Consider the following 72089-nt stretch of genomic DNA (forward strand, 5'->3'; position numbering starts at 1 on the left):
CAGGGCTTGTATTTCTTGTCAAACTGGTTGTGTTCTTGCAGAGCTTGTCACATGACTTTACTCTGCACAGAACGCGCTCTTCTCTGAGAAACACACAGTTTCTTCAGGGGATAATTTCTGGTAAACCAGGACTTTACATCAGAGGTAAAAACCACAGTGTTTTAAAAGATAAACAAAGCTTGCAGTAAGAATACTGGTATGGTTGGATGCTCGGGAGTTATGTAATTATTTTAATGTTCAAGCGGCCAAAAAGAAACTAAACAACACAATACATCTGAGAAGAGTTGAAATGTGCTCAAAACAAAGGCAAGTAAAACATTATCACAAATGAGCCTGGTAAAGGCTGGACCATGTGGTGTCCAGGGTGAGTCATACACTGTGTTTTTCACTTCCCTTACTATTATATGGTATTATTGCACTTTTCCCATGGTTATATTATGCATTTACCAGAGCTTGCCCTGGCTTGCCATGTTTAATATGCTTTAGCATACCTCTCTGTGCTTTACAATGCTTGCCTATGCTTTCCCATGCTTTCACTGTGCTTCATTACACTTTGCTGTGCTTTTACTATGGGAAGCTTTTCTAAGGGATGTTTGTAATTGTTCTGTTCCTTCAATACTGAGTTATTATCATTGTTCTCTAGATCTGTTTTTATAAATGATTGCAAACGTCAGGGGAAATATAAAAACAATAATCACAATGGCATTTGAATCACAAACTCTTTATAAAGCTCTGGTTTGATTTAATGTATATTTTTTTTAAAATATATTTCATAAAAATATTTAGATACTATGCCGATGTTTAGATACTATAGTTTAATAAAGTCATCAGGCTCCTCACCATACCAGAATCTGAGAGATAAGGAGCAAAGCCAGTCAGTATCACAGCATTAAACAGGACATGCTCACTGTTTCACTGCACTCAGGGCCTTATTTACTAAAGGGCGCTAAATTTACAGTTAGAACGCACGTAAAGTAATGAGCCTAATGTACGCGATAAATCTAAATTAACTAACAGAGAATGCATTCATTTATATGCACAGTATTTGGCTCATTTACATGCCATAGTGCGCACACTACATTTAGTGAGAGCAATAATTTAATGTGCACGATAATGTCCAAGACTAGGTGGAGGTGGCTTACTGTCAGATTCCACGTACTTCTTTTTATGCTCTGAGCACACTCTTAAACTCAGGGGAGATGTTTAAGGAGGACACAGAGATGTTTTGGACTCCTGTAAGTGGATTGTTCATAGGGGTGGAAATAATATCCGAATATGTGAACGAATATTTTTTTTTACATGTATTCGAACATGAAAATAAAATATTTGTATTCCTGATTTTAAATGTCATACATAATAAATATACTCTGAGTATCTCTCCACTTAAAACAACGTTTTTTCTAAATTTCCAAACGAATATCCAAACAAATACATATTTATCTCGGACGAATATCCGAACATAAAAAAAAAAACATGTTCGTCCCACCACTAATTGTTCATGCACTGGCTTACAATATATCCAGACAACTTTTAACCAATCAAGAAAATCAGACAGACTGTGACAGAAATATAATGATTCTTGGTTGTAAATCTCCCTCCCGACCTGTGAGGGCGCTAAGCAGCGAGAACAGAGTTCTTTGGACGGGCTGGTCTGACAGTTCTTTCCCAGGGTCGGGAAGTCGGCCAGTTTGGACGAAGGTGAGACTCCGTTGCAAGAACACATTGACCCGGAAGGGAAACTATGTGGCGGCCGCAGATTGGAGAGGCGGTTGCACTCGTTTACCAAGGGGTGAAAAATTGTGAAAATTGTGTGAAAAATTGACCCGGAAGGACCTGTGTTTGGTGAAATAATCATGAGTGTTTGTCTTGCTCTGTCTATTTGTTTGTTTGTATTCACTAGACAGCTAACTCATTCCGGAGCTGTCGACAGATGCCAGCACAAACCCAGAACAGCACTGCACTCGTATCACTATAACTGTATTTACACCACTAGCACTAATTCATGCACTAAAGGACTTGTGTATATGTTTTGCGTGGGTGTATAATAAAAACAGGACTATTATTTGCGGGTCAAACTCGGGGATTAAAAATTAAGTAATAGACACCACTGTATTACTTACAGTCTTTATTATTTACTGCTTGTTTTGCTGTCAGGCACTGGACAAAAATAAATAAAACAAACCTTTGCACCTGGATTACAATTGTCTGTCTGTTCTTTAATCACCTGCACCTGCACACTATTAACCACTTTGCCACACGGACACATTCAGGTTTGAAGTTTTAACGAATCAGAGCAGTATTAGTACTCCTTCGGTTTATTAAATGCTTTGAAATGGTTCGAGTGGTTACAGTCCACGTCAGATCCCAGCTAATAGGCAATCTGGGTGATCCAGTGCCTTTGCAGATTTAACAGCATTAATACTTTTATATAAATATGGTGATCACATGTTTTTTTCCTTTAGGCCATGCTTGCAAAATGCTAAAGCACCACCGCTAAATCCTAAATCATACAATATATCACTCTTTAAAACTAAAATATAATTCCTATACCTTACAGCAAATGCTTCAATATAAGTGAGATATAAATTCCAAAATGGTGCTTACCTTGTAGTTATAGAATATAAAGTAAAAAACAAGAGACGTCTTCGAAGGCAGAGACTGTAACCAGCTTGATCAAAGATCTTCAGAGGATGGACCACACAACTTGTAGTTAGCAAGTCAAATGATGCTTGAATGAAGTATGCCTCGACTTTTATAGAACTGTTCCTCTGCTTCGTGCTTCAGTAGACCCAATTAAATCTAATTATTTGCTTTGTTTTACAACTCTTATCTTTTCAGTGAATAATGTATTTAAAAAGTATATATATATATATATATATATATATATATATATATATATATATATATATATATACATACACACAATGCCATGAAAAATTATTTGCCCCCTGTCTGTTTTTTCAGATTGTATTTCGTCAGATTTTTTGTGGGTTGTAGTAGTATATAGAGGGAGTCTGAGAGAAAAAATGACACCAAAGTTTGGTGCTTCTTTCATTTGTTTGGTGTGCAAGGTAATCAAACATGCAATCTTCAGGTGTGAAAAAGTTATTGCGCCCCTGTTATAGAGAGAGAAAGGATCGATCCGTAAGTCTCCCTCCCGATTAGAAAGGGCGCTGTGTAAGGGGGAAGGTATGCTGCCTCCTAGATCTGCCACCTCCTTGGTAGGTGGAAACCGGAAGGTGACCACATTAGAAGCGGCACGTAGCTGCAAGTACTCAGGACGATTCCATTGCGGTCAGCTGCGGGGCAGCCCTCTATTGGAGAAACCATGGTGACGCGTTGACTGCAGGGAGCAGTTTGCTGGGTACAAAGGGAAAGCAGCTGCGTCAAAACCTCCCCTTGTGCTGAGTTAAACAAAGCAACCGGCCGGAGCCGATGTTTGTGTTTTTTGTGATTACGTGTTTTGTTTTGTGTGTCAACAGTGGAGCAGGAGGACGGGAGGCTGTAGCCAGCGAGCCAGGTCATACCCCAGAGCACGCCCCTCATCGCACAGCACTTCACAGCACAGCGCACGCACCACAAACCCTGGAAGAGAAGAGCACATTTTCGTGCACAGAGGACTGTGGTTATTGAAGTGTGTTTTGTTTTGTTTACTTTTGTTTTGGCGTGGACGCTATTGAGTTTTGCCACATTACCATCGCTGGTACTGGGGCTTATTATTTTTCCCAAGTGGATTTATTTTATGATCTTTTTGTTTGTTAATTATTAAAACCTTTTTGTTATTGGGAGAATTCAGTCTGGACATTCACTTTCTACTGCACAACACCACTCAGCGTGTCACAGCCCCCTAGTTAACTCAACCTAATTAAAGGGATAATTAGGGTCAGCTCTTTGAGTACTTTGGTTAACAACCAGGCCTAATTTGGGCCAGCCCTGCCCAATATAAATCTGACTAACTTTGGCTCTTACCATCAGAGTGAAGTTGTCAGCACACAGGTTCTATAGGCACATCATGCCACGAACAAAAGAAATTCCTGAAGACCTCCTGAAAAAAGTTGTTGATGCCTATCAGTCTGGAAAGGGTTACAAAGCCATTTCTAAGGCTCTCGGGCACCACCGAACCACAGTCAGAGCCATATTGTCCAAATGGAGAAAGTTTGGGACAGTAGTGAATCTTCCCAGGAGTGGCCGTCCTGCCAAAATCTCTCCAAGAGCAAGACATAAAATTGTCCAGGAAGTCACAAAGAACCCTAGAACAACATCCAGGGATCTGCAGGCCTCTCTTGCCTCGGCTAAGGTCAGTGTTCATGACTCCACCACCAGAAAGACACTTGGCAAAAATGGGATTCATGGCAGAGTATCAAGGCGGAAACCATTGCTCACTAAGAAGAACATGAATGCTTGTCTCAAGTTTGCCAAAAAGCACCTGGATGATCCTCAAGAGTAACTTTCTTTAGTAAATAAATGAAATATGTATCACATTTTTGTGTTATTTATTCACTCAGGGTCCCTTTTATCTAATATTAGGTTTTGGTTGAAGATCTGATAACATTCAGTGTCAAAAATATGCAAAAATGCAGAAAATCAGACAGGGGCAAATACTTTTTCACGGCACTGTATGTGTGTATATACCTATGCCTATAATTATGGCTAGCATGGCTGCAAGAGACCTCAGTGACTTTGAAAGAGGGGTGATTGTTGGGGCACGTTTGTCAGGAGCTTCAGTGACCAAGACAGATCAACTTGCTGATGTTTCATGAGCAACGGTGTCTAAGGTGATGTCGGCATGGTGACATCATCAGCAAAGGGCAACAGTGGGCGAAAGCGCATACTCCAGGATCGTGATATCCGTGCATAAATTCGAAGTGCAAGGCAAAACAGGCGAGCAACTGCAGATCAATTGACTGCAAATTTCAACCTAGGGCGTGAGCAGTCAGTTTCAACAAAAACAGTCTGCCGAGAACTCCACAGAGTGGGATACCATAGTGTCCCAAAGCCCTATTAAGTGATTTTACATTGGTGTTTCCATTTTTTTGTCCACTACCTATATATATATATATATATATATATATATAGAGAGAGAGAGAGAGAGAGAGAGAGAGAGAGAGAGAGAGAGAGAGAGACAGAGAGAGACAGAGAGAGAGAGAGAGAGAGAGAGAAATGTTTAATATATAACACCAACTGTTTGATTATCCCAGGAGCCCTGTACATGAAAAGGGGCGGGGCAAAGCCCTGCCATAAAATGTGGGGTTTTTGTATTTGTTTATTTTAGAACGGGGTACCCCTCCACCCCTGTGCAATTTATTATTTTGTTTTGTTGTTGTTGTATTATTATTATTATTATTATTATTGTTATGATTTATTTATTTATTAAATGTGACGGCGAAGAGCCGTATATTTTGTATTGTTTTGCAGCGTGGATGGGAAGCCCCATCCGCATTAAAAACCTTGTGCAGAAGGTGACCATCTCCCAAGTTAATTAATTATTGCTAATCGGGAGATGGTCACCTGCATATAATCCTGCAGCTCTCTGCACTCGGGGTGGGTGTTTGAGAGGAGAAACAGAGCGAGCGAGAGGAGTTGAAAAATAAATGAAAATACAGGATCAGTGAAAGCGATTGCCCAGCCTGACCTGAGTTTTGTTGTGTTTTTTTCAAGATTTGTTTTTGTTTGAATATTTATTTTGCTCTGGGAGCAGTGTTTTCTTTTGTTAAAATATTTTATTTATTTTTGTGTTTAAAAATAAAAACGGCGCACGCCACACCTTTTGCACCGCAGTATTCTCCTTTGTTTTTCTTCCTACCCTGTCACACCCTCTTAACATCAAAAGACATTATTTTCAATAGGCTGGCTTTGTTTCAAGTATATATGTGTTTTAACAAAATAATACTAGACTGTTAGAAGGTTCATGGCAAACTTCTTAGTCTACAGTTGAATATCCATTTATTTTCATTATCTCTTTCTCTCAGGTGATGGCGAACTGACCTCCCCAGGCATTGCAGGCTTGACATCCCCAGGCGTTGCAGGCACGGCGGCCCTAGGTGTTGCAGACTTGGCGACCCTAGGTGATGCAGGCTTTGCAGGACAGGGCAGGAGTTGACCCTTGGGAGGCAATAGCAAGAGCTGACCCACGGGAGGTAGCTTCAGTTCCTCTGATGGTGGTGGCGGGGGCAACAGGTAGTCTCCCTCTGGAGGTAGAGGTGGGAGCAATAGTTAGTCTCCCTCTATCACTGGGGACTGGCGCAGCTCTCCATCAGTCGCTGGAAACTGGTACGACTCTCCCTTGGTCACAGGGAACTGATGCGGCTCTCCCTCGGGCGCAGGGAACTGGTACAACTCTCCCTCGGTCGCTGGGGACTGGTGCGGCTCTCCCTCGGTCGCTGGGGACTGGTGCGGCTCTCCCTCGGTCGCTGGGGACTGGTGCGGCTCTCCCTCGGTCACTTGAGACTGGTCCGGCTCCCCTCTGGGCTCTGACGTGGACGTGCCTACTGCCTGTGGAGATTGAATAGAAACTGTGATGGTATTCCCATATCTGCAGCCAGGGAGTTGCACATCATGGCTGCGATGGCTGGGAGGGACGCTGGCCGATGTTGGTGTTCCCAGGCTTCCCATTGCTCCTCATCTCTAGCCCACAGCAGGTCGATCACCAATCGGGATGGCCTCCATTATGTCCACCTTAGGGTTCAGCAGTCAGTCCCATATCTCCCTCGGACACTTGTGCTCCTCCCTCGTGCCCGCAGAATGCTCAGACTCCTCCCTCATATGCGCTGTCCATGACACCTTTCCATGTATTAATCCACCTCCATTTTTCCTCCCAAAAACACACACACACATTTTACTTTTAATTATTATTATTATTATTATTATTATTATTATTATTATTATTATTATTATTATTATTATTATTATTATTATTTTAAATCACCCACAGTACTGTTCCTGGCCTGAGTGTGGAGGCGCTGTTACACACTCCTGAAAACCATAAGTCACAATGTCAGACCAGGAAATACACAGACAGTACTGGGGTATGGAAGCACTGATGCGCATGTTTATTAACCTCTTCTGTGCTACGAACGTACCTGACACATCATAAAAAGTGCTTTCCCTGTGCTACGGACGTACCTGACTGTGACAGGTGCGAGTGGTGTAGTGTATACAAAAGACAGTCCAGACAGTAAATTATTCACCAAAACATCCGTGTTTTTAATAAACAAACAAAAAGAGCCACCCCTTTACCAGCGATGGTATTGGGGGGTACATGGCGAGTATTCAAACTCAAAACAAAAAAACAGCAATTGTAATTATAATTCCTCATCCTGGTACACGAAAGTGTGCTCTTCAGTGTCGGGTCCGTGGTGCGTGCTGATGTTGTGTGGTGAGGGAAGTGCTCAGTGCGGTGTGGACTGGCTCCGTGGCTGCAGCCCCTTGCTCTCACTCCTCCTCTGTAACAACAAAAACGCAGCTCTGGCCATCTGTGTACTTTTCAGCGCAAGGCCCAGTACTCACGTAGCTGCTTCCCCTTTATACCCAGACACGCCCCCCTGCAAACAACCCATCGCCATGGTTTCTACAATAGAGGGCCGTCCTGCAGCTGCTTGCAATGGAGTCCTTCCGGGCACCTGCAACTACGCTCCCCTCCTAATATGGTCACCTTCCGGTTTCCACCTACCATCAAGTTGGTCCATCTAGGAGGCAGCATACCACTGACCTTACACAGCGTCCTTTCCGATCGGGAGAGAGATTTACAACATTGATCCTTTCTCTCTCTATCACACTGACACATCATAAAAAGTGCTTTCCCTGTGCTACAGATGTCCCTGGCACGTCATGATGAAAAACATGGTTAAAAAAAAAAAAGCTGGGGCTCCCGAGTGGCACATCCAGTAAAGGCGCTCCTTGTTGAGTGCAGGATGTGCCCTATAGTCTCGATGCCGCAAGTTCGAGTCCAGGCTATTCCTTTGCCGACCGAGGACGGGAGCTTCCTGGGGGCTGCGCTCAATTGGCCAAGCATCGCCCGGGGGGAGTGAGGGTTAGGTCGGCCAGGGTGTCCTCGACTCACCGCGCACCAGAACCCCAGTAGTCTGGCCAGGCGCCTGCGTCCTCTGACGCTGTAGCTCTTGGGTGGCTGCATGGTGAGTCCGCAGTGTGAAAAAAGCACACGACACACGCTTCGGAGGACAGTGTGTGTTCGTCTTCGCCCTCCCGAGTCAGCGCAGGGGTGGTAGCGGTGAGCTGATCCTAAAAATAATTGGTCATTCCAAATTGGGAGAAAATAATTAAAAAAAAGAATTGGCAACGACTACATTTTTATAAGAAAAAAATAAATAAATAAAAGCTGGATTGCTGTTGTTTCACTCCGGTCGCTCACCGAGGAGTTTTTACATAACATATTACATAACATATTAGGTTGGTGGCTTTAATTTCATTATATTAAACTGATAAAATGTATTTGATGTGACGCAGTTGTTCAATGTAATTTACAGCCTGTTTCTTTGGCTTGTACTGTGAAACATCACAAATGAATTTAAAACAATCTGTGTGTAACTTTCATTTTCTTTTCAATGAGGATTGATAATAGAAAAGGTTTACCTTTGATTAGTAGGTGTTTTACTGAGCTGTGTTTCATGAAATTAGCTTCGAAGTAACATCTGACTATTTGTCTGCATCTTTTTTTGTTGATGTGACGGTAGCGGAAGATACTTCCTGCTCCTGAATGTCACATGACACCATTGTAACAAGTCGAGTGTGGGAGGTACTTTATTTTTGTCCTGTGGCATAAAGTCAGTGATCAGAGGGTAAAAATAAACATTAGGAACCACGTGTTTTTTGTATATAGTTACTGTGTGTGAAGCCTTGTATCTCGACTTGTTGTGTCTGATTTAGTTGGTTGGAGAGAAACTGTTAGGCTAGTGAGTTTGAGCATACGATTGATCTAGTTTACATATTTTTTGAATACTGTATTTTATTTTTGTAATCCCTGTAGTCATCTTTCTTACAAAAAAACTTGCATTCATTGTATATTTCATCTGATTTCTTTCCTGTTCATTTGATTTCTTTCTTTTCTTCTCTTTTTTTTAATAACGATATTGATTATAATGTATTGTGTTTATTTTTTAGATTATATATTTTTTCACGTCTCCCCATTTCTCTCTGCGATTTGACAACGATTTGCTTTTTTTTTGGGGGGGGGGGGGGGGGGGTCGATTTATACTATAAATCTGTTTTTTTCCTCCTTTTCCCATATCCTAAAAACGATTTTATTGGAGTTCTTGGTTTAAATGTATTTATTTTGCTCCATTTAAATAAATAAATAAATAAATAAAAACCTGACTGTGGCCGAGGGGTAATAAGATAATTTACAGCTAGTTAACCCCTTTCCCAGAGTACAAGAACCTGCAACTGTCTGTGCTGCAAGGTTGGGGTGCAGAGAGGAGGTACGGGGAGATAGAGAGGAGACAGAAATAACAATTGCTAAAACGTGCTGGATTAGCCAGCACGACACTTACTTGTTTGTCTGTTTATTCATTTGGCCCTGGTGCCCTTTGGTTTCTGTTTTGTTGTTTGTTTAAATCCTTTTATTTTTGTTTTGTTTATTAATAAATCAGCTGAATGCCGTTGCGTTCAGTTTCACCCGCCCATCCATTGTTTTGGTTCAGTTACTTCCTGGTCCGTGATGTCACCACACTTCACCACTGCGAGCCATCCTGCCACAACCTACAAATAGAAACATACGAGATGCCCATCTACCAACATATCCACATTTAGCAAATATCTGTATAACTGCGCTATTACTCATGAATGGTTATTGAAGTAATTGGGTGAGTTGATAATCAGACCATTAGGTAAGAAGAACAAAAAACGATTAATAGGTGAAGAAAATACATACCTATATATGTGCAAAACACACACACACACACACACACACACACACATATATAAAAAATATAATAATAATAATAATAATAATAATAATAATAATAATAATAATAATAATAATAATAATAATAATACACGTGTTGTACGTCCAGAGAAAACCTAAGGGTCCAGAGTTTAAATAAACAGTCAGTCAGCTTGCAACAGGTAAACAGGAAATTCAAATTTGCATGGTCAAGAAACAGCACTAAATAGATAGACTTTACATAGACTTTACATGTAGGATCTACACAAACTACTTCACACTGATAAAGTTAAAAAATGCATATAGAATATAAATAAGTACGGTTTATTACTTTGCATAAGTATTTAACCCCATTGCTACTGCAGCCCTAAATCAGCTTAGGTGCAAATGATTTGTTTGAAAGGTCACAAAATTAGTGAAATGGTTTCAGCCTGTGTGTACTCAAAGTGGTTTAACTTGTAGATAATTTCCCTCAGGTATTGTGACAGGCTGGCTTAGACGGTGACGTCAGACAGAAGCAGGGATGGGGAAAAATACTGACACCAGGCAAGTACTGCAGTTAAAGGCGGCGGCGGCGTTTTATTTTTAAATAACAAAAATAAATCAAAGGTTTAAACAAAAAGAAACTTGCTCACAGAGCAAAATAAAACAGTTAAACAAAAACCAGTCACAAACACAAAATAAATAAAACTACACAGGTCAGGCTGGGCAGATTGCTTTCACTGTTCCTGTATGTTTTCTTTTTTCTTTCTCTCTCTCTCTCTCTCTCTCTCTCTCTCTCTCTCTCTCTCTCTCTCTCTCTCTCTCTCTCTCTCTCTCTGTGCAGCACTGTGGACTCAGGCTGTTGCATCCTTTAATACTATGCAGCGTGTGGTTTTCTTCACATTGCTCTGTGGCTCTCCACCAGGGGCGGCGGTAGGGGGCCAAAGTTTACCTTAGCCCCCCCTGTAGCCCTGCCACCGAAAAATTAAAAAGAGATACCTCAAATGTATTGTAATGGCGATGGTGGCATCTGGGACATTGTGTTTGTCTTGTTTGTTATGTCTCGTTTAATGTTCTGTGATTTCTAGGGGTACGGGCACGTCTTTAGTGTGTGTATGTGTGCGCGTGCTTCTGGAGTGTGTGCGTGTAGTGGGCGGGTCCCTCAGAGGCTATAAGTAGGAGGGAGGATAGCCGTGAGCAGTAGAGCACGTGCGGACTTAATGGAGAAGGAACTGCGAGGGACAGAGGGAAAGGTGAAAAGAGCGCCTAACTGTGAAACAGTGAGATTACCCAGAGTGAGTCTGACAAACAAGAGAAGAAGGGAGAAGAAAGGGAGTGAACGTGTGGTGAGGGAGAGAGTTCGTTTGTACATTTATTTTGGCGTGAACCCCGTTCTTCGGTTTCATTTTAGTTAATGATTAAAAAGCCTCTTTCACATTATTTTTACATACAATTACCCATTTATACAGTTGGGTTTTTACTGGAGCAATCTAGGTAAAGTACCTTGCTCAAGGGTACAACAGCAGTGTCCCCCACTGGGGATTGAACCCACAACCTTCCTGTCAAGATTCCAGAGCCCTAACCACTACTCCACACTGCTGCCCTGTTCCTACTAGTTTCTATTAAAAAAAAAAAAAAAATAGCAACTCCTTATTGGTTTACTTTGAAAATATTTACTTTAACTTTTAGTTGTAAACAATCAATGTTATTTAACGTTTCTAATTATTTCAACTTTTACTCCTTGCTTAAACGTTTAAATATAACCTAGAAATGTTACAGCTGTTTGTTCACTTAGTGACTTATTTTATTACAGTGTAACGGGCAGTGTTGTGTGATACACTGCTGTTACAGATCCTGCACTGTGTCGGTGAGATGAGATGATGTTAAAAGCTCTAGTCACGACTGCAAACGAGTCCGGATCTTTTGCATTGTGGTTCACACAGGGGCATCGAATGCCCAATTGATTTTTATGCTGCACTGTATTTTTCGATATGTGTCGATAATGACGAATAACAATGACGTTTGGGGATCTTTTTTTATTATGTCTGTGCCATTTGCGTTTAAGGTTCTGTTTCAACATTATATCAAATCAAAAAAAAAAAGATGATCAATCAAAGTATTTGCCTTCCAACAACGTTTCCCCTGCGCAGTGAAATGTAAGGTTTGTAAACTACCTGCAACCACATCTGTAACAAAACGTTCTTCATTTGTGGTCTCCCATAACTAAAACACATAATCAAATACAGAAGGAAACTAGTGTTTCTGCTGGTTCTCTATCAAAGAAATTGGACAGTTTTGTTACGTTACATTCTGTAGGAATGTCCTCCTTTGCAACGCGTTTGTATAATTGCAACACGCAGCAATACAATGTAGCAATTATGCAAGAATACCAGTTGAAAACTGAAACTTTGTATATAACTGTGTACCAAACCAGACTTAAACAAACAGCACACAATGTATCCATTTTACAATCTGCTCACTCTGCTTTAAAATCTCTATGCTTAAAAACCCAATTCAAAATAATAAGATATGTCAGTTGAAGGACTGGGACTACTTAGGATCAAACGTATTACCAAATGACTGCGTAGAATAGATCTAATTTCAGAGCTAGCAGAAACTGCACTGTGTATGAAGACTAACGTGTTTTAATAAATATGATCATATACGCCGTGTGAGCCCTGGGCTGGTGTGATTACAAACTATTCGCCCCCAGACAGGTTAGCAGTCACACAGGGCAAAAAGAATAGATCTGCACCAGGGTCGATTGCCCAAATGAGCCGAGACCACCTATTTTTTCGATTTTGAATCGGTTGCTCTTAGGCCCCATTCACATGGGAGCGATTGGGCTCTCTTGAGGTGTGTGGGCTTGCTGGTTCGCTGGTTCGCACCCAGTCAACAGCACTTACTTCATACTGCACTGTAACACTTGTGAACTATGTTGGATAAAGGTGTTTGTTAATTAATAATAATAATAATAATAATAATAATAATAATAATATCATTATCATTAACAGGCACTTAATCTGCATTATATTAAACCATAATACTGAAGTTTTGTGAGATCAAAACCTTGACACTATACATGCCTACACAACGTGCAGTGTAGACCCCTCATATCTTTGCCTAGACCCCCTCAGCTCCCTCACCAGGGAGAGCCTGGTGCCGCCACTGCTCTCAACACTAACCCTTGTGCATCTTTTACAGTAAACTGTCACACTTCTCTCTGAGTGCACGACACAGGAGACTGATGAAACTTCTGCAAATGGTATTAACCTGAGGAGACAAGCAAACCGCTGTTCAAACAGATTCTATGTAGGCCATTGTGACAGAGAGTGAATGAATCCAAGTCAACAATCTCCCTCCCAACCTGTGAAGGCGCTGTGTAACAGGAACAGTGTGCCTTGTACTGGATGGTTGGGAAATTCATTCGATGTGTCAGTAATGGATTGGAGGAGATGTGATTGAACTAGCTATCGGAGGGGGCGTGACTAAGGGTATTTTAGGGGACATGACGGCGTAATCTATTCCTTTGATGTGGTTACTGAAAGGACCCGTTAAGGAAACCGAAGTAATGAATTATCGTGAGTGTTTCGTGGTTTTTTTAGTCGTTGCCAGTTATTTTTATTATTTTCTCCCAATTTGATATTTCCAATTATTTTTAGGCTCAGCTCACCATTACCACCCCTGCGCTGACTCGGAAGGGCCAAGACGAACACACCCTGTCCTCCAAAGCGTGTGCTGTCAGCCGACCGCTTTTTTTCACACTGCAGGCTCACCATGCAGCCACCCAAGAGTTAAAGCGTCGGAGGACAACGCAGCTCTCGGGCAGCTTACAGGCAAGCCCGTAGGTGCCCGGCCAGAATACAGGGGTCGCTGGTGCGCAGTGAGCCGAGGACACCCTGGCTGACCTAAACCACCACCCCCCCGGGTCGACGCTCAGCCAATTGTGCACCACCCCCTGGGAGCTCCTGTCCACGTTCGGCTGTGGAATAACCTTCACTTGGACCTGCAACGTCCAGGTTGTACAGGGCACATCCTGCACTCCATTCGTGAGCTAAGTGTTTCGTGTTTTGTTTGTTGTGTTAACTGTTTGTCATTTGTCATAAGCACTAGCCGGGAGCTGTCGCTACAAGCCAGCACTAAATCCGGACTACACTACACCACTGTTTCACGAGCTGTTTGTCTTTCACCACACCTGCACAAGAGCGCTCACTATCGGGAGTAGCGAGCGTGTCAGTGTTGTGTGTTAATTATTGTTTCGAGACTGAAACAGTGGATTTGCACGGAGCGATACACATTGCTGTGTAGCGCCTGTGCTTATTAAGAAGAACATAAGAACATATGAAAGTTTACAAACGAGAGGAGGCCATTCGGCCCATCTTGCTCGTTTGGTTGTTAGTAGCTTATTGATCCCAGAATCTCATCAAGCAGCTTCTTGAAGGATCCCAGGGTGTCAGCTTCAACAACATTACTGGGGAGTTGGTTCCAGACCCTCACAATTCACTGTGTAATAAAGTGCCTCCTATTTTCTGTTCTGAATGCCCCTTTATCTAATCTCCATTTCTGACCCCTGGTCCTTGTTTCTTTTTTCAGGTCAAAAAAGTCCCCTGGGTCGACATTGTCTATACCTTTTAGGATTTTGAATGCTTGAATCAGATCACCGCGTAGTCTTCTTTGTTCAAGACTGAATAGATTCAATCCTTTTAGCCTGTCTGCATACAACATGCCTTTTAAACCCGGAATAATTCTGGTCGCTCTTCTTTGCAGTCTTTCTAGAGCAGCAATATCCTTTTTGTAGCAAGGTGACCAGAACTGAACACAATATTCTAGATGAGGTCTAACTAATGCATTGTAAAGTTTTAACATTATTTCCCTTGATTTAAATTCAACACTTCTCACAATATATCCAAGCATCTTGTTGGCCTTTTGTCTAGATGAAGACATTTCTGTGCCAACATAAACTCCTAGGTCTTTTTCATAGATTCCTGCTTCATTTTCAGTATCTCCCATATGATATTTATAATGCACATTTTTATTGCCTGCGTGCAGTACCTTACACTTTTCTCTATTAAATGTAATTTGCCATGTGTCTGCCCAGTTTTAAATGCTGTCTAGATCATTTTGAATGACCTTTGCTGCTGCAACAGTGTTTGTTACTCCTCCTATTTTTGTGTCGGCTGCAAATTTAACAAGTTTGCTTACTATACCAGAATCTAAATCATTAATGTCGATTAGGAATAGCAGAGGACCTAATACTGATCCCTGTGGTACACCACTGGTTACTTCACTCCATTTGGAGGTTTCTCATCTAATCAGTACTTTCTGTTTTCTATGCTATGTTGACCACTCCCTAATCCATGTGCATGCATTTCCTTGAATCCTTACTGCTTTCAGTTTGAGAATTAATCTTTTATGCAGGACTTTGTCAAAAGCGTTATGGAAATCTAAATAAACCATGTCGTATGCTTTGCAGTTATCCATTGTCAATGTTGCATCCTCAAAGTCAAGCAGATTAGTTAGACACAATCTCCCTTTCCTAAAACCATGCTGACTGTCTCCCAGGATATTTTTACCATATAGGTAATTTACCATTTTGGACCTTATTATAGTTTCCATAAGTTTACATATAATAGAAGTCAGGCTTATTGGTCTGTAGTTAACTGGTTCGGTTTTGTCTCCCCTTTTGTGGATTGGTATTACATTTGCAATTCCCCAGTCTATCGGTACAACCCCTGTGTAAATAACTTCTTTCATTTCTTTGAGTACTATTGAGATGATCTCATCCGGCGCACACATTAAATACCCTACATTCATATTTTCAATCAGTAGTCTTTTGGGAGCTGTGGCGGAGTGTCCCACCCCTATATATTTGTGCAATGTTTTTGTATTATTGTTTGCGGCGCGGATAAAAGCGCTGCGTATTTGTTATTGTTTTTGTATTTTTGTTTTTGTATTTTTAAAAACCCTGTGAGGATGCGTGACTGATCAGCTAGTGATTTATTTAGCTAGCTGACAGTCACGCATCCTTATTAAACTCGTGCAGAAGGTGACCATCTCCTGAGTTAATTCATTGATTAATTGTTGCTAATCGAGAGATGGTCACTGTATATAAACCTGCAGCTCTCTACCCTCAGAGGAGAGTGTCAGAAGCGAGATGGGTTTAGAGAGAGAGAGAGAGAGAGAGAGAGAGAGAGAGGATAGGATAGGATAAACAACTTAATAAAAAGAAGCTGAACATCGTAGCGTTTCAGCTGTCACCCATACTTCCTGAGTCTGTGTTTCTGGTCTGAAAGCATCTTGCGTCTCTGCAGAAATGATCAAACCCCTGTGCACTGCATATATCCTAAAGTGAAGGTAATTGTGCAGAGTGACTAGATTTGTGGGTCCTGCACATTGCAGGTGTTTCCAGTTTGCAGTCCCACTGCACTGTGTTATCATGTCCAAACTGTATGAGCACAGCACTCATAAAACAGCTCTGCGTTTGATACAGGGCTGTGAAGTGGGTTTGAACATGGCAGCAGTGCCTAGTATGGACAATGAAGAGGGGCTGCATGTTTCATATTTACTGATCTTGACATCACACTTCCTCCTAATCAGTGGCTGCAGTGACCCTTTCTATGAAATCAGAGAGGGAACATTTATTCTGAGGCAGAAGCATTACTAATGTGTTCAGTTTTAACTATTTTACAGGAACTGATATTTGTGGTCAAATGTAACCCGTGCAGAACTGCAGAGCACTCCAGTAGTAATTAAACCAACATACTAATATTTCCTTGTGGCAATGTGCCCCGCCCCTGTGTTTGTACTCATCGTGTTTATTTGTCTCTTAGTCCACCGTGTGTTTAAGTGTTAGTCCGTTTTGTTTGTCTATTTATTTTGGCTTAAAGTGTTCTGTTTTGTTCAACCTTTTATTTGTTTGTTTAATAAATATACTGAGCTCCGCAGCGACTCAGTTTCAACACAAGTACTGCCTGTCTCTGTGTATTTCTTTCTGGCCTGAAGTCATCCTTGCAGCTAGCCTGTCACATTCCTACATACTGATCTAAATCTGTCGATCTGTTTATTGTTAGTATAAGACACTGACACTGTTTAATGTGCTTGTCAATCTGCTGCCGCCGACCTTTATACAAAACGTTAAGGACTCTTTTATAAAGCCCATTTTGAATAAATAAATCAACTTTGCAGTTCATGAAACCTTTTCCTCCTGTTTTAGATATAGTTTATTAGCTTATTCTCATGTTTCAAAGCTCTGTTTAATATATAAGAAAATAAGGGTAAAAAAAGAGAAAGAGAAATGAGGGTACCCATGCTAACTTGAAGACTGGTGTCTGTGTGTCTCTCTACTTACCCCATGTTGTGCTCCTGCTCTCGTGCTTGGTGGCTGCTTGATGTCCACATTTTCATAAACCTGATCTGATTCATAGCGTCTGAACTGAAGTTCTGTCTCCTATATTAACAGTGCAGACTCTGCAGGGCTGGGCAGAGGCTAGAGGAAGTGGGGTTTCACACTTCAGTCTGTGGTACAGTGTAAATGCTGCCCATCTCTGTAGATAGTGCTGTAGAGAAGTGAGCTACAGAGGAAGTTGTGACTCTTATATTAACAGTACAGACTCTGCAGGACTGGGTAGGGACTAGGGGGCTGTTTTCACACTTGAAAGAGTGCTGAGGAGGCTTTAAATCCTTTGCCTATATCTAGAGGACCTCGTGTCTAATTGTGACAAAAGTAGCTAAGGATCTTCTTCATCTCAGGGTACATGGAGGCCTTCTGTCTGTCACATTTGATCTACTTTTTTATCTATGGCTCTTATTCTGAATTTAAAGGAGAAATGTTTAGGCTTAAATATAACTTAAGGTAACTAGCGCAGGAGACTGGTTTGGCTGCCTCCGCTCAGGATCGACCTAATCCCGAGCCAGAAGCCATGGGAGCTGATTTTTTAGCTTGTTCCTGTGACTTCCGACTCGAGCAAGGGCGTGACGACGTGCTGGGCAGGCTCTTTGACCAAGCAGCGGTGGTTAATGGTCAGGTGGTTGAGCCCAGACGCGCCGCCACGTACCCTCACTTTGAAATCGCTCGAGACCTCTGTACCGTGTTGACAAATTGCCCCAGACCGGGGAAGTGAGTCACCAGTTGCTGATTCCTCACCCCATTAAGGAGGATTTACTGTGTCTGGCTCACGCTATTTCTTTGTCTGGTCATTTGGGCAGGGATAAGACTAAAGCAAGGCTTGTGTCATGGTTCTACTGGATGGGGCTGGATGGTGACGTCAGACGTTTTTGCGAACGTTGTGGGGAGTGTCAGAAGGCTAGTCCTAGAGCCGTCCCACGAGCCCCACTGGTGCCGTTGCCCCTAGTGGAAGCTCCGTTTGAGCGTATTGGAATGGATTTGGTTGGCCCGCTGGAGAGGAGTGCGGCGGGATACACACACCTATTGGTCATTCTGGATTACGCCAGGCGTTATCCCGAGGCCATTCCCCTTCGCTCTGCCTCAGCCAAATCTGTTGCCAACGAGCTTGTGAAGGTCTTTTCCCGAGTGGGGATTCCCAAAGAAATACTAACCGACCAAGGCACCAACTTTATGTCCCGACTAATCCGCGGAACATGTAAACTTTTGGGGATTAAGACCATTAGGACCTCGGTGTTTCATCCTCAGACTGATGGTCTTGTGGAGCGCTTTAATAAAACCCTTAAGAACATGTTGTGCAGATTTATTAATAGTGATGTGCGTTACTGGGACCAGCTGATTCCTCCCCTTCTCTTTGTGATCCGAGAGGTACCCCAGGCTTTTCGCCATTTGAGCTGCTGTATCGATCTGGTCAGAGAGATTGCAGACAATCTGACACCAACACAGAAATGTCAGGCTCGGGCGGTGGTGACGGAATTTCCTGATGTGTTTTCTCCCGTCCCGGCGCAGACTCGAGTAGCCCATCATCACATTGAAATTGAGCCGGGGGCGCTAGTTTGCCAGAGGCCATATCGTATACCAGAACGTAAAAGGTGAGATGCTGAGACTGGGGGTAATAGAAGAGTCCCAAAGTGACTGGAACAGTCCTATTGTTTTAGTGGATAAGTCAGATGGGTCAACGCGGTTTTGCATTGACTTCAGGCGAGTTAATGAAAAATCGAAGTTCGATGCTTATCCCATGCCCCTGGTAGATGAGTTGCTGGAGCGTCTAGGCACGGCTCATTTTATGATGACACTGGATTTAACGAAGGGGTATTGGCAGATACCCCTGACCCCAGAATCCAGAGAGAGGACAGCGTTTTCAACTCCCTTCGGGTTATACCAATTTAGAACCATGCATTTTGGGTTGCACGGAGCACCAGCCACGTTCCAGCGGATGATGGATCGCATTTTGCGGCCCCATCAGCAGTACTCCGCTGCTTACATAGATGACGTGGTTATCCACAGTGAGGATTGGCCGAGTCATCTGCGTAAAGTAGTGGCGGTATTGCAATCCTTGCGGGAGGCTGGGCTCACTGTTAACCCAAAGAAATGTGCCATTGGGAAGAGTGAGTCGGAGTATTTGGGGTATCGAGTAGGGAGCGGCCAGATCAGAACGCTGATTGCTAAGGTGAAAGCCTTGGCTGACTGGCTGGTCCCTACAACCAAAACCCAGGTGCGCTCTTTCTTGGGTCTAGCGGGCTATTATAGGAAGTTCATCCCAAGCTTCGCCACGCTCGCTACGCCTTTGACAGACCTCACCCGGAAGGCTGCCCCAAATACGGTTCAGTGGACGGAGCCGTGCCAGAGGACCTTTCTCGCTCTGAAGCGAAGGTTGTGTAGCAAGCCAGTGCTGTGCAGTCCTGATTTCAGCAAGAGGTTCACCCTGCAGACGGATGTGTCAGAGACAGGTCTCAGGGCAGTGTTGTCTCAGGAGGTGCGGAAGCGAGCACCCGTTCCTGTATATCAGCAGGAAGCTCCTTCCCCGTGAAAAGAACTATAGTACCATCGAGAAGGAGTGTCTCACAGTAAAATGGGCAGTCAAGTCACTCCTGTACTACCTCCTGGGGCGACACTTCACCCTGGTGACAGATCATGCCCCCTTGGCATGGCTTCACCGGATGAAAAATAACAATGCCAGAATCACCCGGTGGTACTTGGCCCTGCAGCCTTATGCCTTCAGGGTTGTCCACCGAGCAGGAAAGCTTCATCAAAATGCTGATTTTTTCTCTCGGGAAGGCATGGGGGTGTAGGATTTCGAATGGACCAGTGGTGCCATTCTGAGGGGGAGAATATGTAACAGGGAGAGATCTGGACTGGCCGTCTGAAGTATGCACGATGCTGCAGGAAGAGGGCGGCAGTCCCGTGAGATCTGCCTGCCAGTCATGGCAGTGACACAGAGAGGTAGGAAAAGGGTGTGTGGGCTTTCCCCCGCTCTGAGTGGCTGGGAGGCGGGTTTTAGTGGGATTGTTGATCCTATAAATTAATACTGTGCTGTTTCCCCAGATCTGCCCCTTTAGACCTGAACAACGAGCAAGCGGTTTCGCTGCTCGATAAGAGCACGGACGGACAGGAGAAAAGACCCTAAAGAAACTCAAAGAGAAGAAACTAAAGAAATAGAGAGAAAGTGGGGAATCCTTGGGCAGACCCCAATATTGTTTTAAGTCAGCTGAGTAAACAGCATAAAGTAGGATGGAGACCCGGGTCGTACGGGTAGCGGCGACTGGGGAAAAACACGCTGCGAAGTGCAGCACATTTATTTTGTGGTTTTGATTACTGTGTTTTATTTTCCCTGTTTCTTTTTGCCTTTTCGTTTTTCATTATTTTTGAGCACCTGTGAGTGCACCTGAACTGTACTGAGTACCCTGACGTGGTATTCTGGGTCATGCAGCAAGACAATGATCTGAAACACACAAGCAAGTCTACATCAGAATGGTTGAAGAACAAGAAATTAAAAGTTTTGGAATGGCCTAGTCAAAGTCCAGACCTAAACCCCATTGAGCTGTTGTGGCAGGACCTGAAACGAGCAGTTCATGCTCGAAAACCCACAAATGTCACTGAGTTGAAGCAGTTCTGCATGGAGGAGTGGGCCAAAATTCCTCCACAGCGCTGTGAGAGACTAATCAATAACTACAGGAAGCATCTGGTTGCAGTTATTGCTGCTAAAGGTGGCGTAACCAGTTATTGTGTCTAAGGGCGCGATTACTTTTTCACTCGGGAGCATTGGGTGTTGCATAACTTTCTTTAATAAATAAATTAAATATTTATCAAATTTTTGTGTTATTTGCTCACTCAGGGTCCCTTTCATCTAATATTAGGTTTTGGTTGAAGATCTGATAACATTCAGTGTCAAAAATATGCAAAAATGCAGAAAATCAGACAGGCAAATACTTGTTCACGACACTATATATATATATATATATATATATATATATATATATATATATATATATATATATATATATATCCTCCCTCTATAAAACATGTGCATATGCACATTTTGTTTAATTATTTTACTGTTAATTATCCTCTGCACCTGGAGGTAATTGTAAATTAGAACCAGGGTATTTAAGAGGTGCAGGCAGTGTGCACTGGACGGCTGTGTAGAAGGAAGCAGGAGGTGTACCCTGCTGCTGAGCCATCATGGAAAGGTACTACGTGTGTTCCCTTTGTTAATGTAGGGAAAACTGCGTGTTTTGTTTTCAGCCGGTAAACAGCTTAGCTGTCCGTCTTATTTTGCTAGTTTTTTAGCATTTGTGTTGTTATTGTAATAATGTAGTACTGGCTGATTTTAATAAATACATTTAATTTCGTAGTTGAAAAAACTGTCCGAAACTCAAGTCTGGAGTAGGCCATGTTTATGATTCTCTTTGTGGATTTTCTGATTTGTGAATCCATAAATATATAGTTGGAAACATTAACAACTAAAACATTAACAACTAAACCAGCTGCCCAACGTTTCGATATGTTAGATATATGGTGCAAATATTAGGAACACTTGCTTAAGTTTACAATTTATTGTGCACAAAAATAAATACATTGTGGAAATGATGAGCGGTTTACCTCTTACTAACTCCAGTCTATCTCATCTGGTAACTTGCCTGTCACTGAGGCTGCAGACTGCGCATCCCCCTGGCAGCTCGTACCGCTGTTTCCACACCAGACAGCCAATGGGAAGGCCCCCGGTCTGCCTGCAGGAATCACACGTTTTCCTATTGGCTGAATGCACAAGCTTTGCGGGCACCAGTAAACTACTCGCTATCTGCAGCACCCAATCACAAAAAAGTAAAGACTCTTCTAGGATAATTATATAAAGTAATATATTGTCCTTGATCCAGGGGAGGGTTTTCGGGTTTGACCCAGTCCACATCACCATGGAATGTAGTTCCGCCCGGGGTAGTTACACTGTCTACTTCCTGACCATCTTGCTATTAGGGTTTCCAGATTGCTATTTATTGCTGTGGCACCTATAGCGACGCTGCAGTGAATAGCTAACCAAATATCTAACTGGCTTTTCTATTAGAATGCTAAACTAATGACTATTACTTAAAAGTTGTTACATTACATTCAAATCCACTATCATATCATTATATACAAGCAACTCTATGCTGTTTTTTTATTCTGATATAAGAATAATGTGCCAGAGCCCTGGTGGAGGAAGGTATTGCAACAGTAATACAGGGACCCAATTACCACATGGATTACACTCACACCAGTACAATGTGGGACAGTTACTTTGTTAAACCCCTTGACAGTTTTAAATACCTCTATTAAGTTGCCTCTGGCTCTCCTTCTTTCTAGGCTATACAGATTAATCTCTTTCAGTCTATCTTCATATGACATGCCCTTCAGTCCTGGAATTACTTGTGTTGCTCTCTTTTACTCTCTCCATTACCTTAATGTCTTTCTTATGATATGGGGACCAGAACTGGATACAGTATTCTAAGTGTGGTCGTACCAGTGCATTGTATAATTAATATAACTTCTCTAGATTTGAATTCAGCTGTCTTGACTATATAACCTAACATTCTATTTGTCTATTTTATAGCTTCTCCGCTGTCTAGTTGGCTTAAGAGATTCATCCACTACTACCCCCAGTCCTTTTCATGCACAGCCTCCTCTATTTCGTTACTATTCATGCTGTACTTGCCTCTAATGTTTTTGGGAGGAGTTGACTACCCCTCCCAGTTTTGTGTCATCTGCAGATTTGCATAGTTTACTGATTATGTCTTGGTCCAAGTCATTTATATAGATTAAGAATAGTAATGGTCCCCATACTGATCCCTGTGGTACCCCACTTGTTACGTTACTCCAGTTTGATGCCTGGCCTCTAATTATAACTCTCTGCTTCCTATATTGTAACCAGTTATGAATCCATGCTGCTATTTTATTTATTTATTTATTTATTTATTTATTTATTAGGTTAGGACCACATACAATTAAATACATTCATGAACATGCGAAGCGTTGTACATTCAATTTACATTGATAGTCTCAAAATGTAGTCCTACTGATTTAATCTTTAGATAGAGCCTTTTGTGCGGTACTTTGTCAAATGCTTTTTGAAAATCTAAGTAGATGTCATACACATTATCCTTGTACACTCTAGTCACCTCCTGAAAAAAAATCTAGTAAATTTAACAAGATCTATCCTTCCTAAAGTCATTCCCATGTCTGAACTGTTGTCTGAGGTCATGTGGACCCAGTTTATGTTTGAGAAGTTAGTCTCCCATAATTAGTGTTCCCTTCCTTACCTATTTTTTTGATGCTTGCATATAAGTTTTCATTTAATGATTCATCAGAACTTGGGGGCTTATAACAGACACCCACTATTAAGCCTTCAGATTTTATTTTGTTTAATTTAATCCATATTGATTCATTGTTACCATTACTTTCCAATATTTACCATTCTAACTTGTTTTTAATGTATATTGCAACCCGTCCCCCTCTTTATCATGTCTGTCTTTCCTAGCTGAACTATATCCTTCCATGTTAAACTCGTCTCCATCATTTGGAGTTAACCAGGATTCTTTATCCCTATAATATTATAGCTATCCACATTGACTACGGCTTCAAATTCTAGAAATGTATTTCTAATGCTTCTTGCATTTTTGTTTGCTGTGTAGTTTGTAGTGTAACTCCCCCGGCTCTATTCTTCTTGCCCCCCCCCCCCCCCCCCCCCCCCCCCCCCTATGTAATATACTGATTCCATGAATGTAACAGATAAGACTGGGCAAGTTTTGGGCAATTACAATCTTTCATGTAATTGAAGCTCATTCTTTAAGTTGTTGTTATTTATTTGCTTAGCTGGCCAAATAGATATGGTATGAACATATTTATTCATAACATTTATTTGCACAAGTTTTTTTTTTTTCTGTTGTATGAAGACTAACTGGTTTTATGTGTAGATTTTGCAGTAACATTTGCATAACATTTGGTTGACCTCGGTGGTTTGAAAATATTCTTAATCTTCTTCTTCATGATGATGATGCTTATCCAAGGCAACTTAAAAGTGTTGCAGGGCAATACAAGAACAATATTTAAATGCAATAAGTTTATGGGACATGCAAGGTATAAAATATACAAGATGCAGCAAGTTAGGATAAAACCTATTTATAAATACAAAGCTATAATAGGATGCTGTGTGATCCAGTGGTTAAAGAAACAGACTTGTAACCAGCAGGACACTGGTTCAAATCCCAGCTCAGTTGTGTGACTATGTCACTTACCTCCTTGTGCTCTCTCTGCGATAAGGCCTCTTGTAATTAAATTGGGATAAACAAAATGCAGAAATATTGGCATACAGCATAGTGAAGCATGAATTAGCACATGAAGAAAGAGCAACTCTGCATAGGTAGTTCACAATAGGCTAATCGTAGATTAAGCTATTCTAGTTTTTCTTCACTGGATGGATCATTATTCTTACCTCAGATCGTGGGATCCTAGTTGTCTGTGCAGTTGATTGTAGTTGGCTCAGAATCTTCTTGCCTCAGATTTATAAACTAAATTGAAAGAGATATTCCAGAATAACAATAGATAATGTACACAGCAATTGCATGTAGATCTTTAAATAGAAACATGTTTATCTGTTCAAGCTAGATTAACTTACATCCTGCGTCTTCTCCACCAGTGCTTCTATTTGTATATTTCTATGCTTCATTTGTAGCACTTTCTTCTGCAGTCCCTTCAATGCATGAAGTCTCCCCAATGTCCATAGCACCATTTTCTTCAATAAATTCAAATAAAGCATACTTCATTGTTAGCCTTTTTAAATATAGCATACTTCATTGTGAGTCTTTTTTCCAATTGTATCCTTAGGACAACAGGAGCCTACTTTCCAGCAGTGTGGAGTAGTGGTTAGGGCTCTGGACTCTTGACCGGAGGGTCGTGGGTTCAATCCCCGGTGGGGACACTTATGCTGTACCCTTGAGCAAGGTACTTTACCTAGATTGCTCCAGTAAAAACCCAGCTGTATAAATGGGTAATTGTATCTAAAAAAATAATAAGTGTATCCTTTTTGTATTTTTAAAATATAAATTATAAAATATATAAATTGACTACGATTATTTTTATTTAAATCAATTGATTAAAACAAATTATACCATAGTCAAGCATTTAAAAATGTGTGTCCAAAGAGATTTGAAAAATGTGTGTGTAACCTATAAGCATTTTTTTTTTTAAATCTCATTAATATTTTTACGTGCAATTATACATCTTTTAAACAGCAGTGTTTTACACTTGCTTCAGCTGGGTATAACTAACATCCAAGTCAATAGAAAGGAATGGTTTTCTCAAACTCCTCTAAGGCATAATAGCGGTTTTATTGGTAGAGTGGTTGCTGTACGAGATGCACGAAGGAGAGCTATGCTGATACTATACTTATTAAAAGCGACGGTAGTGTTTTATTTTTTGTTATTAAAGTCTAAATAAAATATATAAATAGTGTTTAGCGGACCTACATAATCTGTCTGCAGACTACCAAAACGCTATTTTTGTATTCTATTCCCAAGCCCCCTTGTATTCATGTAATGGTATTATACGATAAAAGCAGCAGTTATGTGGGGTTTTTTTTGTGGGGGGGGGGGCGTCTGCCAATAAATAAATACATTAATACATAATAATAAAAGCGTGCACTTTATCGGTAACTGGAAAGAAGCATGCAGACAGCTTGTAATGTATTTGGACCATCAAAGAAAAAGTATACAATGTATCAATTAACATCTCGGCAGTGCAACAGCGTACCCTTGTGTTCAACAGTTTGATACATTTTAAAGATGATTATTATTATTATTATTATTATTATTATTATTATTATTATTATTATTATTATTATTATTTCTTTCAATCGATTCAGTTCAAAACAAAAATGTTACAATGGGGAATGGGTAAAAGCTGAACTAAGACAAAACCCGCTGGACGGACCAATAAACAAGCTCCGAACGTCCGGAACCCGGTACCAGTCGAACCGGCCTTGTTCACTGCTTTACATAGAAACAAGAACCTTCTTCATGGGAGTTATTGTGTTTTATTCATTAAAATGCACCCGGACTAAGGTAAAACTTGCTAGACTTACACAAAGACAGAATCTCTGCACGTGATGCTGAAAGCAAGCTCTCCCGAATCAAGTCCTATCAAATAGTGGGGTCTGTTCCATTTGCTACCTTTACTTTTAACATGATCTTTCTTACTTTGCTATGGATTTAGAATGTCTTAATTATTTAAATATTACTTAACTATTCTATAGGCTATATATTAAATATCCTGACGGCGTTTGAAATGCAGTAGCCTACTCTGTTTTATTATTTCAGTCAGGGCCGTGCCTGCGATGAATTGATTAGTCTGCAACCTTTACATGAATGAATCTGTGGCTACAGCAAAGTATGGAGTTGGCATAGACCAGGTGACTTGATTCGGGAGAGCTGTTCTTTCAGCACCACGTGCAGTGAGAATTCGGGCTGTCTGCGTCAGTCTAGCACCTCGGTGAGGGTGCATTTTAATTAATAAAAGTAAGTTCTAGAAGTGCTATGAAGATGGTTCTTGTTTCTATGTAAAGCAGTGGACAAGGCTGGTTCGATTGGTACTGGTTTCCGGACGATCGGAGCTTGTTTACTGGTCCGTCCGGCGGATTTTGACTTAGTCCGGATTTTACCCATTCCCGTTAAGTATTTAACACTTGTTTCAATAACAACTTTGTTCAAAACATTACAATGTTGCCGTGTCAATAGTGTTCAGGAGACGCGTGTACATGCTGCTGCAGTGTGCATGTTGTTACCGTAGCCTATTTGGGTGTGTATGTGTGGTGTGTTGTTGTGTTTTTTTTTTTGTTTGTTTGTTTTTAACACAACTTTGTCCAACAATAGATTTCGGTTTGCTTGTTTTCCAATGTTGACGCGAGAGCTTCAAGCTTTCGTACTAAGAGAACCACTCCTATAAACCAGGATCACACCATTTTGAAATTCATTTTAAAACAGAAGGTGGCTGTATGTGATTGAATATTAGCAAACGATTGTTTTCCTAAGGTGTATGCAACTTACATTTACTGGGTCAGTTGCAAAGAACAAAAAGGTGCGGATGATCCCGTGGTTAGTACTTAAACTAGTGCGCTAGTTATAACCAATTGCAACGAACCAAGAACTTCCAGATAGTCCCTAGCTGCGGATTAAAAATGTTCCCAATTGCAACGAACTCCAGATGATGACTGCTGCCCCCTAGAGGTTCCTGATATACGGTGCGAAATTAAACCACCAAACTCTTTAGACCTCATTAAAGTCGCGTTTTCCAAGATGAAACCATTCACACAACCGATATTTTAAATACTGTAGAATATAGAATAGGATCAAATCTGATTGAAATTTAACACCAGACTTTAGAATTCAGCATAATTCTATGGCAAGCCAAATGATCATTTTCCGAGATTATATATATAAAATGGAATATATAAACCATTTGCAGATATTTGTAAACCCCAGAACTACTGTACTGTTTAAATGTGGTGCAACTTTGTTTAATAATTTAAAAAAATGGTGAATGGGAAGTTATATACATCAAATTCATACTGTGCACAACTTTGGTTGATGGAGCCTTTGTTTGCATAGACAAACTGATTGTGTTAAAGCCATATTGCACTTGTGAAGCACACTGCATATGTACACATGTCATTTTTGCCAGTACATAAACTGAAAGTAAGCAAATCCAAAATGCAACTTTATGATACACATGTTGAAGGAAACTTGATTTAATTTACTGTGCAGGTTATTAAATGTTCTGAAATGTTTGCAGTAAGAGTCACTATGGTTGTGAGTAAATGCTTTGTTAGAACATAATGGGATCTGAACATAATAAGACTGACAAAATTTGAACTAGAATAATGAAACGTTTAGTTTTGGGGTGAGTACAACATGTTGAACTTGTATGTATTTTAACATATTATGATTTATGTTGTAATCTTGTTAAATATTATACATTTTAAAGGGTCATCAGTGTAGATCCAGTACTTGCCCTGGACACTGGATCGTATGGTACCATTTCTGTTTTTTCAATTCTTTTTTTTTTTTTCTTTATATAAAGTTGCCAAGATTAAGATTTTTCAAGTTGAGTTGCTGTATACAAAAAAAACAAACCTTTAAATCAGATCCCCACAAAAAGAAAACATGTATGTATGTATGTATGTATCTATGTACGTATGTAGACAAGACTTGGCCCAGAGACTTTTGGGTAAACGGCTTCTGATGCTGAAATACCCCAATATTCTATACAGACACCTTAACACCTTAACATCTTTTCTTGGTGGTTGCTCTCCTAGGCAGAGGAATGTTGTCTTTTGTGTGTAATGTTTTGATGGAACTGGTGGCAACTTATTGGTCATGTTACGCTTGTCTTCCAATGCTAAGGCCAAACATCGCAGCACCTGGTAATAGCACCAAGTAAACCGTCCTTGGCTAAGCGCCACCTTACATCCTGTCAAAATGCCATAATGTTGCAGGTGATGAACACAAAGGACATGAGGGATCCTCTCCTACCCAGAGGTTTAGGTTCTGTGGTGATGGGAGAACATCATATGTTGACCTGATGAGGAAACTGATCCTGCTCTGTTCCATTGACCATAGGTCTTGCCAGCCAATCTTGCGTTGTTCCACACTCTCCCATCTCATCCATTCTCCCTGCTTGGCCTGGGAAATGGCCTTTATACACCTCTCCTCCTCTCCTCCTGCTTTAGCACCTCGTTGACTACCAGCTTCCTCTGTTGAGCTGGGGCTGCCTTGTGCCATGTAGGAGGAGCTGAACTGAGACCAAGACCCCCTCTTCCATGATGAACTTACCCCATATCACCAATTCGAAGGGCAGCCTTTGCATCTTCCACAGCTTTCTTTGCCGCCCACTTTCTTCCAGTTTTCAACACAGGTGCTGCCTCCCTTGCACATTTGTCGCGTGACTCTACTAATGTAATTTCCAGTCGGACCTTGGTGCACCTAAACTCCTCGGTTAGAGTGGAGACTGGTAGCTGCAGTATTCCTTTACCATAAAGTCCCACTCTGCTGAGGCAGTGTGGAACTCTCAACCATTTCCTGATGTATGAACTGATTAAAGCTTCCAGCTTCTCTACTGTTGTCAAAGAAACCTCTTACACAGCCAGTGGCCACAGCAGCCTTGGCAGTAGACCAAACAAAGCACCAGAGTTTTAGTTTTGCCTGGTAAAGCGCTGCTGTCTATGCTCTTCAACCCTTCCACTGCTTGTTGTCTCACTTCTCCCAGACGAACTGTGTCCTTTAGATCCCTGTCGTACCATCTCCCAAGACTTTTCACTGGCTTCTCAGACACTGTTGATATTGCCTCACCATTAATGTAGAACATTTTATCTACTACTTTACCTTTTAATTATAGTGATGTTCCTTGATTTAGTGGGCTTGAATTACATTCGTGCCCATTCAGTGTTACTGTAGTGTATCTAGTTCAATTCTATAGTTCAGTTACAAGAGCACTAGTATGCAAAAAGTTAAGCTTCTTTAGTTACGTCATACTGTTAAGACTGCACTGTCATGCACTTGCGCAGTACTACAAAAGAGTTTGTATGGAAGCATCTAATAAACACAGCATTAACTTTACTTAGGTTTCCAGTGTCTCAATTTTGTTGTATATTAAAACACAACAGTTATAACATAATGTGTATACTCAAATTGGTGGTAGTCGCATTCCAGAAGCCAAGCGCTCTCCTCCCACTACCCATTTTGATGCCCTAATGATTACTTCCATTGCCATGGTAAAAGCCAGTGGAGAAATGGTGCATCCTGCCATTATTCCAACTTCTAGGCTTTGCCATGTAGTGCTGAATTCTAAAGTTGAAAAGCTAAATTGCAAATCTCCAAAATAGGCTTTCACTAAATCTGTTATTGTCATCGGTACACTGAAAAAATCAAATGCTGCCCAAAGAAGTTCATGTGGCACTGAACCATATGCATTAGCCAAATCCAGGAATTTCACATGGAGCACCTTCCTCTCCTTTTTAGATGATTGAATTTGTTGCCAGATCACATTGATGTGTTCTAAGCATCCTGGGAAACCTGGAATGCCTGCTTTTTGTACTGAAGTGTCAATGAAGCAGTTCTTTAATAGGTAAGTTGACAATCTCTGAGCAATAATGCTGAAGAAAATCTTGCCTTGTAGAATCTTTTTGTTTTGGTATAAAGACTCCACCTGCTCGGCGCCATGCTCTTGGTACATCCTGTTTTTCCCATGCCACTTTCATCAATTTCCACAGGATTTGTGGAACTCCTGAAGCACTCTTGTACACTCTGTACGGAACTCTATTAGGCCCTGGAGATGATGAAACCCTTGCTTTTTCACAGCTTGCTCTACTTCTTTCCACTTAGGTGCACAGTCCTCCATTTGGTATTCTGGTGGATTGATAGGTTGGATGTCTGAAGGAATTTACATAGGCTCCTGCCTTTTTGAATCTGTATGTGTTTCCTCCAAATATCTCTCCAGCTTCAGATCATAATGTAGACCATGACAAAGAAGGCCATCTAAATCCCTTATGAATCTTGCAAAAACTTTAAATCCTTTGGCATAGATTTTCCATAAGTTACTGCCACTGGAAAAACTCTCACTGGTTCCATCTATATTTAATGACCTTTCCAAACTGTTCACATTTTCCCTTTACATAACAGGATATTTCTTGAAATGTTTGAGCAGTTCTCCATCAAGTCCAAAATAAATCTATTCCCTGCCTGATTTTATTTCTGTATGCACATCTCTAGGTGTTTTCAGTAATGTGCCAGCACATATGGGAAGATCAGCATGCCCACATGTTCAGTGGAAACGTTACATAATTACGGAAAGGAAGTGGCAGCTCAGTTTATAGAACGCATTGCAAACCCCAAATTTGAGACGTTAAAAACTCAGCTACAGAAGCAGGAAGAAAATGCATTCATGAAGAATTTCTCCAACTTAAAGAAAAGGTCTAAACTCTCCTCCATATATATAGTTTTGGAGGGTCTAAAATGTATTCTTTACTAGGAAGTTTTCATGTATTGTGCTCCCGTGCACTCAACACAGCAGCTTGTAAAGTAAGGGATAATGACAGGGCACGAGTTGTGTTGCATTAAAATGAAATAGTCCCTCAAACAAGGTTGTATTTGTTGTAAATATTAAACTGGAGGTTTTCAACATTTCCATTTATTGTAATTTAAATGCTGTGCTTGTCTCAATTGCTCTGTAAACAGAGCTGACATAACCCGCAATGTTAGCCTTGTTAGTGACCAAGCATTTTAAAATTCCAATCATGTATTTTTGTTGATAATGAAAAGATACAGAAAAGGAGGCAAGATAAAGTTCACTATCCACACATTGCTACCGCTGACCTGGAGAAGCCAATACAGAAATACCTAATTCCTTGCCGTAAAAGACATTTTCATTTTTCCCCCAAACTACCCAGTAAAGTAGTTTGTCACATATCTGACTGCGGTGGGACCAGAGTAAGGGTGGATATATAAACAGTCGAATAAATTAATCCTGTTTTAAATATCAGTACATACAGCTGTAACAATTACTATATTCACACAATTACCGTTTTGAGATTCAACTTTTATGAGGGAGCTCATCTAAATCCCTTGTTTAGAAAGATACAGGGTATTAATGCTTGTGACAGGGTAGCCGTCTGCCGGATGGAGATGGAGGGTGCCCCGCGCAGGCGAACAGGATTTATTTGCATCTCAACACACTGAACAGCTCACACTACTAGCAATGGTAGCACACGGAGTACAAACAGCAAAGTGTATGAAAACTTTGCTGGGATCTACAATCTCTGAACTAATCTTCTCTGTTCATAAATGAACAAACTCCTGCTACTCGCCCTGCTGTCGGCGGTTTCGACTTGCTTACTCGCTCTCTTGGTATCCAACCCTGGTTCTGGTTCTCTCTCACACAGTCACTCACGCAATCTCTCTCTCTCTCTCTCTCTCTCTCTCTCTCTCTCTCTCTCTCTCTCTCTCTCTCTCTCTCTCTCTCTCTCTCTCTCTCTCACACACACACTGGTGAATTTCAGCTTCTTTAGCCCAATTGTCTTTGGTTTTGCAGCAGCCATGAGTTGAATAAATGGAACCTTTTCATACTTGACGCCCCATTGGAACACACCTACCTGCTGATTAGATTCCACACCTGGTAATCACACACAGCAGGCAGGCTGTCCCAGGAGCGTCAGGTACTTCAATTAATAACAATAAATACACACTGTTTACAATATACATTTACACCAAAAACCCTCTTCATGCACAGTGCGGTATACACTTACATTAGTGTCAGGTAATTTTACACAATAGCAAAATGCATAGGTTTATGAAAAAAAAAAAAAAACTTAAGCTTAAGCTTTTGCTTTCCTGTAGCCATTTCACATTAGCATTGTACACGTGGCTGAAGAGCTTGATCATGGCGGATAAAGGCATCTGCAAGATGGGTGGTGCTGGGTTTTTCAACTGGGCAACGACAGCGCTGTACAGTGAAATGCAAATAACTTGTGGGATTCATATTTTAGCTTGTTTGCTATTAAAAGAGAAAGAAAGTGAAACAGAGCCACATTGGTTTTATGTATTGATTATCACTGCCATGGTTTCACAAATCCTTCTATATTTTTTCTGTGTGCACGATGAATCATGCCAGACTTTGAGAGGATCTGCCCAGTCTATCGAGTATGCAAGACGTGCACAATCCTCCCCGGACGAGTCCTCACCTTCCTTCCAGTCATCAGGCTGACCAGTGTACCAGTACCTGAAAGAGATAAGGAGCAATGCCAGTCAGTATCACACAATGTCAGCAGAAAATGACTAGATTGTTTGCTGCTGTATCCTTTTAATTTTCAGCATTGATTTCAGAATGAGATTGAAGCTCTTACTGTGCCTTGTCATTGAGAGGAGTGCCGTCCACCCAGAGCCAAACTCCTTCAGTAACAGCATCAGTCAGACCAATCCAGTAGCGATTCCTTGCAGTCTGGGCTTTAGCTGCATTCATTAAGAATCTCTAAACAGAAAATAGTCTTGTCAGTTCTAGTGGTGATCTACCAGTCAGCTGCCACCTAGTGGAAATATAAGAGAACTCCTGCTTTTTGTAGAAAGAGCAAACCTTCCTTTAAATAACAGCAAGGGGGTGACTAGCTTTCAGCTGATTATACGAGAGCCTGTCTGTGGCAGTGGGGGTTTCATAAAGCTCACATTGTCTTGTGTTCATGATGTGTGAACTCAGTGTTCTCTGCAGGATTGAAGGAGGGCAGGGTTTGGGTGGGAGGGCACTATTGTGTACTGGAGGGGCAACACCCCGGGGTTATTTATTACACTCAAAACACAAACAACTGTATGAACAGGGGGTTCTTTATACTCATCAAAATGTTCTGCATTAAATTGCTGTCAAATGGTTTCCTGCAGGTCAGGTGTGATCTGATTCAGTTGAAATGTTTGGTGATAGACCAGTGACAATCACAGACTCTAAATGCACACCCCGGGATTGAAGGGGCAGGGCGCCAGTGCTTCTCAAACTGGGGTACAGGGACCCCGGGAGGTCCGCAGAGGTGACCCGGGGTTCCCCAGAAAATTCACTTTCAACGTTGAGGTGACAAACAGGCCTTGTGATACTGACATACAGAACAAGCAGAACCCTAGAAGCCCAGGGGGTAGAAGTCTTAATCCAGGAAACACAAGGCCACTTCCAGCCACTTTTCCAACAGCTACTTGAAGGAGTGGAGACATTTTGAAGCAATTTGATTTGAGCAGCTTGGTTTGAAATTTTTTGAAAATGTCACAGCAACTAGTGGCTTCAACAGCGAACAGAAAAGCAGTTTCCTGAAAGCTGCCTGGTGTTTCATGATCTTTAGAAACAGAGCTCTATAAAGATGATGGTCAAACTGTACCTGCTCTGCCTCGCTCTCTATAATCACCAGGTCTGCTCCCATTGACACACAGCTAGCCCGACTGGAGTGCCAGTTCATTGTATCAGTTGAGAAGTAGTAGCACTTTCCATTGAACTGCAGCCACTTCTCTGGACAACAAACTCGCTCTGCACAATGAGAGGAAGAAGCAGTGCATGTTAAACAGAAACGCCTGGAGATCTGAAGAAGGGGGCTGCACCTACAATACAGGGCTAGATTTCCAGCATAGCACGATTTTATCACAAGGTAACTGCATCTCCCCTCCCCTCCAACTAGTATTGGGACAAATGAGTAAATGGGAGGGGTGGGGGGGGGATTCACTGAAATGGGAGACAGTCCCCCTGTTTAACCTCATTACTCAGAGCCCTTACTTGCTTCCTTGCATATTCTCCATGTTCCAAGAATGCATAACTAGGGGTGGGGCACTGGTGACTGGACTGACAGCCAAGACTGATACCCCATTCAGAACCCCACCCCCACTCGATGCTGTGCTCTTCAAACCAGTCAAACCCCACTGAATCGATGGAGAGAGAGATGCTCGCTCTCTCTCTCTCTCTCTCTCTCTCTCTCTCTCTCTCTCTCTCTCTCTCTCTCTCTCATTGTGGTTGGAGCTGGAGGAAGCAGTGGGGTAGGAGTGGAGACTCTGAGCGAGTTTGCTGATTATTTATTGCAATACTGGTTGAGTTTTCCAATAAAGTCTATTAATGAATGTATTTGATTGTTTTTGTTTGTTTGTTAATTTGTTTTGTTAAATTTGCTGTGGTTGTATTTGTGCTGACTTTAGGTTCTCTCAGCCACAGCTATGGAGCCTCAGTCGGGCAGAGCTTAAAAGAAGCCCTGGTGCCCCGGTGACCGAGTGCTGTTGAGTGGCGTTTGAGTGGTGACATCACGGACCAGAAACAGGAACCAAAACAAGGAATGGTGGTGGGTGAAACTTAACGCTACGGCGCTCAGTGTATTTATTAAATAATAAAAGAAAAACAAAAGATTTAAACAAAACGAAACACTACAAAACAAAAAGGTGTGTTGGTCAAACAAATAAACAAATAAGGTTAAGCAGTTGTTTCACTTCTACTCTTCTCTCTCTCAAAAACCTGTCTCGCCTCTGACACTCTCCCCGAGGGTAGAGAGCTGCAGGTTTATATACAGTGACCATCTCCTGATTAGCAACAATTAATCAATGAATTAACTCGGGAGATGGTCACCGTCTGCACAAGTTTAGTAAGGATGCGTGACTGTCAGCTAATTAAATAATCAGTAGCTGATCAGTCACGCATCCTCACAAGGTTTCTAAAATCTAAAACAATAACAAATATGCGATGCTTTTATCAGCGCCGCAAACAATACAAATAATAACAAAATAGTGCACATATATATATATATATATATATATTATAGGGGCGGGACACTCTGCCACAGTCCCCTTTAGCAATGCCCATAACTAAAGTTTTCTAACGTGCCCCCTTTTCTGAAAAATGAGTTGCTGAAGAGAGAACTGGGTAGATTTTTTTTTTTAAAGTATGAGGTTGAGTTGGACTAGATCTCTGAGGTGGTCCCTTCATACTGTGGGCTCTCAACCCACTTGCTCTGAGGCAGTGAGCGTGGATGGGGACAGGTCTGAGGGGCTGAGATCTGAGTCTGGGGGTCACGGCGCTGTGGGAATGGAATCCTGTGGTGGGGAGGGGGACGGGTCTGATGGGCTGAGATCTGAGGCTGGGGGTCACGGTGCTGCGGGAATGGAATCCTGTGGTGGGGAGGGGGACGGGTCTGATGGGCTGAGATCTGAGTCTGGGGGTCACGGCGCTGCGGGAATGGAATCCTGTGGTGGGGAGGGGGACAGGTCTGAGGGACTGAGATCTGAGTCTGGGGGTCACGGCGCTGCGGGAATGGAATCCTGTGCTGTGCGAGTTCCTGATTCAGACCCGGGGAGGAGTGGCGGCGGCTCTGTGTCTCAACCTGGGGTGGCAGTGCCTCCCTGTTTAGAGAAACAGGAGCATGGCGCCGAGTCTCAGCCCGGAGCTGATGCGACTCCATCTCCGCATGACTCACAAACAGAAGCAGCTGAGGAGATGGATCGGGAGAACGACAGTGAGCAAGAAGAAATGGAGATGGACAAGGTAGAGGCAGGTGAGGTTTCAGACTCCTCGTTGCTCTATGAAATTCATGACAGCCAGATTGCCAAGATTAAATTATACTCAGTAGAGCAGATCAATTATTTTTTAAACTTGACATAAGGTAGGAGGATGATTGATGTAAAAACTTTTTTTCCCGGACCTTAAATTGTTTTTGTATTCTGCTGCAAGAAAGGCTATATTAAAAGAAATTGATCAGCCCAAGAGATACAAACTGAAAAAAAATAACACAAACTGTTAGGAAAATGTTAAAAAAATAATAACGAGTTGCCAGCAACTTTACGGCTTCCAGTACCAGTACCAGTACCAGTACCAAACACTTTAGCAAATAGTGCAGAATGAATACATAGGTTACTATATGTGTTTCATAGTAACCATGACCCTATCTGCACTCTCTCAGGAGTTATAAGCCAATTTTACATATTACCTTTGAGAGGTCAAAGGTCACGGGCAATAACATTTTTTGATAGAGCATAGATGGGTTACTATATGTGTTCCTTAGTAACCATGGCCCGATCTGAACTCTACAAGGAGTTATTAGCCAGTTTTGTATATTGATGATGTCATCCAATATGACCGTTTTTTATTGTAGCAACTTCCCCACGACCACCCTTTAAGACAACCACACTACCCAAGTTTACCAATTTTTGGTTCAATCGGACCAGCGGTTTGGGAGAAGAAGATCTTCGTAATTTGTGATTATGATGTAATCCAACATAGCCGCCATACCACACAACCCATCAGCTTCTTATGAACACCAGTTCATCTTGGACTATCTCTCAACAATTATACCCAGTTTCAGCACTCGAATTCGTACATTTAGGCAACCCGTTTTTCAATTAATCCAACATGGTGGCCTGTGACAGGGTGGCTTTTAAATTTATTTTTGTGCCAAGGTATTTTAGTTGACTCCAAGAACCTTTCCTACTTCCCTTCATGTATGAATGTGTGTGTACTTGTGATATGCATGAGTAATGAATTCTTATATACCATTTTCCCAAATCACTGCAGTGTATCCCCATTCTTGGAGAACAACATAAGCAAAGAGAAAATATAATTAAAAAACCAAAGTTTGTGTTATTCATGCCTGTGTATAAAAATCCTTGTTGCTGGTAGTAGCCGATCAGCAGTGTATAAAAGATGGCCGCCAGTGATACCTCAGCATATAAAGATGGCTGATAATGCTACATCAGCAGAAACAAAATGGTTGCTGACTTTAGAGGTTAAAGGTCATAGCTAATATTTAAAAGTGCACTTTTCTTTATGTTGTTGTCTTATATATGTGTATGGTTAACCTTATCTGTGCGAATCTGGCCAAAATAATTTTTGATGATGCTAATAAAGCATTTTTGCATTTGTATTTATTTTTTATTTTTAAAAAATGAGAGCTGTATCTTTAAATGAGAGTTGCCTTATGGGAAATGTATTCCATATATAAGGACCGGAGAATGCTCAGGGGTGGAGCTCTAAACTTGAAGGTGGATGCTGGAGAGACTCATGGCATATTTCTTTCTCTAGTTTTTCTTTCTTATAAATAAATCTTTTTTTTTGCAATTTAATTCTGGTGTTTATATAATCCTTTTTGGCAAGCCAAACCCAGTCACTCGGCCCGGTGACCTGCTACATTTGTTTTTTTTATTCCCCGACACTTTCTCATAGGCATCTACCAACCTTCCAAGTTTTCATGCAACTCTGGCGGGAAAAAAAATAATAATAACTAGAGTTGCCAGCAACTTTACGGCTTCCAGTACCAAATGGAGGGACTAACTGTCTGAGGGAGAGAAGGAAGCCCCAGTGTAGAGAGTTTTTTATAAACCACCCTTAGATATGAGAGAGGGAGATTCACAATGGAGACTACTTCATGGCATTTTGGCCACAGGGAGGTTCCTGCACAGAGTGGACCCTGGTATCAGCTCTGTGTGCAGTTTCTGTGGTCAGGAGGAGACTGAGAGACTCAGGCGGCTATTTCATTTCCTGAAAGTTAGAAGTCTCTTTTACAAAACAGCTTTTTTTTATGGAACCTCATATAGTTTTAACCCTTTGTGGTCCTATGTCGGAGCAGGTCCAACATTATAATTGTCCCTTTCCGGTCCGATGTCGGACCCTGTCCGACATCATCAAAAAGACATAAAACACAGGTCTCTAGTCGTTTTTTCTCCGGAAAAAGCTGAGAAACCCGTTCAATGGTCGAGTGAAACCGAAAGAAGCCGAGAGAAGCTGAAAAAAGAGGCGTATCTGAGCAGTACACATAGCCCCATGTGGCAAAGTGGTTGCTGATTATGAACAGGTACAGAGGTGATGCAGTGCAGGAATAAATAGACAAAGATTTGTAATCCGGTATGGAAAATAGTTATTTTATTTTAGTTATAATCCAGGTCTGGTGACCAAATAATAAACTCTGGTTATACACAGCGATGCGTAAAACACAGAGAACACTAACAGGGATTGCAGCCCTAAACAATAAACACAGGTATCCCTCCCACAATATACAAACACGGTCACCAGTCCCGGATGCGTGCTGTAGTGCTCATGGAGGGTGATACAGTTTAAAGAGTGACAAATAGTGCAGTGCTGTTCCGGGTTCAGTGCTGGCCCTTAGCGACAGCTCCGGAACATGTTAGCCATCTATAAACACACAAGTAACAATTATAATCAAGACAAACAAACAAACACTCACGATACGCTCAATACACAGTGCACGGGTCCTTCCGGGTCTATTTCGAAACCAAAATAGCTGCTTCTGCATCAAGCGCTCAAAGAATATCACGGACATTTGCAGAGCTTTTTGAGATGTTATAGTAATAAAATAATGACTTGGATCACATTATTGAGGAGTTTGGTGATAAAACAAGTGATCAGGAGATGATTTATCAGTATGCACGACTATGAAGAGGTATGTGAAAAATACAGCGAACAAGGGGTGGGGTGGGGCTGGAGATGCAGTACTGAGTGACCTGTTGATATGCAGTGCCTTTTAAAACTGTTTTACTGTGAAAAAATACTTTTAAGCAGTGCGTGTAAAATAAACTGCGCGTGTGAAAATAAATTGGACCCGACATGCTGAATAAATTGACTGCAAACGGTTAAATAAAGGAAAAAAATGTGTTTTAATTAATATTATTACAGGCCAAGCAAAACTGGCCATTTTAAATTCCAGAAAGAGCAAGCTGTCTGGAGCAGGGCTGACAGATGTGGTTGGGCTGTTCAGAGCGCTGGTGGTCAGCAGCTTAAAGGTGGTTCCCTTTCAATTCGATGACAGCCACCAACAATACTTTTGGGAAATGCCTGCCACATGTCAGGTATTCACTGAGTCTTTTACATCAGAGCTGCCGATAGGCCCCTCCGGGGAGTGACGTGTTCGGTCCCGCCTTCCGAGGGAACAAATAGTCACTCCTGGAGTTCTCCTGATTTATTTTAAGAAAATATTGCTTGAAGTCAGCTTGCCACTTTCCTGGAATCAGTAACTCAGCTTCTGTGAACTGAGCTATAATCGTTAAATCTTTCTTTGTTTGTTCACCAGTCTGCACATTGCACTGCGTCGCAGACTGCTTTCTAACCGCAGCATCTGCTGTTGTGTGTGTTTTTCTCCTGCTAAAAAGAAACACATGATTTCCTTCACCTGGTCCTGGTATATATATTGTGATGAATTCTTGCTTCTGGCTACACTCTATGGCTGTATTGTATAGTCTTCCACCCACTACCAGGTATGTTTAAATAACAAACACGACAACAGTAGTATAGTTACCCTCCATGGGTTGTATTTATTTTTTTGAAAACAAAATCAAATAAACAAACAAAACCCTTTCTTGGGTCCTAAACTAAATACTTATTTTCCTCCAAACTAAACAGGGGCAGGCTAATTCTACTTACCCTGAAACAAACTATCCATTCAGTTTTGTTACCTCAGCACTAGGTCTCTTTTCTTTGTTCTCCCCTCCCCCATGGTTCTTCCATGTGCTTGTTTTATTATTATTATTATTATTATTATTATTATTATTATTATTATTATTATTATTTATTTCTTAGCAGACGCCCTTATCCAGGGCGACTTACAATCGCAAGGAAATACAAATACATTCAAGTGTTACAATACAAGTAATACAATAAGAGCAAGAAATACAATAATTTTTGTTCAAGTGTGACAAACCACAATTCAATAATACAGCAGATAATAGTGATAGTTACATCAGGATATGATTAAATAGTGATAGTTACATCAGGATATGATTAAATACAAAGTACTACAGGTTAAACACTTGGCAGATTACAGTATTCTGAAGTACAGGATTAAATGCAGTAAAATAGGGGGCAGATAAGAGCAAAATAAAGCACATTTACATGAAGGGTGATAGTGTCCCAGGATACAAACAGAGGAGTTCTACAGGTGCTGTTTGAAGAGGTGAGTCTTAAGGAGGCGCCGGAATGTGGTCAGGGACTGGGCAGTCCTGACATCTGTAGGAAGGTCGTTCCACCACTGCGGAGCAAGGGTTGAGAAGGAGCGGGCTCTGGAGACAGGGGAGCGTAGCGGAGGTAGAGCTAGTCTTCTAGTGCAGGCGGAGCGGAGAGGTCGAGTGGGGGTGTAGGGAGAGATGAGGGTCTAGAGGTAGCTGGTCAAGGCATCTGTAGGCTAGTACAAGAGTCTTGAACTGGATCCGAGCGGTGATTGGGAGCCAGTGGAGTGAGCGGAGTAGTGGAGTAGCGTGGGCGAAGCGAGGCAGAGAGAACACCAGGCGGGCAGCAGAGTTCTGGATGAACCACAGGTTCCCTTCAATACCCAAACAATTAAGCAATTAACCAATTTTGTAAGGCCTTTAGCAATATGACTGCTGGAGACAGAGAGAAATGCTGGCGTCCGTCCGCGGCACGCACGGTAACTCGGACAGTCTCGATCCCCACTGCCCTGCATGGTGACCTGAGGCATCACCTTCAGGCTCCCGCGGCAGCCAACAGCCGGGCCTACTCACAAGGATGAGAAGCACCGGACGTGGGGCCCCAACACAACAGCGCTCCCGGAGGCACTTCCACCACTGAGCCAGGCAGCCCCCTCAGTGGGCTTCGTCACAGCCTCAGCAGCCCAAGCTGGGCCCCTGAAGGCTTGTGGCCTCAGACCCACCCTTTCACACAACACCAGCTGCAAAATTGGCGCAATTGCACCTCGGACACTTGGGTGCTCCCCACTGTACACACCAATTACACGCTTCAGTTCCGAACAGGTCTTCCTCCCATTCAAGGGATCACGGTTACATCCGTGAGCAACCTCTCCAGGTCTCGGCCCTCAAGCAATAAGTAGCTGCATTACTGTATTACTTCTTAAACAAGCCATCTGCCTCGTAGAACCGACCTCCCAAGATGAAGGGCTTTACTCGAGGGAGAGGAAGTTCCAGATGGTCACACACCATCACATTCTGTAGTCTGTCCGGCTGGGTGACTGGTTTATCACTGTGGACTTAAAGGCTGCATATTTTCATGCCCCTATTTGTCCCATGCACAGGAAGTATCTCCACCTTTCAGGGAAGCATCTTCGAGTTTTCCGTTCTGCCATTCGGCCTCTCTTTTGCCCCCCGCACGTTGTCAAAGTCCATGGATGCCATCCTGGCCCCCCTCCTGGGATCAGGGTGTTGAACTACCTGGACAACTGGTTGATCTGTTCCCAGTCACAGGAAGGAGCAGTGGCCCACACGGTGATCATGACAGCATCTGTTGAGGCTGGGTCTCACCCACAACGATGCCAAAAGTAAATTAGTATCGGTGCAAAGTACGGTTTACTTGGGACTCCTGCTGGACTTCCTTGCAATGTAAGCCTACCTGTCAGACGACAGAGTAGCCACCCTACAGAATTGTCTATCCCTGTTTCAACAGGGATTGATAGTACTTCTGGTGTTGTCAAAAGTTGCTGGGTCTGATGGCCACAGCCTCATCAGCCCTCCAGCTGGAATTACTCCATATACGCCCACTTCAGGCGTGGCTCAATGCCTTCTGGCTACATTCCAAACATGATGGCTGACCATGTCTCAGCCATGATGGGTAGCCCTGTGCTGGTGAAGGCAAGCCTCTCACCTGCAGAAAGGTGTAAGGATGGGGGTGATCCACAGCCGTCAGGTGGTGATGACAGATGCATCCAACTTAGGTTGGGGAGCAGTCTGGGCCGGCAGAGGAGTTCAAGGGTTGTGGATGAGCCATTGAACATCTCTGCATATAAATGTGCTGGAACTGAGAGCAGTTCACCTTGCTCTCCAGCTTTTTCTCCTGGTGCTCCAAAGGAGACAGGTCCTTGTCAGGATGGACAACATGTTGGTAGTGGCATATGTTAATCGCCAGGGACTTTGGTTCCCGGGGTTACATCGCATAGCCTTCCGGCTATTGACTTGGGCACAACAGAACCTGCAATCCCTCATCTTCCTTGAGTGGTGAATTGGGCGGCAGACCTTCTCTTGAAGGAGGGTCCTCACTCCTCAGTCAGACGAGAGGCACTCTCTGGCACCCAGAACCGGGCAGAATCCCATTATGGTTTGGCCCCTGAATGGGACCGTCTGTCCACTTTAGGGCTCTCAAACGCATTCATAGGTACACTGCAAAATGCTACGGCCTCCTTCACAAGGTAGTTGTACGTCTACAAATTGAGGTATTTTCAAGATTGGTGTCTGACCCGGAGTCACGACCCCATATCTTGCGCTATAGCAATTATTCTGCAATTCCTGCAAGAACTGCTGGAAGCTGGTAAATCTCCCTCAGCGCTGAAAGTGTACCCGACAGCCATATCTGCATGCCATGTCCCCATTGATTCGGTGTCCCCAGGCGCCCATTTCCCATTTTCTGAAGGGCGCTCGGCAGTTACTTCCATCTAGAAGGGATGTCCTCTCCAAGTGGAGTCTAGATCATGTACTGGAGGTTCTCACTAAGGCTCCATTTGAGCCTATACATTCCATAAAGTTGAAACACCTCTCTATGAAGACAGCCTTTTTGTTATCCCTCACCTACACTAAGCGGGTCAGTGAGCTACAGGCTCTGTCTGTGCACAGCTCCTGTATGTGCATCTGGGATGATGGAAACAGGGTATCGTTATGTACGAACCCCGCAATCCTCCCTAAGGTGGTTACAGCTTTCCACTTGAATCAGTCAGTGGAGCTAGAGACTTTCCATCCCCATCCTTTTCCTTCAGAGGAGGATCAAAGATTAAACTCCCACTGCCCGGTTCAGGCATTGAGGTGTTATGTTGACAGGATGAGAGCACTGCGACAGTCTGACCAGCTCTTCATCTGCTATGGCAATAGGACCCTGGGTTAGGCCCTCTCAAAGCAGTAGCTGTCTCACTGGATTGTGGACACTAATGCTGGTCTACCCCCACCTGGGCTGGTGGCCGCACACTCTACCAGAGGAGTATAATAATAAATAATAATAATAATAATAATACCACCATCACAAAGTGCTTTACAGAGGTAGGCTGTGAACTGTGCATTATATGCAGAGTAACTTACATTAGAACATTGATTTAACATCTCATCCACAGGATGGAGCACAAGGAGGTTAAGTGACTTGCTCAGGGTCACACAGTGAGTCAGTCAGTGGCAGAGGTGGGATTTGAACCAGTGACCTTCTGATTACAAGCCCTGGACTTTAACCACTGGACCACACAGTCTCCTAAAGGCTAAAAGAGTTAAAGACTTAACTCTTCACACAGCAGGGATTAAGAAAGTCTACCAGCTGTGTGTGAAGGCAGCACATTTTAAGCAGTTGAGGGGGTTGGTGGATTCAAGGTGGAGGGAATGTCTGGAGCAGGGGCGTAGAATGGAACTTCGGGTGGACGGGCAAGTACCGAAGGTCTGAGGTCACAGGAAGTAATGATGGTCACAGGAAAGGTCACAGGAAACATGATCTAAATCAATTAAAACTCTGAATACATCAAATCTCCCCAGGGTTTGAGCAGCGCAACGTAGCCAAGACTGAAAATGTATGGTGCCGAGTGAAGCAAGGCGAACATTTTCTGCAGTTTATAACAGTAGTTGTACATATGTCACAGGGTGACCTATCACCTACAATTTCTTGTTTTGTTTAACACTTTTACATACAGGTATTTTAAAGCACCTCATAGGATTAATGTACTAACTTTATATTAAAGGAAATTAAAGTTTAGGAACCATATTATTGTGAATAACAATGACATTTATAATACACCAATGTCTTGGAGACTTTCATGATATGATTGAATGTTGTTAACTGTTTTGCAGCTGTCAAAGGTACACACAGTAAGACTTGCATGAGCTATTTGAGTGAGTTGCTTTGAGCACGTTTTATAAAATGTTATATTGGCTTGGTATTTAAGTTCGATTTTGCTTTATTTAGGATGAATTGCACGTATTTTTTTTATTATGATTGCATGTGCACGTTTTCATTATTTTAAATCTGGTCTTACCATGCGTCTTGGTATGAAACGGCATCCAGGCTGGGAGGGGGTTGAGAGTGAGTGACGTCACTTCCAGTGGAAAGTTTATGCATTTTTCACAAAGATTTTGGGAAATGTAGTTTGTACAAATAACGTTAATAGATTTTGTCAACTGATTTGCTCTGGACAGTCAAGGGAGGAGCTTGATGGATATAAGAGCAGAGACACAGAGAGATAGGGAGAGAGCCACTGGAGCCACAGAGAGCCACAGAGTGTGGCGAGCAGAGACGCAGAGACTGGGATCCAAAGTGATGAGGATCCAGTGGTGGCTGTTGTGATTTGGTGGCCTGAAACTTTATTTTTTTATATACTTTTGCACCCTAGCAAAGTAGTGGGTGTTTCTTTTTATTATTTTCTTTTGATACTTTGTGCACTAGCAAATTAGAGTGTGCTTTGTTTTTTATTCTTGGTAATTTTTGGTATTGTTATAGTAATTTTATTGTCATTTTAATGATTTTATAAGGATGAATAAACATTGTTTATCGTGAAACTGCACCCTTGTTTGCCTCTCTTGTCATGGTCGGTCTGCTCTGGTCATATTTACGGACCTGTGTTGCTTTTAGTGTTGCTAGGGCCCTAGTGCCCCATACATTTAGTCACTAGGTGGCGCAGTTGGGTACTGATTAAACTTAAACTGAGTCCGGCGACACATATACACTACAAATACAAAGCACATATGCATACATACAACCTACAGAAACAAACACTGCACAATAACTGCAAAAAAAAACATTTCATTTGTCAAAGTGCAAACAGAAACTGAAAAATCCCTAAATAAAAAATGGTATTGCTTTTTTTCTTGGCTGTATTGTAATCTCTTAGCTATATTATAATAAATTGTTACCTTTGTAAGTCGCCCTGCATAAGGGCGTCTGTCAAGCAAAAATTAAAAATCATGCTAAACTCTCCTGCTGCCTTCAAACCAAAACTAAAATCTTAGCTGTGCTGAGAGCACCTTGTTTCCAGCTAAATATGGCTGCTTTCATTTTCACTGCATTTTCTCAAGTACAGCTAAACAAAGGTATTACGTAGGCTGCAAAAAACGTAACAAGCAGATAATTTTAAAACAGTCTTGAGTGACAAAATCAGCAACATTTTTCAAGTTCTGTAAACCTTTTAAAATTATGTTGACACACTAATGAAAAGTAACATGCAATTTCCATATTTTGCTGCCTTTAAATTAAATCTTATACACGGGAGAAAGGTTAACGGCAAACCTTAAAGACAAAACCCAAGTTTTTGTATTCCTTTACATTTCTAATACTACATAGAAATGATAATGAAGTTTATAATCACAGATACCTTCAAATTATTAATAAATTGTAACAGCATACATGCCACTGACTCGCTAGGTCATTGTAGTAAATAAGCAATTACTAAATACAAAAACAAATAGTGCTGTCAGTTATTTACCATTGCCAGGATAAAGCATTGGGGCTTGCAGTTATATAGTCATGACACTCCCGAAAATCGCACATATCTCTTCAAAGGACAGCAATTTTAAGCTATTTGTCAGTATTCGGCCAGCTGTCTTAATCCTGTTCACTTGAGTCCTTCTACTAAACTAAACTCTTAAAAGTGTGTGCAGATTTGTTTTGCGATGTTGACCGTCGCACTACTACTAACTTACTTTAAAAATGCACATTAAAATAAACTTCTGGGACTTTAACAGACTTTCAACAGATCTGCGCCAACTGCCTCGCAAGCTGTCAATCAAACGTGGCTTGCACATGATTCGTTGTGTGAGAGGAAGATCTGACCCAAATCACAATTACTACTTTGACTTGATTGGCTAAAGTCTGCGGCATTTAAAATAGCCTATTTGACCTAAACTTAAACACCCGCCTTTGGGGCGCACAGTTGACGTTTATTTATTTATTTTTTTTATAAATGTACTAAAACTTGGCATTCACATAGGCGCAGATTTAGGTGGGCCGTGGTACTAAATTGGGGAGAAAATAATAAAAATTATTGGCGACCACTAAATTAAAAAAAAAAAATGCTTGCTCTCTCTCTCCACTCCTTTCCCTGCCAGCCCAGGCTGTTAATGATAATAATAATGATGGCATTGTATATCATTCACAACTCACCCTCTGAAGAGCCTTCTTTGAGAGGACAGTATTTATCCAAGAGTGATAATTTCATAGAAAGCTCAGTATTGTTCTTTTTCAATTCAGAATTTTCTTTTTGGAGTAGCTGATTCAGTAATGATGAATGATTTGTGGACAGGCTGGTGTATTTCTCAGGGTCTTTAGTTCTGAAATCTGAGAAAAACAAACAAGCAATGCTTCACATACTGGTCATGGGAAACTGGTATCTGAATGCTCTTTTCACAAGTCCATTTATGTGAATACAAGTTTGATATTCATGACACACTCCTTTTTTTTGGATATTTAAAAAAAAAAAAAAATTATATTAATTTTCCAATTTTCTCCTAATTTTGGAATGTCCAATTATTATTCAACCTGCCTTATCGCTACAACCCCCAAACTAACTCGGGAGAAATGAAGATAAGCACTCGCGTCCTCCGAAACGAGTGCCATCAGCTGTCCGCTTTTTTCCGCTCTGTAGCCCACCGTGCAGCCATCTCGGAACTTGCAGCGTCGGAGGACCACGCAGTTCTGAATTGCGTACAGGCCGGCCTACAGACACACGACCAGCCACAGGCATCGCTAGTGTGCGGTGAGCCAAGGACTCCCCAGCTGACCTAACCCCTACCCAGTCTGGGCAGTGCTTGGCCAATTGTGCGCCGTCTCCTGGGATCTCCCGTCGGCAGTGACATAGCTTGGATTCGAACCGGCAATCTCCAAGCTATAGGGTGCATCCTGCACTCCGGGCAGAGTGTCTTTACTGAATGCACCACTTGGGAGTCCAAAGTTGGATATTCATGACACTTTCTTGAGTTTCATTGAAGAAGCCAACATCAGTTTAGAACAGTTTCATGGACTTTAAAATGTATTGAATCAACCAAAGGAGAATAAAACTGAATGTCAAACTTTATTTAATTAATCAACTTAGACATTAGAGAAAACAAAACTTGTAATCAGTTGCATGTGAAATGGCCACGTTGGGAGGTGATGATTAAGTTTGAGAATACCACGCAAGCGATTTGAAAACCTGCTAACAAACAGCAGTGTGTGAATACTCACGATGGACAGTGAGGGACATGATGGCAGCCAGTAAGAGACAGCACAGGATGAGGAGGATCAGTGCAGGCTGTCTGTATGAAGAGGTTTTGCCAGCAGCACTCACAAGCGGGGTGGGGTCTGAGGAGAGAGAACACAGCTCAGGATACAGTACACAGTATACTAAAGAAACTTTCTAAGTTCAACTTAAAGCAGCGCTAAACGAGGCTTTATCAAATCCACTCCCTTACCTCTTACTGGCTTTAAATTATTACTGTTCCCCATTAAAGGAGTGCTAACCAAGGCTTTACAATCCATTCTTTTTTTGACGGAGGACAGTTTCTAGTGGATATTCCTTTGCGTTGCTTCCACACCTCCTCTATGTGTAGAATTCCTGTGTCAAATGTTTCAATGGGCGGGGACTCATCTGCATATTAGCTTCAGATTGAGCTCGGAATATAAAAATTTATTTTAAAACAACAAATTTATTTTTCCAGATTTAATTACTAATGACAAAAGATGTATTTTGGATTTTTCTGTTAGCTAAATGTTGATTCCAAGTTGTGACAATGATGGCTGTCGTGGTGATGTCACAGGCCAGGAGGCAGTACAGACACACAGGCAAACGCGGGGCTTAAACTGCCGTAGCAGTGTACAGTGCCTTGCGAAAGTATTCGGCCCCCTTGAACTTTGCGACCTTTTACCACATTTCAGGCTTCAAACATAAAGATATGAAACTGTAATTTTTTGTGAAGAATCAACAACAAGTGGGACACAATCATGAAGTGGAACGAAATTTATTGGATATTTCAAACTTTTTTAACAAATAAAAAACTGAAAAATTGGGCGTGCAAAATTATTCAGCCCCTTTACTTTCAGTGCAGCAAACTCTCTCCAGAAGTTCAGTGAGGATCTCTGAATGATCCAATGTTGACCTAAATGACTAATGATGATAAATAGAATCCACCTGTGTGTAATCAAGTCTCCGTATAAATGCACCTGCACTGTGATAGTCTCAGAGGTCCGTTTAAAGCGCAGAGAGCATCATGAAGAACAAGGAACACACCAGGCAGGTCCGAGATACTGTTGTGGAGAAGTTTAAAGCCGGATTTGGATACAAAAAGATTTCCCAAGCTTTAAACATCCCAAGGAGCACTGTGCAAGCGATAATATTGAAATGGAAGGAGTATCAGACCACTGCAAATCTACCAAGACCTGGCCGTCCCTCTAAACTTTCAGCTCATACAAGGAGAAGACTGATCAGAGATGCAGCCAAGAGGCCCATGATCACTCTGGATGAAATGCAGAGATCTACAGCTGAGGTGGGAGACTCTGTCCATAGGACAACAATCAGTCGTATACTGCACAAATCTGGCCTTTATGGAAGAGTGGCAAGAAGAAAGCCATTTCTTAAAGATATCCATAAAAAGTGTCGTTTACAGTTTGCCACAAGCCACCTGGGAGACACACCAAACATGTGGAAGAAGGTGCTCTGGTCAGATGAAACCAAAATCGAACTTTTTGGCAACAATGCAAAACGTTATGTTTGGCGTAAAAGCAACACAGCTCATCACCCTGAACACACCATCCCCACTGTCAAACATGGTGGTGGCAGCATCATGGTTTGGGCCTGCTTTTCTTCAGCAGGGACAGGGAAGATGGTTAAAATTGATGGGAAGATGGATGGAGCCAAATACAGGACCATTCTGGAAGAAAACCTGATGGAGTCTGCAAAAGACCTGAGACTGGGACGGAGATTTGTCTTCCAACAAGACAATGATCCAAAACATAAAGCAAAATCTACAATGGAATGGTTCACAAATAAACATATCCAGGTGTTAGAATGGCCAAGTCAAAGTCCAGACCTGAATCCAATCGAGAATCTGTGGAAAGAACTGAAAACTGCTGTTCACAAATGCTCTCCATCCAACCTCACTGAGCTCGAGCTGTTTTGCAAGGAGGAATGGGCAAAAATTTCAGTCTCTCGATGTGCAAAACTGATAGAGACATACCCCAAGCGACTTACAGCTGTAATCGCAGCAAAAGGTTGCGCTACAAAGTATTAACTTAAGGGGGCTGAATAATTTTGCACGCCCAATTTTTCAGTTTTTTATTTGTTAAAAAAGTTTGAAATATCCAATAAATTTCGTTCCACTTCATGATTGTGTCCCACTTGTTGTTGATTCTTCACAAAAAATTACAGTTTCATATCTTTATGTTTGAAGCCTGAAATGTGGCAAAAGGTCGCAAAGTTCAAGGGGGCCGAATACTTTCGCAAGGCACTGTATTTATTAAAGAAGAATCATAGGAAAACAAACCAAACAGACTCTTAAACACAAAATGAAAAGGCACGTGGGCCAAACAAAACCAAGATACAAATAAACTGGACAAACGAATACCTTCAGCAATACTGACACCCGTAGCAATCGTCTCTTTGCTTTCTTTCTCTCTCCTCCAACCCTCTCACAGGTGAGTCTGAGCTCTCTTATATTATGTAGTTGGAGCCCTAATTAACCATTAATTATACCATTACCTCATTCAGGCTCCAGCCACATTCCCACATATTTTGTCAGGGAGGCATGAATCCCTCCCTGCCGACAAACATTTATAAACACAAAACAAAACCCATCAATTACAATAACAGATGTTTACGTCTATATAAACAAAACACAAATCATAATAATGCAAATAAATAATAATAGAAAAAAATAAAATAATATTAATAATAATAATAATAATAATAATAATAATAATAATAATAATAATAATAATATATATATATATATATATATAATCAATCAATCAAGGGGAGGAGCATGCTGCCACACGCATGTAAAGATAAGATTAAAGTTCCATGTATTTTCTCACAAATTTAACATTTAGCTAAATGTTAACTCACCAAATGTAAAAAAAAAAAAAAAAAAAGGATTTCAAGACTGAAGCATTTTTTCCAGATGTAATTATCATATTGATTTTAAATGATGAATTGTAAAAATATTTTGTAAACATGTATGTATTAAAGCTAAAACTGAAAAAAAAAACATTGGTAAAATATATGTGCTTTCTTTTACACTTGGCGCCCCAAAAATGTGGGTGATAAGGAAAAAATGAAATCGGTCACATAATGGCAAAAGTTAGTTTAATCGCGCTGTTTTGTACCCTCATTTCATAGAGAAGCTCAAAGGCAACATTCTTATAATGGAGGACTATAGTCTGTGGTGCATTCATGGTCAGAGCCGAGCACAGAAAGAGACAGAGCTGCAGCAATTGCCTTAATTTGAATGAATGTATGATAATGTTTATGAGTTTATGTCCGTCTGTCTGCAGTCAAGTCCACTAGGACTGTATTTAGGAAGTATGGTGGCCTGGTTGAGTCAGTCTGTCATTGGTTCCAGTAATGTGTGTTTCATTTAATAAAAGAGCTTCGCTTAATTTAAATGCTGTTTCCTCACCTTTCTTCCACAGGTTATTTCTGGAAAGAGGAAGCTACAAAAAACCATGCAAAATTGCAAATTCAGCACTTTTTTTCAAGAAGAATTAAATGTGTTTTTGTTTTTTTTCAGGGTGTGGCATTCAATTTGTGATTTTGTAGCTTTTGAATCATCCCTGTAAGGGGAACCTGTATAATTACTTTCAATTCAACTACTTTCTTTGTTTGAAGAGAGCTATTTAATGGAAAATCCATGTGCATTGTAGTGTGATGTCTTTCTAAATGCCTCTTTAGTTGTTGATATATATTTGCATGGTGTAAGACATACACACTTATCCTTCATTGTAGTGCCCAGCTGCGTCGCTCATTTTTTATAATATATATGAACAAAAATCAGTCAAAGTCAAAGTTACTCCTGTAACACTTTCCAACAGAAATCAAACAACTCATCAAGCTTGGAATCTTACTGCAGAAACTAAAGACTAAACACTGGTGTCCCTCTCACACATGACCAATAAAGACAAGAGGACGCAGTGATAGAACTGCAGAGTTATTTAGTGCAATTGAAAACAAAGCCAGATGCACAAAGTATTTCATGCATCTCAAAATAAAAATATAAACATGATTCTTTAAACTGCGGTGAATACAAAACAATCAGTAAACCTGTGAGATCGACTTTCAAAGACTCAGAGACCCCTGTTTTGATCAGATAAGAAATAAAACATTATAAAAATGTAAATGATATAAAGTATCCCTCCTGCTATATTTTCCCATCAGATTAAGTTGCTGAAAAAGTACTGGAATAAATAAAGCACATGTGAAGCAATATGTTTTTCAATAGTTTCTGTTATTTGTACAAAAAAAATACTTTCAGTGAATGGTTAAACTTTTAGCAGTAGTAAAGTGAAGTGGGAAAGTTTAAATGTGACCCCTAGGTACTTACCATCCTGTTGTGCACCTGCTCTCTTGCCCTGGGGTTGGTTTACTGTGGAGTAGACATCCTCCGAGGGATTCTGCAGCACATTGTAAATGCCGTCCATCTCCATTGCTAGTGCTGTAGAGAAGTGAGCTAGAGAGGAAGTTCTGACTGTTATATTAACAGTGCAGACTGCAGGGCTGGACAGAGGCTAGAGGAAGTGGGGATTCACACTTCAGTCTGTGGTACAGTGTAAATGCTGCCCATCTCTGTAGATCATGTTGCAGAGAAGTGAGCTAGACAGGAAGTTGTGACTCTAATATTAACAGTACAGACCCTGCAGGGCTAGACAGAGGCTAGAGGAAGTGGGGATTCACACTTAAATCTCTTACCGCTGACCATCTCTGTATCTATTGTGCTGTATGAGGAGTGAGCTACAGAGGACTCAGATAGGGGTTTAAAAGGTATTGCAAGTGGAATCTCTCTGCCATTCACTTTCAATAGGGGATCCAAATCCTCTTATCCTGCGATTCTAACAGGACACAGTACAGTTTGGATAAAAAAAACATCACAAGGGGCCCCATTGATATAACATTGTGGTCTTGCTGCTTGTACAGTGCTTGAACCTGATATAATTGAGAAACAACCCACACACTCACACATTGAGGAAGGACTGCAATAAAACAAGCAGGAGACCTTTAAAGAGATCCACACTTTATTATTATATAAAACACAACAATGTTGATGGCAGTTACAATGACAGAGAGTTTTTACAAGATGACGCCGGTCTCACAAGCATTAAAGCACAAATATTTAATATATATGCATATGTGTTTGTCACTTTTTAATAAAGGTAATACAAAGTAGATGGATTGGAAAGCATTGGTTAGCTCTGTTTAAAATGTAAAGTTCAGAGTATGATACCCGATGAACGGCGTGGTGATCTGCTTTCTTTCTCTTTCATGACTCTGATCCTGTAGCTCTGGTTGTGTATTGATAGCCGTGGCGGGGGCTGCACTGTAGGTTTGATATTCTGAATCAGGGTGTTTTCAGTCCTGTTTGGGGTCTAGCGATGCTGAGCTGCTACAAGCAGGGCTGTGAATGTGTGAATCTGTTTGTATTTCAGTGGCAGCCTGTCTGCAGCACGAGGGTAACCAGGTGTAGAGAATATTTAAATCGGCGGGATCGCCGAAATAGTTTCGCAAACCCTGCTGACTGACACAGAGCACCGTGTATTACAGCCATGATAAACCATACAGCAAGTGAACTGGGACCAGTGCCTCTGACTCTTTCAAATGGACAGACAGTGGGCTAGTTCAGCAGCCTCTCATTCATGCCTTTCACCTTCCTCTGGAGGAGGCCTGGGTTCCGTCTTTTCACTTTCTGAACACTGGGACTGGAGCATTCAAGTCAGAATTAGGTGGAACAGGAATTCACATTGAAACATTTAAAAGGAATACATTAACAAATTCATAAATACAGTGCAGATTGTGCATTAGGATGTTATTGCACTGCACTGTGCCACAAAACAATGAGTGTCACCAGGTTTGAATGCAGTGCACTACAGTATAGAGTGTCATGTTCTCATGTTGTACTCAGAGGTGTGTTGTCTACCCAGAGAAACTCTCCCTCTGTGACCTCATCAGAGTCCAATCCAAAAGAAATCTCTGATTCGTCTCACCTGGCTCTGTATGAACTCCTACACAAACAACAACTAGTCAGCTGGACTCATCCCTGACATAGTTTTAGTGTTTAATTCAAATCTAAATTGGATTCCAGGGTAGACCCAATAAGGTGTCAGAGTCACATTGAAACTTGAAATTAAAGACGTCTCTTGCTCTTAATTGTATTGTATTGTATTATTACGTGTACTGTGATCCTGAAATGTATTTGCTTACTATTGTAAGTCGCCCTGGATAAGGGTGTCTGCTAAGAAATAAATAATAATAATAATCGAAAACAAAACAATGAAAACAGCAGCTAAGCAAGAAGGGTCCTGGGAGAGTGTTGTGCTCAGGAGGGTGAGTTCATGTAAAGCCTTGGTCACGACACATTAATAAAGAGTTGTATGAGAATGAATTAAACCAGTGGTTCTCAACCTTTTTATAAAACTGCACCCCTTCTGTCTAAAGGTTTCAGCTCCAGTACCTCTTTACAATATCCACTCTACTGAATGGTACCACAGTGGCTATAAAAGCAGAATAATCTGATTGACAAATACAAAAAAAAATCCTGTTTATTAAATATGTAATTTGTCACAATAGTTTCTGTAGACTCTTTTGCATTTTGTACTCTATCGAACACCGATAACAATTCAACCAGCTGCTAATGCTGTTACTAAAATGCAGCTGCTCCTAATAAATAAAACAAAAACCGTCAAAGTATGAGTATTGTGATTATTATTTATGTTTACCAGAGCATTTATACTTCTAAAAAATGCAGAATGATTGTGCTTCACTGATTAGTATTCAATTATACAATGAGTTAAAAACTGCAAAGTTCATGAGCAGCACAGAGCACTCTGAGCAGAGCTCTCCTGAGACAGAATCCCCAGACGCTGCTTCACCCACCCTAATATCAGAGTGGAATTCCACTCAATGGAAATCACGCATGCGTACAGGTGGATGAGCATCTTGAAACTATAAATCAAACTGTAAACTTTGAGGTGCTAAACAATAATGAAATATGTATGCACAGTGGTGTAAGGTTTGATTTCTTCTTAAAAGTAATACGACAGTCTTCTTCAGGTAATTTCCATCAAAAGAGTTGTATTCAAGAACAAAGCAAATCAAATGGGATACATCAGTGATCTGCACACAGGCCTCAGTTGATGGTGTTCTGAGCGGCCCTGGCACAGAGATGGTATGTCTGCGCCCTCATGGCATCAGAGACAGTAGGAGCTGCCCAAAAAGAGCTGACGCAAGCAAACTCACAGATCTCAAAACAATACTTACAGACATTAATATACAGCTAGCTAACGCAACATCTATACCATATTTGGTCTTTAGTGCCCTTTCCAAATGCAAGACCCAGCAGAGATAGCAGAAGTCACATATCTTGTTTTTACTACACAGAATTGTGGTTTTACAATAGAAAAGAGGAAACAGAGCATCTTGTTTGAATCAGCTTAGGTGTGGAATGTCTAAGTGCAGAGTTGCATGGTTCACAGGTTTGGGCTACAAGCAAGTTGAAAACCCCTGGATTAAATTTATCATAAATTTAATGGATTCATACCTGCTCTGCCTCACTCTCTAAAATCACCAGGTCTGCTCCCGTTGACACACAGCTAGCCCGGCTGGAGTTCCTGTCCATTGTATCAGTTGAGAAGTAGTAGCACTTTCCATTGAACTCCACCCAGTTCACTGGACAACAAACCCGCTCTGCACAATGAGAGAAAGAAGCAGTGGTTATAGATCTGACAAAAGCTCCTAGACATTAATAATAATAATAATAATAATAATAATAATAATAATAATAATAATAATAATAATAATACAACTTGTCAATTGTGTGTTAATGATCAGGAATTGATTTTTGCATTCACTCTGGATCCAATTCAAATGGATTTGGTCTGGTTCGTTTTGCTTGAAACAATGGCCCTGAATATCAATAACATAAAAGTGGTGGAATAGCTTTTCAGTATTTAAATGAGAAACCTGATTTCCATTACATGAGAATAGGTGTTAAAACTTCATGCTGACATTGGACTCCTCTAAGGTAAGCACCAATTAAGACAGAGCTTCTTTTACTGTAAACTAATGTGATCCATCTGCGTTTCCTTCCTTCTGATGAAGTAGATATCCTTCTGCCTGGTGTTGATGGCTGAAGTGTAATGCAGGCTCCAGGGATCAGCCACAGTGCGTCTGGACTGAGCTGAGTAGGGATATGTTAATGATGCAAATTACACTTTACGTCATGTCAGGATTTCAGACAATGGATAGGTGGGGTTGAAAGGTATAAAGGTGGAGCAATCAAAACAGCCGTGTGTTTCAGGAGATGTGGACGTTGACAGATGAGATGGTAGCCGTGTTAGTCCAGAGATAACAGACAAAGAGAAGGAGATGTGATCCCTTTTACTGGACTAACCAGACAATAAATAATCACAAGCTATCAGACCTCAAAGGTCTCGTGTTCAGGTGAAAGTAGGAAAGAGAGATTGATGTTTACATTCAGAAATTGAACAAAAAAAAAAATCACAATTCTAATGGGAATTTATAGTACTTGTGTATATACATTGCATATGTGTGTGTGTGTGTGTGTGTGTGTGTGTGTGTGTGTGTATGTGTAGCTGGCTCTTTGAGCACATGCATGCACTATATATAAAATCTAAAGCATAACAACTATAATATGTGTACATCATCTTCTCATGGTTTGCTCAGATCAGTAGTACTCAGTTCTCCAAAATGTGGAACATATGTGCAAATTTCCCTGGCTCCTGTCATGACTTACTTTTTGACACAATTCGCTGTGTTTAATCATTTCAGAGACCCACTACACCAGAACTCCAGTTCAGCATTGTACTCAAAAACATTCAACCAAGCCATGCAAAAGCAGGAGATGCTATCCCTGGCCATCAAAAGACCCAAAAAAGAAGAGTAGATATCCCAACCAACCTGGAAGGCAATTGATGATAGAAAACAAATCAATAAATGGATGTTAAACACCAAGTCCCCTAGACTAAAGAGAGGATATCCAGAGAATATGCAAAAAAAGACAAAGAGCTGAAAAACAGGGCAAGGAGCAACAAGCGACACTTCACTGAAGGACTAGCAACCGAGGCTGAAGCTGCAGCTGGCAGAAAGGACATGAAGACTCTATACAAAATTACCAAACGGCAAAAGGGAGACTGTGGGACAAACCAAGACTTACCTGTAAAGGACAAAGATGGCAGACTCATCTCTGATGAAAGGCAGAGGAGTGAAAGATAGAAAGAACACTTCCACAATATCCTATATAGACCAGAGCCTGTAAGCACAGCCAATATCCAAGAAGCAGATAAAGATCTTGATGTCAACCTAGATCACATTACTGAAACTGGAAGCCATCAAAACACTCAAATGGAAAAGCACCTGGTGAAGATGGGATCTGCCCAGAGATGCTGAAATCAGAGGAAAATGAAACACCCAAGATCCTCACCAAGATCTTTCAGGTGATCTGGGATACTGAAGAAACCCCATAAGAATGGACAACTGGCATTATTGTCAAACTTCCAAAGAAGGGTGACCCTGGAAATTGCAGTAACTGGAGAGGGATCACTTTACTATCTATCAAAGGCAAGGTTTTCAGCAAAATCATCCTCAAGAGAATTTCAGCTGTAGCTGACAAAATCATACGCAAAGAACAAGCTGGGTCCAGAGAAGGAAAGAGCTGTGTCAGCCGAATGGAACAGCACTCTATATATGTCAACTTCATAGATTTCGAAAAGGCTTTTGACAGCCTTCACCGAGAATCTGTGGAAAATACTGAGATCATATGGAATTCCCCAAAAGATGGTGAATATCATAAAACTCTTACACAGAAACTTTGAGTGTAAGGTTATATGAAATAATCACTTCACAGGTTACCACAGGGTTAAGACAGGGATGCGTTCTGTCTCCATTTCTTTTCATTCTCTCCATGGACTGGCTTATGAAAGAAATTACAGCAGAAAATAGAAGGGGAATCCGATGGACACTCACCACCTTTCTTGAAGATCTGGATTACGCAGATGACATCAGCCTGCTCTCAAGTCGACATAAAGACATGCAGGAGAAGACCAGCAGAATGACTGAGACAGCCCAAAAGCTTGGACTACAAATAAAACAAACAAATCAAACTGATGTGAATGAACCCAAAGAAAACCAATTCCATCACCATTAACAACAAGGCCAGAGAGAAAGTGAGTGAGTTCTCCTACCTGGGGAGTAGTGCAGCAATAGATGGGGACACAGAGAGGGACTTTAACACAAGAATAAGTAAAGCCAACCTAGCATTCTCCAGGCTAAACAACACCAGGAAGTCAAAACAAGTGGGTACAAAAACAAAACTGAAGCTCTTTAACAGCAATGTCCTCAGTGTGCTGTTATATGGAGCATAGTGCTGGAAAATCACATCAAGAATAACCCACAAGCTGAACACCTTCCAAACAAATGTCTGCGGAAGATCCTCAGAATTTTCTGGCCAAGAACAATTTCAAATCTCCACCAAAAAACAAATACAAGGCCTCTAGCCTTAGCTGTTAAGAGAAGAAGATGGAGGTGGCTCGGGCATGTGTTTTGAATAACACCAGAAGCACTACCCAGAACTGCCTTACGATGGACACCAGATGGAAAGAGGAAAAGGGGTCGTCCATAGGAAACATGGAGGAGAACAGTGGAGAAAGAGATGAGGGCATGCGGACTGACATGGGAGACCATCACCTGACAGACGGCAGACCGACAGCAGTGGCACTCTCTCATTGAAGCCTTATGTGCCACCTGAGGCACAAAGACCATATATATATATATATATATATATATATATATATATATATATATATATCAGATGGCATCTTAGTATGTCAGATAATTCAATATTTGTAGTTATGAAAATATTTAGCCTTCTATACTCATTATTCTATACTCATTATTAATGAGATTTATTCACTTGTTTTAAGCATTTGTAACCTTACGGAATTTCTGTTGTATTGCTAAAATGATATACCATTATTTGCACCCAGTAATTATCAATGCAATTTACTACCAAGAAATTATCAATGCAACTGTAGCCTATCTGAACTCTGGATACATACATTATATGACAGCTGACCTCTACTGTGGATTGTATTTGAATTATACAAATAAAAACTTGAGAGTAAATAATGAAATCTTTATATAGAAAATGGCATATTAGATATTACAATAAAGTTTCCTTAGGTGATTGCAGGTTTGCAATTTGTCCTATAATTGTACATACTAAAATAAATACAAAACCAACCAAGCCTACATAGACGGCTTACCCCCGCCCCATCCAAAAAAAAAAAAAAGTATTTTATTTTTATTAGTAATTAATAATTTATTATTATTATTCATTTCTTAGCAGACACCCTTATCCAAGGCGACTTACAATTGTTACAAGATATCACATTATACATTATTTCACATTATACAGTTATCACATTATTTTTACATACAATTGCCCATTTATACAGTTGGGTTTTTACTGGAGCAATCTAGGTGAAGTACCTTGCTCAAGGGTACAACAGGAGTGTCCCCCACTGGGGATTGAACCCACAACCCTCCAGTCAAGAGTCCAGAGCCCGAACCACTACTCCACACTGCTGCGCCATAATTTATTACAATTTGTGGCGGAGTGTCCTGCCCCTTTGTATATATGTGTTTATTATTATTAGTTATTTGATTTGTGTTTTATATGATGGTGAAAAGCCAATATTATGTATTATTTGTATTATATTATTGTTTGGCAGGGCGCCATTATGTGTTATTGTTTTATCGTTGTTTTAAATACCTTGTGAAGATGCGTGACTGATGAGCTACTGAGTATTTCATTAGCTGACAGTCGCACATTATTATTAAACTCGTGCAGACTCTGGCCGAGGGGTAATAAGATAATTACTAGCTAGTTAACCCCTCGGACAGAATATAAAAGGTTGAGAATGTCAGAGGCGAGACAAGAGATGTGAGTCTATTGAAAATATCTCAAATTGCTACGTATGCTGGGAGTTGTAACCAGCATACTAGTTGTGTCATGGGTAGGGTGACCTGAGATAACCTAGCTAGTGTACCTATGTAGCTGACGACTACGCCACTTTGTTTTTGGCAAGGCAAGGACCTTAGTAACCGAATAGTTATTCCATTCCCCTGTGTGGGTTCTTTGTTCCCCAGGTTGCCACACACTAGGCAGTCCCCTCCTGTTGGTCATGGTCTCAAAAAAAAAAAAAAAAAGCAAAACACTATTCATGCACCAAGGACAATTACTGTTCGACAAAACAAACAAAGAAGAAAATAAATAGTCCGGGGGGAGGGGGGGTAGACCCCGCCCTCCCAAGACTTCCCCCGACTCACTCAGTCCACCACTGTTGCCACCCACCGATGCGGGATCTCTTCACTGCCAATCAGCTGCCGCCTCCGAAGGACCTGAGACAGGAGAGCAGGGAAAAGAAAAGGGCCGTCAGGAACTGACACACAGGTAAGTAAATTACACCTTCCACCCAGAGGTTCTGGTCACTTCCCTTCGACCGGTCTCAAACCCCACGTTTCTCTCCTTTCTCTCTCGCCATGCTCCCTGGACCTCGCCCCGATCCGTCTGCCACCACCGGACCCGACCTCGAAGCTGGACTCCAGACCTAAAGGCAAGGTAGGTAAACCTCAAGCACACTCTAACAGAGGTGCAGGTGGCCAGCCAGTACAGGCAAGCAGTATAGACAAAACAATTAGCATGGAACTTGACTATTAATTGTCCTTTACACGCTTCGAAAGATCAAGGAAAACGATTCACACCTTACCAAGGATCCGCAGGGGGCCCAAACGTCCTGGACTACACACTAGGACCCTGAGCAGTTACACCTGTCCCTCGCTCGACAAAGGAGAACAAAACAAAAAAAAAGAAACAAGTGTCAAAAAAATAAATCGCTATTTGTTGTAAATCCCCCAAAAAGTTTGTGAAATCCTTGAATGATGAAGTTATTATCACACACCAATAGCAGTGTACAGTAGCTACACACACAAAATGGAAAAAAACACATCAAAACATATAAAAAAAATCCAACCACCCTATATTGTCCAAACACAACAAAAAGAAACAAGAAAAAAAACTCCAAAACCATTCATGAATATGGTCCCAGTACTAATCCATCCCCACAACAAAGTTCTTGTTGCCAAATGATCGTTTTCTCAAAGTATTCCAAAACAGTAAATCTTCCACAGTATGTCTCCCTGGTTCTCCCTGGTTCTCCCTGGTTCTCCCTGGTTCTCCCTGGTTCTCCCTGGTTCTCCCTGGTTCTCCCTGTCCTGCTCTCAAATCCAACCGCTTATATAGTGCTGCCTGGACTGCCATTGGCTGTGGTGCTAACCAGGCGGGACTTCCAGTTGCTGGGGAGAAAATGCTCTACCCCACAGTCAGCCACAACCACATAAAACCAACTGGGGGTTGAGAGGAGCAGATTCCATAAAAATAAAAAAACAGTTCACAAAACCCCTTTACAATTCGTCACTTGTGACACTCGTGTTCATTGTTCTGTGTTGTTTTGTTTTGGCCCTTGTGCCCTGTTGTTTATATCAGTGTTTTTGTTCTGTTTAAGTATTTATTTTTGCTTGTTTAATAAAACGCTGAGCCCTGTAGTGTCTCAGTTTGCCCTGCCATTCCTTGTTTTGGTTTCATTTCCCTGGTCTGACGTTACCCCCGCAGACATCCAGATCACTTATAAAGGGTTTTTCAAAGAATCACAAAGTGCTGTACAATTTATATAGTAAAAGACAATAAAAACAAGCACTTACAATCAAAAAAGCAATGATAGATTGTGGCAGGATGGCTTGCAGTGGTGAGGTGTGGTGACGTCACGGACCAGGAAGTAACTGAACCAAAACAGTGGATGGGTGGGTGAAACTGAATGCTACGGCACTCAGCGTATTTATTAACCAAATAACCAAAACTAAAGATTTAAACAAACAACAAAACAAAACAAAAAGGCGCATTGGCCAAACAAATAAACAGAAACAAGTATATCTTAAATATAGCAATTGGTTTTTTCTTTCTTTCTTCTTTCTTTCTTTCTTTCTTTCTTTCTTTCGCTCACTCGCTCGCTTGCTCGCTCTCCCGTGTTCTCCCATACTCTCCTCTGTACACTCACTCCCCCCTGCAGCACGGACAGCTGCAGGTTCTTATACTCTGGCCGAGGGGTTAACTAGCTGTTAATTATCTTATTACCCCTCAGCCACAGTCTGCACGCGTTTGGTAAGGATGCATGACTATCAGCTTGTTAAATAATCAGTAGCTGATCAGCCATGCATCCTCACAAGGTTTTTAAATATTTTTAAAAAACAATAACAAAAGATACTATCACCCTTCCTTAAATGCGCTTTATTTGCTCTTATCTGCCCCCTATTTTACTGCATTTAATCCTCGTGGCAATGTGCCCCACCCCTGTGTGCATTTCTGTGTTGTATGTTGCGTGTGGTGTGTTAATGTTGGTGTATAGATATGGCTGCACGGGATATAAATGGGTGTGTGCATGTGACAGAAATACAATGAGTTATGGTGATAAATCTTCCTCCCGACCTGTGAGGGCGCTAAAGAACGGGAGAAGAAGTATCTGGAAGGGCTGGCCTGACAGTTCGTTTCCGGGACCGGGAAGTGGGTCAGCCTGGAAGGAAGCGAGACTCTGTTGTAAGACCGTATTGATTTGACAGGTAAACGAGGCGCAGCTGCAAATAATAAGGCAGCTGCAACCGTTTACCTAGATATCATGCGGGATTACATATAGGGGCCAGGGTAACGCTGTTCTTTTCCTTCGTTTGGGTTAAGCGTTTGGAGAGAGAAGGATCGAGAGATGAGCTCTCATTGTTAAAAAGAAGTAGTAAAAGAATTACGTGTTGTGTTGTGTTGTGTTGTGTCTGTCTGTATAATTGTCTGTGTTTTTACCACCAGACAGTTAAAGCACGACTCCGGAGCTGTCGCTAAGGGTCAGCACTGTCCGGAGCACCACTGCACCCCGCACTATCTGTGTTTGCACTAAAAAAGAACCATCACGACTGCACCCACCCAGGACTGGTGACCGTCTGTTTGTTTTTGTTCGGGACTGTGCCCTGTTTATTGTTATCCCTGTGCGTTACACATTGTTGTGTATCGCCGGGGATTTAGTTATTTTTCGGTCACCAGACCTGGAAAAGAAATAAAGCACTTTTTCACTGGAAAACCGTTGTCTGCCTGTCACTCCTGCACCGCATCACCGCTACACCTGTTACCCTTACCAGGCACTTTGCCACACGTGGTGTCAGAGCACGGGACTATGGACCGCAACGCGCTGGCGGAGCTGCTGCAGGCGCTGGAGAGCAGACGCGACGCAGAGGAGAGAAGGGGGGAGGAGCGCTACACGGCACCATAACACCGCTGATGTCGCCCCCGAAGGCACGGGCAATGAAGATGTCGGCGGAGGATGACCCGGAGGCGTATTTGGTGGCGTTCGAGCGGCTGGCTACCGTGGCGGCTTGGCCGCGGGAGTTCTGAGCTAGCCAGTTGGGACCCTGCCTGATTGGGGAGGCTCAGGCAGCCTACCAAGCGATGAGTGACCATCACGCCACCGAGTACGACCTGGTCAAGCAGGCTATCCTCCGCCGCCTAAACATCACTACAGAGACGCACCGGGACCCACCCCCTGGTTTAGGGAGTACCAGAGAGCCCCGGGGACACGCCCCAGGGTGGTTGCAGAGCGGTTGTGCGACCACATGGTGCATTGGCTGACCCCCGGGAAGAAGACCGCCCAGCAGATGGGGGAAGCCATTGTGGTAGAGCAGTTTTGCCATGTGGTCGGCGCCGAGACCCAGGCGTGGATCCGGCGCCACAACCCCGACACCCTGGAGGATGCGGTCAAGTTGGCGGAAGATTTTGAAGACTTCCTGACTTCTGCCCGGGTCGGGATCCTGTCTGCCCCTGCCCTTCGGAGCAGCCGACCTCTCCCTCCCTCTCCTCCAACACCACCACCACCACCACCACCCTCGTTCCCGGGACCTAGACCTCCTAGAGCACCAACCCCATTGGGCCCCCTTGCCTCCCCCCCATGGAGACCAAGGTTGGCCCCCAGCTGGGGTAGAGGTGCTGCCCCTGCCCCGTTGCCATACCAGCAGCGGGACAGATTTCTAACCTGTGCCCCCTCTGTCCCTCCTATCTGTTTTAGGTGCCACCAGCCGGGACATCTGGCCAGGTCATGCCCCTCTGCCATGGAGTGTGACGTGGCCGCATGCAATTGGGCACCTGAAACTGGTAAGCGTGGGGAAAATGGTCGGGAGGGGCCTTGTTTGATTAATGTTGTGTTAGGGAATGTGAAAACCCATGCATCAGTGGACACAGGGTGTGAGCAGACCTTGATTAGGACAGCTCTCCTGGGCGGTGTGGCGTGGCGGCCACAAGGTCAGGTGGCCATCTCCTGTATCCATGGAGACACGGCGGCATACCCCACATTAAAAGTATATTTATCAGTAGGACCGATAAAACGTCACCTTGTAGTCGGGGTGGCGGAAAGGTTGCCACACCCAGTTATTCTGGGTCGAGACTGGCCAAAATTCAAAGAATTGATGCAAATAATGGCAGTCTCAGCCACACACGTAAACGTGGCAGAAAAAAAAGGAACGGATTGGTGATGTGTTTCCTTTTCACACTGAAATGTTTTCCCCTCTTTTCTGTCCTAGAAAAACAAATAAGGAGAGACGGACTGCGAAATGGGAGGGAGCGTTTTTGAGACAAGGCTGGGGTCTGGTGGGAGAGTGCTGCAATGGTAACAAACGCCAGTCGAAGGGAGTGGGAACGCAGTGTGACCGAGAGAGCGAGGTTACTGGACCGACTAGAGCAGAGGTTATTCCAGCCCCTCTCAATGTACCGGACCCGTGGTACTCAAGCGCGGACCTAGTGTGGGGCCAACATAACGACCCGTCACTGGTGCACGCTTGGGGGCAGGTCCGGTCCATTGAAGGTAAGGATGTTGACGGAGCTGGGGCGCTAGTATATCCACATTTCAGTATCAAGGGGCAATTACTGTATAGGGTAAACCTAGCCGCGGGCACAGGACAGCCTGTAACACAATTGTTGGTTCCCCCGTCTTGTCGGACCGAGGTCATGAGGCTGGCGCATGATATCCCTTTTGCGGGGCACCTCGGAGCCGAGAAGACGAGGGAACGGATATTGGCTCGATTCTATTGGGTAGGTCTTCATACTGATGTGTCGAGATATGTAGCCACATGCCCAGACTGCCAGCGAGTAGCGCCGGGTCGAGTGCGCCCCGCCCCTTTGGTCCCACTGCCGATTATTTCCACTCCTTTCGAGCGCATTGCAATGGACATAGTGGGCCCTTTGCTACCTTCTGACTCCGGGTATACGCATATATTAGTGGTGGTGGATTATGCAACGCGATACCCGGAGGCAGTTCCATTGAGGTCCACTAGTGCCGCTGCAATAGCCACCGAGTTAGCGCAGATTATGGCTAGAGTAGGGATCCCCAAGGAGATTTTGACCGATCACGGGACCAATTTTTTGTCCAATACGTTACAGCCGTCCGTTTATCATCCACAATCGGACGGTCTGGTTGAACGTTTTAATCAGACCTTAAAGTCGATGCTGAGGCGATTTGTAACACAAGAGCAGAAACATTGGGCACCGCTTCTTCCCTACCTCCTTTTTGCGTTGAGAGAAGTGCCGCAGAGTTCAACGGGGTTGTCCCCCTTTGAGCTCCTGTACGGCCGGCAGCCTCGCGGCATTCTCGACCTGCTGAGAGAGGGGTGGGAGGAGCACAAAGGCTTGTCTAAAAATGTAGTGAAGTATGTGCTCCTACTAAGAGATCGCCTGGATTTGGTCGGTCGTTTGGCCCGAGACAACCTCAGATCGGCTCAGCACCGACAGCAGCAGCATTACAACAAAAATGCACGGATTCGAACCTTTCGACCAGGGGACAAGGTAATGCTGCTACTTCCCTCATCAGAATCAAAACTGTGTGCTAAATGGCAGGGGCCGTATGAGGTGATTCGGGCTATAGGGAAAGTAAATTATGAAATTAGACAGCCCGATCGCCGGAATGAACGTGAAATTTACCATGTTAATTTGTTAAAGCCCTGGCAGGCAAGGGAGGTCTTATTTATAGCCCCAGGCAATATGGAGGATGATTTAGGCCCCTGTCCAGAGACCCCGAGCACAAAAGCGATTTCAATGGGGGAACAATTGGTTCCGGATCAGCAAAGAGAGCTCGTAAGCTTATTGAGGAGTTTAGCGATGTTTTTTCTGAAACTTAGTTGAATATGACATTATCTCTCCCCCAGGTGTCACAGTGCGAGAGAGACCGTACCGGATCCCGGAAAGTCGACGAAGTGGCGTGCGCAAAGAGGTATGGGATATGCTCGAGCTTGGGGTGATTGAACCTTCCAGGAGCGAGTGGTGCAGCCCAATTGTTATAGTGGCTAAAAAATACGGCACCAACCGCTTCTGCGTAGATTTCAGAAAGGTAAACGCTATTGCTAAGTTCGATGCATATCCCATGCCTCGGGTCGACGAGCTTTTAGACAGACTGGGAAAAGCAAGGTTTATTTCCACTCTGGACCTGACGAAGGGATACTGGCAAATCCCTTTAACCCGCAGCTCCAGAGAGAAAACCGCATTTTCAACACCAGAAGGGCTGTTCCACTTTAAAACCATGCCATTTGGGCTACATGGTGCGCCCGCTGCTTTTCAGAGACTGATGGACCAGGTGTTACGCCCACATCATGAATATACAGCAGTGTATATTGATGATGTGGTGATTTACAGCTCCACCTGGCGAGAGCATTTGGCTAGGGTTGCAGCCGTTCTTCAGTCTCTAAGAGCAGCCCGGCTGACAGCTAACTTGAGGAAATGTGTGTTTGCCAAAACAGAGACTCAATATTTGGGATTTTTAATGGGAAATGGAAGGGTGAGACCTGTGGTCACCAAAATCCAGGCTTTGGTTGATGCAGCGATCCCCAAAACCAAGACTCAGGTGAGGTCACTACTGGGATTAGCCGGTTATTACCGCCGCTTCATCCCCGAGTACGCCACAGTGGTTAACCCGTTAGTCGACCTCACCAAAAAGAGTGCTCCAAATTTAATTAAATGGTCAGCTGAGTGTCAGGGGGCGTTTGATACGATTAAGCGTAAACTTTGCCAGGCCCCCACTCTTATTACCCCAGATTTCACCAAGAGATTCATCCTCCACACCGACGCATCGGATGTAGGTTTGGGTGCAGTCTTGTCCCAAAAAGTAGCTGGAGTAGAACACCCGATATTGTACCTGAGCAAAAAAATGTTACCTCGGGAACTTAACTACTCCGTAGTCGAAAAAGAGTGTTTGGCCATTAAATGGGCTACTCACTCTTTACGATACTACCTGCTGGGACACTGTGACAGAGATCGAATGAGTCTTAGTGTTAGATCTCCCTCTCGACCTGTGAGAGCACGGTGTACGAGGAACAGAGTACCCTTAATGAAATGGCACGACAATTTATTCCGTAGGGTAGATGGAAGTCGGTCAGTTCGGAAGGGGGCGGAGCTGTGGCACCCGAGCTCAGTGACCCAGACGGTAAGCAGCGTGGCAACCGAGGACTGGAGGAGCGGATGCGCTCGTTAACCTCGGGGTCATGGGCGAGGGTATAAATAGGGGGCATGGCTTGAGTGATCTGTTCCTTTGCATATGGTTAAATTATATAACCAAGAAGGAGCCCGTATTTGTGGAATCGACCGTGAGTGTTTCGTGTCTGTGTCTTAACACTGTGTGTCTTGTGTGTTGTTTTCTCACTAAAGATTACTGAGCACGATCCGGAGCTGCAGCCGCAGGCCAGCGAAAAACCCAGACTTCACCACTCACCTTTTCACTACAGGAACTGTCTTTTGTTTGCACCTTTTAGCACTTGAATCACGCACTGTCTTTGTGTTTGTGTTTAGTGTGGGTGTCTGAACGGGACTTTGGGGTTACGGGTCAAACCCGTAGGATTACAAATAGAAGTGATACATGCCGCTGTGTCACTTCCAGCACTATTATTATTTACAGGTTTTGCCTTAAGGCTCTGGACATTTATTAAATTAAATAAACACCCTTGCACCTGTACCAACGTTTGTCTGTGTGATTATTCTGCACTGCACTCACCTGCACGTCATTACCACTTTGCCACACGTGGTGTCAGAGTGGGATGGACTACGCAACACTGTCGGCGCTGCTGGAGCAGCTGGACAGCAGACGGGAGGTGGAGGAAAGACGGAGAGAGGAGAGGTACACTGCGCTGATCAAGAGGGTCGGGCTGGCAATACCTCCCACAGCATCAGCGGAACGCAGCTTCATAGCGCCCAAAGCAAGGACGCATAAAATGACGGCGGATGATGATCCAGAAGCATACCTGGTGGCATTTGAGCGGCTGGCTACCACCGCGTCATGGCCCCGACAGTTCTGGGCAAGCCAGCTGGGACCCTTCCTGATTGGGGAAGCGCAGGCAGCCTACCAGGCGATGGGGGATGACGACGCCGCTCAATATGACCTGGTAAAGCTGGCTATTCTCCGCCGTCTTAACATTACGGAGGAAACGCACCGAGTGAGGTTCAGGGAGTACAGGAGGTCCCCGAACGTACGCCCCAGGGTGGTCGCACAGAAGCTCTGTGACCACATGATACACTGGCTCACCCTGGCGCTAAAAACAACTGCCCAGATGGGGGAGGCCATCATCATTGAGCAGTTTTGTCATGTGGTCGGCGCCGAGACCCAAGGATGGATACGGCGCCACAACCCCGACACCCTGGAACAGGCAGTCAAGCTCGCTGAGGACTTCGAGGACTCCCTGGTATCCGCCCAGACCGGGCTACTCACCCCGCTACCTCAACGGAGCGGCCGAGCCCCACCTCCTCTCTCTGCTCCACCAGCCCCACCACCAGGACCGGTTCAACGACCTCCGAGAGCACCAACCCCAATGGGCGACCTTGCCTCCTCTTCATGGAGACCAAGGTTGGCCCCCAGCTGGGGTAGAGGTGCTGCCCCTGCCCCGTTGCCATACCAGCAGCGGGACAGACCATTTAACACTGTGCCCTCCTTTCCCCCTACCTGTTTTAGGTGCCGCCAGCCGGGACATCAGGCTAGGTCATGCCCATCTGCGATGGAGTGTGACGTGGCCGTCTGTAATCTGACATCTGAAGCGGGTAAGCGAGGGAAAAATGGTCGGGAGGGGCCTTGTATTGTTAAGGTGATTTTTGGAAATGTGAAAACCCATGCATTAGTGGACACAGGGTGTGGTCAGACCTTAATTAGAGCATCTCTCTTAGGCGGTATGGTGTGGCAGCCACAAGGTCAGGTGGCGATCTCCTGTATCCATGGAGACACGACAACATACCCCACAGTAAAAGTCTATTTATCGGTTGGTCCGATTAAACGTTCCCTGGTAGTTGGGGTAGCGGAAAGGTTACCACATCCCGTTATTCTGGGTCGGGACTGGCCCAACAATAAAGATTTATTGAAATTAAGGGCAGTCCCGGCCATACACGCAAATGTGGCAGAAAAAGTAGAAGGGGAAATGATTGGTAATGTTTTTCCCTTTCAAGCGGAAATGTTCTCTCCTCTGTTCCGGCCGAAAAAAAACAAACAAAGAGAGAAGGCTGCGGAAATGGGAGGGAGCGTTAATGAGACAAGGCTGGGGGCTGGTGGGAGCCTGTTATAACGGTGAAAAACGTCAGTCGAAGGGGGTCGGAACGCAGTGTGACCGAGAGGGCGAGGTTACTGGGCCATCAAGGGCAGATGTTACTCCCGCCCCGCTCAATATACCGGACATGTGGCACTCAAATGTGAACCTAGTGTGGGAGCAGAAAAATGACCCATCACTGGTGCACATTTGGGGACAGGTCCGGTCCATTGAAGGTAAGGATGTTGAAGGCGCTGGGGCACTAGTATTTCCACACTTCATTATCAAGGGGCAATTACTATATAGGGTAAACCTGGCCGCGGGCACAGGACATCCTGTAACACAATTACTGGTTCCCCCGTCTTGTCGACTAGAGGTCATGAGGCTGGCGCATGATATCCCTTTTGCGGGGCACCTCGGAGTTGACAAGACAAGGGAATGGATATTGGCTCGATTCTTTTGGCCAGGTCTTTATAAGGAAGTGTCGAAATATGTAGCCACATGCCCAGACTGCCAGCGAGTAGCGCCGGGTCGAGTGCGCCCCGCCCCTTTGGTCCCACTGCCGATCATTTCCACCCCCTTTGAACGCATCGCAGTGGACATAGTCGGCCCTTTGCTACCTTCTGACTCCGGGTATACGCATATCTTAGTGGTGGTAGATTACGCAACGCGATACCCAGAGGCAGTTCCATTGAGGTCCACTAGTGCTGCTGCGATAGCCAAAGAACTAGTGCAGATTATGGCAAGAGTAGGTATCCCCAACGAGATATTGACTGATCATGGAACTAATTTCTTGTCAAATACGCTACAGCAGGTATATAAATTACTAAAAATACGTCCCATCAGAACGTCTGTTTATCATCCACAGACGGACGGATTGGTGGAACGTTTCAATCAGACTCTAAAGGCGATGCTGAGACGATTTGTGAATCAAGAGCAAAAACATTGGGCATCGCTTCTTCCCTACCTCCTTTTTGCAGTGAGAGAGGTGCCGCAGAGTTCGACAGGGTTCTCCTCCTTCGAGCTCTTGTACGGCCGACAGCCTCGCGGCATTCTCGATCTGTTGAGAGAGGGGTGGGAGGAGCACAAAGGCTCGTCCAAAAATGTAGTGCAGCATGTGCTCCTACTTAGAGATCGCCTAGATTTGGTCGGTCGTTTGGCCCAAGACAATCTCAGATCGGCTCAGCATCGACAACAGCAGCATTACAATCAAAATGCATTCATCCGAACTTTTCGGCCTGGAGACAAGGTAATGCTGCTACTTCCCTCATCGGAATCCAAACTATGTGCTAAATGGCAAGGGCCATATGAGGTGATTCGGGCTATAGGAAAGGTGAATTACGAAATTAAACAGCCCGATCGCCGTAACAAAAAAGAAATTTATCACATAAATTTATTAAAGCCCTGGCAGGCAAGAGAGGTGTTATTCATAGCCCCAGGCAATATAGAGGATGATTTAGGGCCCGAGCTAGAACCCTCAAGCACAAAGAACATTTCGATGGGGGAACAGTTACTTCCTGATCAGCAACGTGAACTATGCAGGTTAATTGAGGAATTTAGCGATGTTTTTTCTAACACGCCCGGTAGAACTAACCTTGCTGAATATGACATTATCTCTCCCCCAGGTGTCACAGTGCAAGAGAGACCTTACCGGATCCCGGAAAGTCGACGGAGTGGCGTTCGCAAAGAGGTATGGGACATGCTCGAACTTGGGGTGATTGAGCCTTCCAGGAGCGAGTGGTGCAGTCCAATTGTGATAGTGGCCAAAAAGGACGTCACCAACCGCTTCTGCGTTGATTTCCGCAATGTAAACGCTATTGCCAAGTTTTATGCGTATCCCATGCCTCGGGTCGACGAACTTCTAGATAGACTGGGGACGGAGAGGTTCATCTCCACTCTGGATCTGACGAAGGGATATTGGCAGATCCCGTTAACTTGTAGTTCTAGAGAGAAAACCGCATTTTCAACACCAGAGGGGCTGTTTCATTTTACAACCATGCCGTTTGGGTTACATGGTGCACCTGCTGCCTTCCAGAGACTGATGGACCAGGTTTTACACCCACATCGTGAATATGCGGCAGCGTATATTGATGATGTGGTCATTTACAGCTCCACCTGGCGAGAGCATTTGGCTAGGATTACAGCCGTCCTTCAGTCTCTAAGGGCAGCCCGGCTGACAGCTAACTTGCGAAAATGTGCGTTTGCCAAAAAAGAAACACAATATTTGGGATTTGTAATGGGGAATGGCAGGGTGAAACCCGTTGTCTCCAAGGTCCAGGCCTTGGTAGACGCGGCAATCCCCAAAACCAAGGCTCAAGTGAGGTCGCTACTGGGGTTAGCCGGTTATTACCGCCGCTTTATCCCCGAGTATGCCACAGTGGTTAATCCCTTAGTTGACCTCACCAAAAAGAGCGCACCAAATTCAATTAAATGGTCAGAAGAATGTCAGGGGGTGTTTAATACTGTTAAGC

At 42.8% G+C, this 72089-nt stretch overlaps 1 protein-coding gene across 1 annotated transcript; it reads right to left on the reverse strand.

Moving 5' to 3' along the window:
- Window positions 1–31582: 31582 nt before the first annotated feature.
- On the reverse strand, window positions 31583–52407 carry LOC117425237 (CD209 antigen-like protein E). Its single transcript, XM_034042040.3, has 6 exons — window positions 52301–52407; window positions 47952–48068; window positions 46893–47066; window positions 34213–34358; window positions 33205–33329; window positions 31583–33080 (listed from the first exon to the last, which is right to left on the reverse strand). Exons 1-6 carry the CDS (start codon window positions 52401–52403, stop codon window positions 32897–32899), a joined length of 849 nt encoding a protein of 282 aa, XP_033897931.3. The 5' UTR covers window positions 52404–52407; the 3' UTR covers window positions 31583–32896.
- Window positions 52408–72089: the final 19682 nt, after the last annotated feature.

The sequence above is a fragment of the Acipenser ruthenus genome, chromosome 20 (genome assembly GCF_902713425.1).
Source record: "Acipenser ruthenus chromosome 20, fAciRut3.2 maternal haplotype, whole genome shotgun sequence".
Lineage (NCBI taxonomy): Eukaryota > Metazoa > Chordata > Actinopteri > Acipenseriformes > Acipenseridae > Acipenser > Acipenser ruthenus.

Excerpts from the sequence above, each read along its gene's own strand:
- LOC117425237 (XM_034042040.3), bottom strand. The coding sequence starts at position 52,403 with ATGGAGATGGACGGCATTTACAATGTGCTGCAGAATCCCTCGGAGGAT. Across the intron at positions 34,359-46,892 it reads CAAAGAAGGCTCTTCAGAGG|AGCGAGTTTGTTGTCCAGAG; the intron begins GTGAGTTGTGAA and ends CTCATTGTGCAG. Across the intron at positions 33,330-34,212 it reads TAGAGAGCGAGGCAGAGCAG|AGATTCTTAATGAATGCAGC; the intron begins GTACAGTTTGAC and ends TTTTCTGTTTAG.